Source organism: Haliotis rufescens, unplaced genomic scaffold (genome assembly GCF_023055435.1).
Source record: "Haliotis rufescens isolate VD_foot unplaced genomic scaffold, xgHalRufe1.0.p SCAF_37, whole genome shotgun sequence".
NCBI classification, from domain to species: Eukaryota; Metazoa; Mollusca; class Gastropoda; order Lepetellida; family Haliotidae; genus Haliotis; species Haliotis rufescens.
This window is the reverse complement of record NW_025964079.1, coordinates 3,076,662-3,136,081: the sequence shown is the minus strand read 5'-3', so window position 1 is coordinate 3,136,081 and position 59,420 is coordinate 3,076,662. Positions and strand designations below refer to the sequence as shown.

The window sequence follows — 59,420 nt, the reverse complement described above, 5'->3', positions numbered from 1 at the left end:
TACTCGTAAGCCCCTAGCCTTGTCTACGATAGCCGCTAAACACGGCATCAGCACTGTTCGTGATAAATTAGGTTTTGTGGACTACCGACGACTTTCCGCGAAGACTACTAAGGTTCTTCGAACCGTGCGTACTGAACTAGTTAATACAGATGATTTGGAGGCTTCCTCGAAGGTGGCCTCGGACGGACTTGGAGAAATCTTAGATACCTATTACGATAATTCCACGTTACAGGTACCATATTCGGAGTTTAGTATTAGGGAATTACGAGGTCTTGACAAGGCAATGCGAACAATGCGGGGAGAACTCATCAATAATATAGCCAAGATATCCGAAATCGACAAGCATATAGTTTACGAGAAAACAAAACTTGAACAGGCGGTTGATGAGTTCAGTAGACGCCGCGTAGCGGAAAGATTGCGTAACTTAGAAGATGAAAGATCGGCCCGCCTCGAAGCGGCTTCCAGTAATAGAAAGGCACTTCGTTCGCAAATCAGTCGTATTCGAGAAACTATCGATCAAGTCCTCAACGATGACACTACACTGGCCGATAAAATTAAAACATTGTTCAGAGAACAGGGAATAACCATTGCCAGTATTTTAACCGCATTGGGATTTATTATATCGACTTTGACTCTCGTTAACAGGTGGCAGTACAGGTGGTGGCGGATCACCTCCTAACGATAAAAATGGTATAAAAGAGTGGATAAAAAAGCATTTAAAAGCATTAGGTTCAGCACTGGGAAAGCTCGCTGAGAAAGCCGCGGCCGCACTTCCCGGTATAATAGGGAGTGTAGTTTCCTGGCTATTGAATTTATTAGCTAAGACCACCACTTGGCTTAGTCAAAACTTGTGGGGGTTGATCGTAGCAATTGCAGGGCTGCTGTACGTATTCGCTAAGAACTATTTAACCACCAAATCATGAGTAAACCACCCACTACAAGCGCTGTTTTTTCATCGATATGTTGTTGATTTTTAGCCGCAATATGCGGTGGTACTTGTGCGTTAGTAGATGGTTGTGAAACATGTGGTGTTTGCGGCTTGACTATTCCCTTTTCGCCCGTGATCGTTTGCGTTATTAATTCGACGTTAATATCTGAATTTATACCTGGTTTTTGTTGATCGGTAGCGATAACAATTTTATTATTATAGCCTATCACTTGACCGATCTTAAGTTCCATATTACTCGGAGACATGTATAGTCCCGGCGCATAAACGAAGTCCACTTTGGATTGAGCGTACTGTAATGCATCTTGAAAACGCTTTATAGACGATGGTATGTCAACTGGTGAATTAATGGCGTCCTCCACGTTTGAGACAAACTGTTTTTGCGCATCGAGCGCCGTCCCAGTACCGATAATGGATGTTCGTGTTTGCGATTGTGCTCCGAGAATTGCCCACACATAAGTTCTTATCGATTCATTAACTCTTTCAAATCCTGGGTTAGTAAAATTATTTTCCGTTTTATCATTAAGAAATTCATTCCAAGCATCTGTTGTATCGTTTGGATGCACAAACTTTGTTATAATATAAGGAATGCCACTCTCAAAGTTCATACGATCTGCTCTAAACTGTTTACTCGAGAGAGCAAAGCCTGAAGGGATCACACCCTCTTTAATTAAATAATCGCTTTTATCTTTAATAGTTCTTTGTCCATTGTACGGAATACCTAGACCATGGCTAGGTCCTTTAATGCGCCAATCTTTACTCGTAGAAACATTAAATTCATTACAAATACGATCGAAGGCCCTCTTATAATAATGATTCTATGCGTGATTCCATGCTGGATCCATCGGTAATGGAGCACTAATTTCTTTAAGTATACGTCTAATCTGATAGTACACGTGAAATAATATAACAGACTTATATAGTTTAAATCCTGGGGCATTAACAGATACGCCACATCCCGTTGTGGCACACCATACGGCAAAGTTTAACTGATTCTGCCAAAATTGCATCGGACGGTTAAAACAATCGTCAATCATTTTATCGTTAGTTGCCGTGAAACTGTATTTTTCAAAGATATCGTGGAATTTAACGGTAAACTCAGCAACAGAGGCAGTTACTATAATCGATTGATTAGTAATGTGAGTCGATTTCATATTTAAGTTATGATATAGTATCATTGTACATTTAATATGTATGTTACACTCCCAGGAATAACAAATGGTCAGTCTATTGAACTGCTTCATACTATCGATAACTCGGATGGACAACTCGAAGTCGCTCTATGCGACGTAACGTATTACCCACTGTGGACCAATATAAGTGCTACGAGAAGAAATAATGAGATATTTGTAATAGATGACCAAAATAGAATTAATAGAATTATTACTATACCTGATGGGTATTACAGCATAAGCTCACTCAATGATGAATATTTTAATTCTAATCAGGAATTTTTTAATACTATTAAATTTAGTATCACACAAAATGAGTCGAATGGGATGCTGAAAATCATCAATGGAAACACAAAAAATAATTATTGGTGAGAACTTAGCATACACACTTGGATTGGGAGGAGAAAAAACATTATCACGCGGAGTAACAATGTTTATACATAATGCATTACCCGATTTAGTTCCCTATAAAGAGTTGTTCATTCATCTTGATCAAATAAGCACGACGGATAATATTCAACAAGAAAGTCCTTCAACTCTACTCAGAAGTGTTCCAGTGAAAAATGAAAAATATAATAGTGGCAGAACGGAATCTTTCTCATCATTACAATATAAAAAATTGAAGCGTGGTATTATTTCAGACCTCAAAATTTCTGTATTAGATGTAAAACATCAACCTGTACATATAGGATACTTAAGTGTAACACTCCATATTAAAAATAATGGTTAATTCCATATTTAAGTTATGATATAGTATCATTGTATATTTAATATGTATGTTACACTCCCTGGAATAACAAATGGTCAGTCTATTGAACTGCTTCATACTATCGATAACTCGGATGGACAACTCGAAGTAGCTCTATGCGATGTAACGTATTACCCACTGTGGACCAATATAAGTGCTGCGAAAGATAATAATAAGATAATGTTACTTAAAGATAATAATAGAATTATTGCTATACCTGATGGGTATTACAGCGTATGCTCACTCAACGATGAAATTTTTAAGCCTAATGGAGCTAGTCTCACACAAAATGAGGCGACCGGGAGACTGAAATTATACCCTGGAGAACATGGTGTAATTCCTTACGGGAATGCAATTACAATTGGATTTGCAAGAGATGATAATATAGTAATCTCTTCATCAAATGAGGGATCTAAATTACCCGATTTAGTTCCCTATAAAGAGTTGTTCATCCATCTTGATCAAATAAGCACGACGGATAATATTCAACAAGAAAGTCCTTCAACTCTACTCAGAAGTGTTCCAGTGAAAAATGAAAAATACAATAGCGGTAGAACGGAATCTTTCTCGACATTACAATATAAAAAATTAAAGCGTGGTATTATTTCAGACCTCAAAATTTCTGTATTAGATGTAAAACACCAACCTGTACATATAGGATACTTAAGTGTAACACTCCATATTATAAATAATGGTTGATTCATCAGGCCCTGGAACAGTAAGACAATGTAATACAATTGCGCTTTCCGATCTCGGAGACACGGAAGGATTCGGTAAACCCGGTACCGATGGTAAGTTATACGCTTTACACTTACACGATAATGTATACAATCGGAAAGAAGTCACATTCACGGGTAATCCATGAGATTTAAGCGATGTTGATGTTAGTAGACTCCTTAAAAACACTTCATACAATATTACTCGCAACGACGATAATAAATGGACTATGGTCGAAGCAAACATCGAGTGGCTACTGAATATCGTCATTACCCCACCTTATGTGATGATGGGTAAGGGACATAATTTAACTAAGATAATAAATAGTGGCATCGTACTCGCGGCTTATATCCCGTCAAAACGAAAAAGTGTGTTGGTCACTCCCCTGCCAGAAAACCCAGGTCATATGTTATATAGTCGTCCGGCCTTAAAAAATGTTACTTTAAATTTGGTTACTGAATTCGAAGATATTAAAGTTAACCTGAGTGCAATACCTAATCTTTCCACGCTTATTATTGAAGTCTTGTTCGGAGATGCACCGGAAGATGCCTTCGATATATTACCAGGTCTATCGATTAAATGGCTCAAGAAACACGAGCGTCAACGTTGCAGTATTATTCATATCGGAGCATCGCCCATTGCAACCCTCGAGGGGGTCCAAATTATTAAAAGTGACAGTATTTCTCTTTCTAAGATATTCTTACCGTATAATATACATTTGATAAGGTTGATGTATAGTCTCAAAACATTTAAGCAAGACCATTTAAAGACTATTATATGATCGTAATATACACTATGAGTTTAGATCCGACGCTCGGTGAAGCATTTGAAAAGATGGAAACTGTTGATGGATTTCGATTACATCAAATAAGCGACATAAAACATCGAATAGGGAAGGATAGGGAGTTGAGACTTGGATTGTATAAAAAGTATCGCAGAGCCGTGAATGCTCTGGACGGAGTTGACACCGTGCTTTTAGTATCTGGCATGGGACTCGGTGTAGCGGGTATCGGTTTACTATCAACTATAATCGCCGTGCCTATCGTGCTCGGCATGGAAATAACCGCTGGAGTCTCGGGACTGGCAGGAATAGCGATAAAATTCATTTCTCGTAGGTTACAAAAGAAAGCATTAAAACACGATAGTATTCGGATACTCGCCGAAGCAAAGTTGAACAGCATTGAGGATCATATTTCGACAGCAATGGCCGATTGTAAGATATCCGAGGATGAGTTTCGTTTAGTGCTGTCGGAGCTCACCAAATACAATGAAATGAAGCAGGAGATTCGATCAAAATCTCGTAAGACCAGTGGTATTAGCGAAGACGAGAAAAAAAAGTTCATAGAACAGGAGAGGCAACAAGCGCGTCAATTATTCCGTGCCAAAACCAAAGAACTGGTTGGAGATTAAAAATAGATTGCTTACTATCGTGTGATTACATTTAGACAAATGCTAACATAAATATATAATAATGGAGAAAGCTATTCAATGGAAAGAATTACCACAAGGTTTTTATTATATCAGTGATGTCAAACCAACCAAATACGGTTATCAATTGTTTCTTATCAATTTACAAAAAGAGTGTAGTTATATAGTCTGGTCTCCTAGTAAAATGAACGAAGAACTTAATAAAAATGTTGAATATCGCTTTATCGATAAAAATAATAAAGAATATTTTTATTACCATTTAGACTCATCTATAGCAATGATTGGCCCCAGGTATTGGTGAGCTAGAGCCAATCTCATGACTATCGTTGAATCGCATAATCATTTTGGCATAAAAAATCCCCCTGTAGTAGCAGTATAGGTAATAAATCCGGCTCCAGTGGAAGTGGTCCAGAACCCCCATTACCTATACTACTGATGAAGATATGATAAGTGGAGATAATGTAGGATATCTGATGAAGATATATGTTAACTAGAGATAATGTAGGTTATCTGATGAAGATATGTTAACTAGAGATAATGTAGTATATCTGGTGCAGATATGTTAACTAGAGATACTGTAGGATATCTGATGAAGATATGCTAACTAAGATACTCTAGGATATCTGATGAAGATATGTTAACTGGTGACAATGTAGTATATCTGATGAAGATATGTTAACTGGAGATAATGTAGTATATCTGATGAAGATATGCTAACTAAGATACTGTAGGATATCTGATGAAGATATGTTAACTAGACATATTGTAGTATATCTGATGAAGATATGTTAACTGGTGACAATGAAGTTTATGTGATGAAGATATGTTAACTGGTGACAATGAAGTTTATGTGATGAAGATATGTTAACTTGTGACAATGTAGGATATCTGATGGAGATATGCTAACTGGAGATACTGTAGGATATCTGATGAAGATATGTTAACCAGAGATATTGTAGGATATCTGATGAAGATATGTTAACTAGAGAACTGTAGGATATCTGATGAAGATATGCTAACTGGAGATAATGTAGGATATCTGATGAAGATATGTTCAGTGGGGACAATGTAGGATATCTGATGGAGATATGTTAACTAGAGAGCTGTAGGATATCTGATGAAGATATGTTAACTAGAGATAATGTAGGATATCTGATGAAGATATGTTAACTAGAGATAATGTAGGATATCTGATGAAGATATGTTAACTAGAGAACTGTAGGATATCTGATGAAGATATGTTAACTGGTTACAATGAAGTTGATCTGATGAAGATATATGTTAACTAGAGATAATGTAGGATATCTGATGAAGATATGTTCAGTTGGGACAATGTCTCATATCTGATGGAGATATGTTAACTAGAGAACTGTAGGATATCTGATAAAGATATGTCAACAAGAGACAATGTCGGATATCTGATGAAGATATGTTAACTAGAGATGATGTAGGATATCTGATAAAGATATGTTAACTGGTTACAATGAAGTTTATCTGATGAAGATATGTTAAATGGGGACAATGTGGCATATCTGATGAAGATATGTTAACTGGAGATAATGTAGGATATCTGATGAAGATATATGTTAACTAGAGATAATGTGGCATATCTGATGAAGATATGTTAAATGGTGACAATATAGCATATCTGATAAAGATATGTTAAGTGGGGACAATGTGGCATACCTGATGAAGATATGTTAACTGGCGATAGTGTGGCATATCTGATGAAGATATGTTAACTAGAGATCCTGTAATATATCTGATGAAGATATGATAAGTGGAGATAATGTAGGATATCTGATGAAGATAAATGTTAACTAGATATACTGTAGGATAGCTGTTGAAGATATGTTAAGTGGGGACAATGTGGCATATTTGAAGAAAGTATGTTAACTGTTGACAATATGGCATATCTGATGAAGATATGTTAACTGGTGACAATGTAGTATATCTGATGAAGATATGTTAACTGGAGAGATTGTAAGACAATGTGACTTATCTGATTATGATATGGTAAATAGAGACAATGTGACTTATCTGATAATGATATGTTAACTAGATATAATGTGACTTATCTGATAATGATATGGTAACTAGAGATAATGTGGCTTATCTGATAATGATATGGTAACTAGAGACAATGTGACTTATCTGATAATGGTATGTTAACTAGAGACAATGTGACTTATCTGATAATGATATGGTAACTAGAGACAATGTGACTTATCTGACAATGATACATGTATGTTAACTAGACACAATGTGACTTATCTGATGAATATTAATTAAAAACGAGGGGCAATGTAGCTATTTAGTGAAGGCCATAGTATGTAGCTTATCTGATGATGCCATATTACCTAGAGACAAGCGACTACACAGCTTAATTAATGACGCCATATTTACTATAGACACGGGACTATTTAGCTTATCTGATGACGCCATATTACCTAGAGACAAGCGACTACACAGCTTATTTTATGACGCCATATTTACTATAGACACGGGACTATTTAGCTTATCTGATGACGCCATATTACCTAGAGACAAGCGACGACACAGCTTATTTAATGACGCCATATTTACTATAGACACGGGACTATTTAGCTTATCTGATGACGCCATATTACCTAGAGACAAGCGACTACACAGCTTATTTAATGACGCCATAATTACTATAGACACGGGACTATTTAGCTTATCTGATGACGCCATATTACCTAGAGACAAGCGACTACACAGCTTATTTCATGACGCCATATTTACTATAGACACGGGACTATTTAGCTTATCTGATGATGCCATATTACCTAGAGACAAGCGACGACACAGCTTATTTAATGACGCCATATTTACTATAGACACGGGACTATTTAGCTTATCTGATGATGCCATATTAACTAGCGACAACGGACTGTGTAGCATATTTGATTACGCCATATTAACTGGAGACAATTTACATTGCTTTTGGTATTGGAATACATTTCTTTGCACGAAAAGTAGCACAGCAATCTTCTGCTGCAGTTGCAAAAAATGCAGACGTCTAAATCATATTTGCTACACTGGGAAAAATAACAAGGTGATTGTTTCCGCTTAGGATCTTTAAACGCATGTGATTTACAAGTGTAATCTACCTTCAAATAAATATGTACGAATTCGTATCACCTCTACCTGTTAACCCGAAAATGTATATTTCGTGAAATTTGATCTAAGAATATAAACGGTTTCATAAATGAGTCATATTTCATGAGGATATTATTTCACAATCTACTCAAGTCAGCCAAATGTATAATCAATCTGTTGCAGAATCCATATTCCCAACTCTCTGTTGTATATATACCCCTGCCTGCACCGTGCTACTCCATTAGACACAGACACTGACGAGTAAAGATGCTGATTCCAATTGTTGTCCTGGTTGTTGCGACCAACGTCTATGTGGCTGCCGAGAGCGCCCTGTGCCCTGTACCTCAACATAAAGTGCATTTCGGCTACCACTTTGGATCGGAGGATGGTAAGTTGATTACATCCGACAATATTCTTGTAAGGTAGACTAATTCAACAATGACTTAAATTATACATTCTGATTGGTCTGCCAGCGGTATCACATCGGCGTTAGGCCATGATTCATCTTCCCGAGGCAAGAGAGTTAACTGACTGTAAAAGTCCAGTTTCCAGTGGACTTTTATAGTCAGTTAACTCCCTTGCCTCGGGAAGATGACCATGATTTTGCTCATGGACGTTTCACCGTGAAACATTAATGCATATTTGAACGAACTTCTTTCACAAACCCAACTGATGTACGTCGGCAATTTCTAATGCTGATTTTTAATTATTAAGCGTTACTAAATACCGTGTTGTGGGGCCTAGAATATTTCAGTAAGAACAACGCAGCTTGTCTTTTGGTGATACTGTCCACCGCCTTACCATGCTTGAGTATCTTTGTCTGAAGAACCTTGACGTCATTACAGCGTTATAAAACGGCCGCAACACGTTCTCAGTGGAGGGCCGTTTGAATGTGTACAGGGTATCTTCTCTGTATTCATCTCTCACTTTAAAGAAACTTAAATACTATTGTGAAAATTATAGTTTGGTTTTAAGACCAACAAACGCGAATTCATCGTCCTTGATCCTTATATTCTGTCAATAAACCTAGTGTTGAAAATATTAGACTCAAAAAGGATCACTCATCATTCGGGTATATTTTCTCACTTGGTCACAGGTATGGAGCTTCTATATTGAACTGCACATATTAGGATTCGTATGTTTTTCTTCAAAATTTGTTCAATTAACCAAAACAGAGTCTTCACTAGAGCAACAACTTTGAAAATCGATATGAAGTCGCTGATGTGTTCCTAATATTAATTCTCTTGTAAGTAGACAGAAATGTATTATAGCGTCATATATACGTGCCAGCAATCTGTGCTCGTGGGTTCAAATCCCAGGACCCGTGAAGATTCCGGGGTAGATTAGGTCTTCAGCAACCGTACTTGCCGTAAAAGGCGACTAACGGGATCGGGTGGTCAGGCTCGCTGACTTGGTTGATGCATGTCATCGATCCCAATTGCGTGATTACTTTCGTGATTTCTCCTCACCATACCCATGCTGGTAGGATCACCAAAGTGGTAAACGTCTCGGACCTTCATTTATAAGGGTTTCCTCCCGCAACCAGCTGATACGCTGTGATACGACTGACATACTGTTTTATACGGGGTCTTTTATATTGGTCTTCAACAATCCATGTTTGTCGTAAGAGTCGACTAACGGGATCGAGTGGTCAGGCTCGCTGACATGGTTAATGCATGTCATCGTATCCCAAATGTGTAGATTGGTGGTGATAATGTCAATCACTCGACTGTCTGGTCCAGATGCGATCATTTACAGACCGCTGACAAATAGATAAAATATTGCTGAGTGGGGCGTTAAACAACAAACAAACAAACAAACCAAACTCACATTTCGTTGGACGCAAGTATTATTAATTACTAGAATGTAGAGGCGGGTGTTACCGGTAGAGCAGAACACGCTTACTCTTTTCGTGAACACTTGGTGTTAACACTAATTTTCAGTGACCAATTCATATGATTGTTCTTTACTTATGAACCGCCTCCGTGGTCAAGTGGCAGAGCGTCCGCCCGGAGAGTGGAAGGTCCGGGGTTCGATCCCGGCCGCGTCATACCAAAAGACGTTAAAAGATGGTACTTGCTGTTACCCTGTCTGGCGCTTGGCATTAAGGGCATACAACAAGGACTGGTCGGCTCGGAGTCAGTATACTGTGTCTGAGTGGACTATTCATGTTAAACCGCCGCATGGTATCTCAGTGGGCTGGCACTATAAATCGGCATCAGTCAGGTCTAGTACAAGCAGCCACACAAACACACACACGTACATGCACGTCGCTATATAAGTGCAATAATCTTGGACGCGACGTTAAACCGCATTTCACCTCACCTCACCTCACCTCTTTACTTATGAGCAGCAGAATCTCTGAACTTATACACAGCAGACGTAATTCCAAATTATAATATCGTTTTTAGTTTCAACAAAATCTGTAAATGCGCTATTGTGTCACTGGATTGTCTGGTTTGATGATTGGCCACCGTCGTCGCATGGCTCGAGTACTGCTGTGCTGTGTCAGACAACACACAGTGATACTGACTTACTTTCCGATGCACATTGTGTGAGTGGCGAGTGCTTCCGTAAGGGCAGGCCATGCTTACCCTTATCGCGAACACTCGGTGTCATCACTGATTTTACAGTGATCGATTCGTATATTCATCACCAGTTTGTCTTTTACGCCCAATGGAATCTGTTTCTGCGAATGATCTCATTATTCTCGGGCGTTGACGTTTTGAATAACTCTTTTAGGTAAGGAGTCCTTTCCATTAAGAGGAATGTCATTTATTCCGTTGCAGCATAGTTATTTAATTCTATAGCTTAACGCCACACTTTCTTCCGATTTGCAGATCCTAATCACTGGTTCGATCTGGACAAGGACACCCACTGCTGTGGTGGGTCTAAACAGTCTCCCATTGACATCAGTACTCAAGGAGCAAAGTGTGCCAAGCTAGGCCGCATCCAGTACGAACCCAAACCACAAGGACAAATATCTGGCAATCTGAAAAGAAATGGTAAGAATTAATATTTATTTATTTATACTACTTATCTAGCGACAACTATAATTCCGTAAAGACCTCTTGTTGATATCCAGATAATGTAATATGACCTCCATTGTCAGGTGTATTACTTGTATATCTCCATTCTATTATTATATATACAACGAACAAACAAACACATATTTTCCTGAGAGACATTTTGTGCTAAATTAGATATAGAAGCGGTGGAGATTGTGACGTTACGTTCTCGAACACCTGGTGTCCTCGCTATTTGAAAGTGATTCATAAACAGATGCTCATGATATAATCGGAATAGACTATGGAAAGGGTTTGGCCACTTTTATTTCAAAATGAAACTATTGTGGCGAATGGATTCAGGGTATTTATCAGAAAAGGGTGGAGATAGACATCCTCGATAACACAGTGTATTCTTTCTCAAAGCTCTAACACACATTTGACTGCAGGCCATGGTGCGAGTCTTGCCTTCTTCGCAAAAAATCGCCTCGTGACGAAGGACATGCCTTTCACTGACGGCGAGTACGTCCTGGACTCAATGCACTTCCACTCTCCCTCGGAACATCTCGTCAACGGCAAGCACTACGATGGGGAGGTAAGGGCACACCAATTCCGATTGCGGTACTTTTAACTGTCTATTCAGAAGTGAAGAGATGGCGATTGTAATGTATTACGAAAATAAGAAGGATTATTGAAATGACATCAAGTGTTTCATTGAACATTTGCTTGTTCACCATCTTGACATAACCTCTTCATAACATACTGTTCAAATCCAGTGGGGTAGTCGAGTAGTTTAAACACACTCGTCTCGCAGAATTCCTGTGTTCGATTACCCACAGAGCACAATGCATGAAACCCATTTCTGATGTCCGCTGCCTATATACTATTGAAATATTGCTAAATGCGGCGTAACACAATAGTCACCCACTCCCCTAATCAAGAGAAGCAGCTTTAGCCCAGAACATTTTAAGGTAACCTGCCACTTTGTCTCATGCTCGTGACTGTCTGTTACAGGTTCAACTGTGTTAGAATTTAGGAATATCGTATTCACCAACACTGACCGCCAGACCAATTAAATCTCCTCTTACGACAGATACTTTGCTGGGGACCAATAGTCTTACCCGGAATATCTTCCGACCAGAGATGAAACTTTACGAAGAGTCAATGAGATATATCTCCTTGTTTAATTTAATACCACCGTTCTTCCCAGTGCGCACTTTTGGCAACGGTCGACACTAAACAAAATGTTGCGCTGACCTAACGCAGATTCCTTTCGATTGATACATGTCTTATGTCAGTTTGGATGTATGCACATTTATTTCATGATGCTATATAACAACATACATCGTCGTGGTTGTAGTTGCATCTGGTTCACTACAAGAAGGAGTATGGGAGTGTTGGGGCGGCTGTAGGCAAGGAAGACGGTCTGGCTGTCATTGGAGTGTTCCTGGAGGTAAGATGTTTCAACTACTCCTCCAACTCCCCCTCGACCACGACACACTCTGTGATACGATAGCTTTTATCTAAAATAGTGCGCAGTTTTCCAATCAAGTAAATGTAAAATATTCAAACCGAGCAACCAGCTGAGAAATATGCATATCTAAATGTCGAACTTACATTCGAAACGGGGGGAAAGCATGCCTCAGAAGTCCACATGCCTGCACATTCACAGACAGAATCCTTTCACGAACATATATTTCTTTCATTCGGAGTTACAGTTTTATCACTGCATACTTGTTTTGTATACATATGCTGTTGGGTTTTTCCACAAATGTCTTGTTCAACGTTTACTGTAGGGCTGTATTACATCAGAAATACAGACATTATTGCACTCGTCGATGCATATGCCTTCGTCAAAAAGATTTTCAAATAAAATAAATAAAAACACTGAAATGAGACCCGGCCCAATTATTGAAGCAGAACATTGTCAATAATACCATTTAGTACGTTATATATCTAATGGCATTAATATAAATTGAGGTCAATTTAACCTTGACAAGTAGTGTCATTGTTTGTATCGTGACAGTCTCATTCCGATAACCTTCCCGCAGGTAACAGGGGAGTCGGTAGATACTGCTTTCAACAGGTTTGTGGATGGAGTGGCGAAACTGAAAGGCGGTAGGTATATGGCACAAGGGACATATTAAGATTTGATCTGGCGTTATTCAAGGCTAGTGATTTATGTTTTGTTTGTTGTTTAGAGCCGCACTGAGCAATATTCCAGGCATATGACGGCAGTCTGTAAATAATCGAGACTAGATCAGACAGTCCAGTGATTGATATCATGAGCATCGATCAACGCAATTGGGATACGATGACATGCATCAACCAAGTCAGCGAGCCTGACCACCCGATCCCGTTAATCGCCTTTTACGACAAGCACAGTCGCCTGTAATGGCAAGCATGGGTTGCTGAAGACCTATTCTACCCCGGACCTTTATGGGTACATATAAAACCCTTTATGGTGGTTGTATTCAATGAGGCGTTTTAAAAGGTTTTTTAGTGAGTGAGTGAGTAGGGTTTTAACGCCGCTTTTAACAGTATTCCAGTTATATCACGGCGTGTCCGCTTAATGTGGGAGGAAAGCACAGAGTGATGCAGGTCTCAGACGTTTACCACTTCGGTGAAACCCACGAGCACGGGTATGGTGCTGACAAACCTAGAAACATAATCGGGGCGAACCGGGATTCGAACCCACAATCATAGGTTTCTGGCGTGCCCAAGGGACGCAACTCTGCACAGCGACTCGAGGCGCCTTAGACGACTGGGCCACCCATGCCCCCTGTAAATAAGTACATGTTATAAAATCGGCCTCCTTTGGATGGCTATCTAAGGTGGCAGCCCATATGGTGCCTGATTCAGATAGGCCGCCTCCGCTGTCTAGTGGTAGAGCGTCTGCCCGGAGAGCGAAAAGTCAACTGGGCCACCCGTGCCCCCAAAAGGTTTTTTAGCCACAAAATAGATTAATAGTTAAAGGCATGTTAGCATCAAACGATAAGCAAACCTTCTTTTTTCTTTTCGAATACACATGATGTGTGCTTGTTTGCGAAACGCCACATTTAGCAGTATTCCATTAATGTTACATGTAAATTAGCAATGTGAATACACAAACATCAAGTGTATATTCAAAAATATATCACTGTATGGGCTAAAACCTTAGTACACGATAAGTAAGCTTCAAATGGATTTCTCTGAAAATATGTATTCCCGATTTCATAAAACTGGCCTTAGGAGCAATATATATTACTGTTATTTTATATTATCTTGCCAAGCGTTGCTTATAGCGTTGGCTCATGCCGCTAATGACTAGGGTTCGATCCCGTGAAAATTCCGGAGTAGAATAGGTCTTCAGCAACCCATGCTTACCGTAAAAGGCGACTATGCTTGTCGTAAAAGGCGACTAACGGGATCGGGTGGTCAGGCTCGCTGACTTGGTTGATGCATGTCATCGATCACAATTGCGTGGATCGATGCTCATGATGTCAATCACTGGATTGTCTGGTCCAGACTCGATTATTTACAGACCGCCGTCATATAGCTGGAATAGTGCTGAGTTCGGCGTTAAACAACAAACAAACCAAACCAAACCTTACAAGGGTAAATGTTGGAAGCCTATTTCTGGCGCTAAAAGCAGCGTAAAATCACACTCGTCTAATGTCCGTAAATCGTAATAATATATTGTGAAACAGAGATGCCTGATGACATCTTCTCCAGTATTGTGATGTACTTCTGTTACCATGGTGTAGATGGAGCCGAGGAAATGAGTCTGGACCCCCGCGAGCTGCTGCTGCTTGATGACGATTACTTCACCTACAAGGGTTCGCTTACCACCCCGCCCTGTTCGGAGTCTGTCCGATGGGTTGTTATGCAACTGCCTGTTCTCACCACAAAAGATAGGGTAAGATTTCTTTTGTTGGACCAGACAATGATGAACACCGATCCACGCCTTCGGTGTGGATGACATGTAGTCAATCAAGCCTGACCACCCGATTCAATAAGTCGCCTCTTGCGAGAAACAGGTGTTACCGGCGACCAATTATAACCCTGAAACCCCCGTGTAGGCGAATGTTGATTTGAAACATTTCGTTAAAAAGTTAATAAGGGATATGTAAGCCTGTTGCGTGTCATTGGCTTCATGATATTTACAGCTGATCGATTCCATTCTTGTTTCATAATGTTCAAAATAATTGGAACACTTAAAACATTATTAAATTCCACTCTGTTTTGTCGGAGGTTAAACATTGACATTTGAGTACAGGTAAATCTTCGAAATCTTTCACTCAGTTCAACAGTTCAAAATAGATCTCAACACCAATTGTCCTGTCAATGCGTGAGTTTGAACGAAACAACAATGATATAACCTTGTGCCAACCAATATGGAAGGAAAGCCTAAAGTCACGGAGGTCGAAGACATGTACCACGTTGATAATGCTGACAAATGAATGGTCACAATAAGGGATAAATCGGATTCAGACCCACAACGAGCGGATGGTGGTGTTTTAGGGGCGCAACCCGCTGCCAAGACGCCCTGATTAACAAATTGATAGGCCCCTGTCGCACATCTTCCCGAGGCAAGTGAATTAACTGACTATATAAGTCCAGTTTCCACCCTTGCCGAACTAGGCTGGTATTATGGAGTTACATTTTGGCTGGACTAACGAGTCTATGCATAGTCCAATCAAAATCGCGCTCCGAAAGCGAAATCCGGTTCGTAAATTGTCGTGCAGATTTCGGTCGATTGCGGGATTTGCAAAGCATGGGCACCGCTAACTCGTTGTCAACAAATATTTTCTACATCTTTTCATGTTTTTAATGAAGGTGCTCACGTGATTTGATGCACTTCGCGATGTAAGACTCGTTTTATCACAATACATAGATCTTGATTATCGATCAGATCGTCTTGACTGGGCGCCGCAGTTTTCTTTGAAGCAAATGCAAGTGATACGAGAGGTGGAATCTGATTGGTCCATAGGAGAGGCATAGAAGGGACATAACTCGTAATAGCCACTGGTGGCGCTACGATCGAACCCAGGAATTCCAGCATAGTTCGGCAAGGGTGGAAACTGGACTTTTAAAGTCAGTTAACCCTCTTGCCTCGGGAAGATGCTGTCGCAGGGATCGATACATATCTATAATTTAAGGTACCGACGTTTACTACAACATATGAAAAACTGAGACGCCCAACGCTAACACCGTATTCGTGCGTGCGTGATTCCCGTGCACCCTTTTGAGTTGAGTTGATTGGTTCAACTGTGTCATATGGCCCTGTGGCGCAGGGGTAACATTATGCAGATGGCTGTTACAATGAATGCTCGTTCCACCCGTGACGAACAGGTCTGGTTGTTGATGAAATATAGTGATAGCTAAAGAGACAGATATTTTTATTCATGAACCGATTGTCTTTAAATGTAATATCCAGTTATGTATGACTGTTTCATAATCTCATACCAACTTTGACTGGAGTAGGTCCGATAGTTTTTCAGATATTGTAGTAAACGTCGGTACCTTAAATTACCTTCCAGACTTTACACCAGTCGATGGTGATTCTATCCTGATACATTGTTGCTTTCTTGTAGCTTCGCGTGCTGAGGAATGTTCCAGTCAGTGACGGTAAACCCCTCTACGTTGATACAAACGTCAGACCACATCAACCGCTCAACGGCCGCCCCGTCTACCTCTCATGCTGATGGACACGGCCGGCGTCTGTGTATTGCAACGACACCTTATACCGACCATTGAATTATTTATAATCATGTCCTCAATTAAAATAAAAAACTGTCACGAACATTGAACACGTGTTTCTCTATTCTTTTTAACAAGAACCAGCATGGTCATACGACGTGGGCAACTGTGTTTGTCGTAAGAGCTCGAGGCGACTAACAGGATCGAGTGGTCAGGCTCGCTGACTTGGTTGATGCATGTCATCGATCCCAACATGTGTCAATCACTGGATTGTGTGGCCCAGACTCGATTATTTACAGACCGCCGTCATATAGCTGGAATATTTCTGAGTGCGGCGTTAAACAACGAACAAACAAAGCAACGTGGAAACATGGTGACCTCATAATTCATTTGCGTTGCTCGATGCTCAAGGTGCCTGGTCCAGACTCATTTAAAACATCGCCGACATAGGAGACTAAATGGATTGGTTGTCAGGATCGGTGACCTGGTTGATTGTATGTTATCATGTACCAGTTGCTTGCAATCTGTGTTCATGGTTGCATTGGCTGGATTGTCTGGCCCTGACTCGATTATTTATAGAAAGCCGTATATATCACGAATATTGCTGAGTGCTGCGTTAAACAACAACTTTTACGTCGCATGACGCTCTTTGATATCTTCTTTGAAAGAGCATGCACGATTGTACCTACAACGACTTGGCAAGTTAAAATCGTCCCAATTGTCATACAGTCTTCATACTAACTTCATGACCTAAATGGGGCGGTCGGGTAGCCTAGTGGTTAAAGCGTTCGCTCGTCACGCCCAAGACCCGGGTTCGATTCCCGACATGGGTACAATGTTTGAAGCTCATTTCTGGTGTCCCCCGCCGTGATGTTGCTGTAATATTGCTAAAAGCGGCGTAAAACCATACTCACTCACTCATGATCTAAATATGAAACAGATGAGGCGATTTCACTGGTCTTTTTATTTATAGCTCAGGTTGGTACATGAGTGGAAGGGAATTGGCTATTTAACCATTATTTATCAGATGATCTGAATCTTCTTGGCAAAAGTCCCTCCTGGTATCCATGGTGATGCCTAATCCTTGCCTTAATGTCCTAACCCCGATTTCTCATAAAAAAAATTATCTATGAGGAAGTCTAGAGGGCCTTTGCATCTACAAACACGTTACAAATGTATCATAGTTGAAATATATATTGAAACAAGTATTGATCAGCTGCAGTTTGGGCCACAGGGCCATTCAATGACTAAAGCATCAACGAAAGGTTTATTTTACAGGCGCTTCATGAAGTCGAACGCTTTAACTGTTTTATCAATTCTTGCGACCACATGAAAATGAGTGAATCAATGAGTTGGGTTTAACGTCGCTTCAAACAGTATTCCAGTTATATCACGGCGTGTCAGCTTAATGTGGAAGGCCTTAATTATGGAAGTCTAAGACGTGTACCACTTGGGTGAAACCCACGAGCACGGGTATGGTGCTGACAGACGTAGAAACATAATCGGGGCGAACCGGGATTCGAACCCACAATCATAGGTTTCTTGCGTGCCCAAACTACGCAACTTGGGACGCAACGCAGCGAATCGCGGCGCCTTAGACGACTGGGCCACCTGTGCCCCCACGCACGTTTTGAAAACACCTTCTGAAACGGGAGAGGATGTTTTGTGTTTGTTTGGTGTTTTAACGCCGCACTCAGCAATATTCCACCTACATGACCACGACCAAACAGGCTCGGTGACGTTGTTAACTGCGTGTCATCGTTACCAACGACACGGACTGTTGCTCATAATATCGATCTCAGATTCCTTTGTCAACCAGACTCGATAAAACCGCCGTCACACAGCTCAAATATTACGTTAAACAGCAAAAAACAAGCCAAAATACCAGAAGTAATGGGCACTTTGTGCTATGCGAAGGACCGTCTTGCGATGCCTTTCTGAACGAAAGTAACCCGTAGCAAGAACGGATTATCGCGCCCCTAACAATAAGGGGAGATAACTCTCAATGTGTCAGTCAAGTTCATCTGAATAGTGGCTGAAATGTATGACGTTACAGCACAGGCTTCTCTTCAGTGTGTTTACTTCAGAGTTGATTATGATATATGAAACAACCGGTCCAAAAATAACCCTGCCCTCAGGTCATGTACAATTGCCTATTAATACGACGGGAAATGTCAAAACCCATGTAGATACTGATTTCAGCAGCCATGCGAAGAATAAATCGCCCTCGCCCAAATTTGCATAGTCATCAACGCATACATTTTTCAACCTGTAAACTGCTAACTAAATGTATGACATGTTACATTTTGAAAAATACAGATGTTCCCAAAATCATGACTGGCAAGGGTGACCATCTATACATGTTTCAATTTGCTCGAAAATTGGTGGGCAATTATGCTGCACTGAAAAATATATACTCTTCAAAAACAAAAAAAGAAAGAAACGCAAAACGGATATTTTTGGCCATAAAAGCAAAATTGTACGGTTCAGGGTTTTTGATTGCCTTGCATCTGCGTCAATCGAACAGTGCCAGTTGAACAACATGCCAAGATTAACAGAAGTACAAAGATATACTATATATATGCCGCTTGCAGGCAGGGGAATCCCGATCAGCTGTAGCTAAGTTTTCAATGTAGCGCCCAGCACCATCACAAGGCTATGGGATCGGTTTCAACAGCATGGGTCAACACGTGATCGGGCAAGGTCGGGACGACCAAGAGTAACCATCCCCGACCAAGATCGCTACATCCGACCGTGTCACCTACATCAAAGAACGACTACAGCCACCTCAACCGCATCCCAAATACCCGGACTGCACAGAATCTCCGACCAGACGCACGAAACCGTTTAAGGGCAGCAGGTCAACGAGAAAGACGTCCTGTTCGACGCGTCATATTGAGTCGACAACATCGTCAACAACGACTGTATTGGTGTCGTCAACATAGGGTATGGCCTCAACTGCGATGGAGAGATGTCTGGTTCAGCGACGAATCAAGATTTCTCCTCCGTCGAGGGGATTAAAGAGCACGGGTCTACAGACGTCGGGGAAAACGTTACGCCGGAAACTGCGTACAGTAAGTGGACAGGTTTGGTGGGGGTAGCGTTATGATGTGGGCGGATATCTCTCATCATGGCAGGACAGGTATGGTCCATGTCCAGGTCAGTCTTACGGCTCAACGATACAGCAACGAAGTTCTCCTACCACACGTCCCCCCAATTGCAGCAACAGCAACAGTGTATTCCAGCAGGACAACGCCCGACCGCATACAACACGGATCACAAGAGCCTGTCTACACAACAACAACGTTGATGCTCTCCCCTGGTCCTCGAAGATCCCCGGATTTGAACCCGCTAGAGCACCTGTGAGATGAATTGGATAGACGGCTATGCCGACATCAACCACAACCCATTCGTTGCAGCAATTGGCTTTTGGGTTGCAGGCTGAGTGAGCTACCATTCCCCAGGATTTGATTCGCATACTCCTCTCTTCCATTGACAGGAGATGTCTGTCCGCTATCGATTCCAACGGGGGACATACGCGTTATTGATGGTAGCTGACCTTTACCTTTAGACTTATCCTATGTATCGATAACTGAGACGACTACAATCACCAAGTGTACTCTCCACAACATTTTGGCTCAATGCCTTGTACGGTTCCTCGTATAAAATAGTATATATACTGAACCGCAAAAGAAACGTCACCCAAAGTCACATTGTATGAAAAGTTGTCATTTAAATATCTGTGTATTTTTCGTCAAAGTTTCTAAAACGGCAACGGCCATGGTAACCCAGTTCCGTGCAAATTGAAATGCACATGCGTTCCCCCATTGCTTGCCCTATAAAAATCCACCCAGATCGGATAACATTTATTCGTTATTGAATTGCTACCACATGCCATGATTGACAATATATCAGCGACACCAAGGCCTTCGAAGATTGCACGCTGGACAAACCGCCCGGCAAGTAGCCAATACATTTCAAGTCCACGTAAGGACCATATACAGGCTCCAGCAACGGCACCAGACCACCAACACTACAGATGACCGACCACGTTGAAGACCAAGGGTCACCACCCGACATCAGGATCGTCAGATTGTGCGACAGCATCTTCAAGATCACTTTGTTGCTGCTGCGGAAACTCCTCGACAGACCATGGGGACACACCAGCGACACATTCGTGCGGAAACCGTGCATCGACGATTGACGAGCAGACACCTGCACTGTCACAGGCCACACCGAGGACCCATTCTGACACCACGTCATCGCCGGGACCGTCTTCAGTGGGCAACACAGCACCAGCATTGGCGCCACCAGCAGTGGAGAAGTGTCCTCTTTTAAGACGAGAGCCGTTACTGTATCTCAACAGCAGATGGCAGAGAGAGAGTCTGGCGACGCCGTGGGGAACGTTATTAAGATGCTTGTGTTGTTGAGAGAGACTCTTGGGGTGGTCCGAGCATCATGGTGTGGGGTGGATTTGGTCTTGCACTGAGGGTCGGCCCTGTGGTTTTACAGAACATCGGTCCAGGGAGAGGCAATGGTGTCAGCTGCTCGGTACACTTATCAAATCTTGAGACCACACGCCATACCTCATTTTGCACGTCGCCGCAACCACGAGTTTCAGCATGATAACGCCCATGCCCACTCAGCGAGATCAACAAGAGACTTCCTGCAGCAGAATGGCATCGGAACCATGCAGTGGCCTGCCATCAGTCCCGATTTAAATCCGATTGAGCCCCTGTGGGACGAGATTCAAAGACGGCTTAATGACGTCCGACCAAGGCCGATAACTGCAGCTGAACTGCGTCAGGCGTTCCTCAGAGTGTGGGCTCAAGTGCCTATGGCCTTCATCAACCGGCACATCCATTCCATGTATCGACGTTGCACGGCAGTCATCAATGCACATGGCGGACACACGAGATACTGACTTGTGATGCCATTTTCTCAGAGGCTGGTGCTGTGTTTCACTTTAAGATCATTTGACAATTAAATTTCAACCTTGATGATCAGTTTTGCCAAGTTTCATCTTTCATGTCTCAAAGTATGTTTACAATGTTTGGACAAATAAGGTTTCTCATATATCTATCCATGGTGACGTTTCTTTTGCAGTTCAGTATGTATTGAAAAAAACATAATATATTCATATTGAGTGCTGCTCGATTAAACAAAACGTAAAACGTTATTATTAACATGCTAATTTTCCCATACACAATCGGAACATTAAACGCTCTTTGTAAACTTATGGAAACATAATCCATCATATTGAGTTGGAATAATCAATACACCTGTACAAACTTTGAATAAAAAAGCTCCGTGTAAATTTTATTATAGCGCTTCTTTGCCACCGGTCGAATACCCTGACATTTTCGGTAACACCTGGTAAGATCACATTTCGTCAATTTGATAGTGATTCATAAACATGATTTGTTTGTGATTTAAGGTCGCACTCAGCAATATTCCAGCTTTTGTACCCTGGTGTGTAAATCATTGAGTCTGTACCAGTCAATCCAGTGACTGACATCATGAGCATCAATCTACGCATTTAGGATACAATGGCATGTATCAACCAAGTCGCCGAGCCTGACCACCCGCTCCAGTTAGTCGCAATAAATACAAAAGTGCGCTGTGCCTATATTCCTACCAGGTAGTCCCACGAGTGTTTAATTTAATAATGAATAAGTCCCCCTGCTGACTTGAAACGAGCAAATCATCTGTACAAACTTGACAACGTCGTTCATTTGCGAAATGTATATTGGACAAAATGTCGAAGGGAACTTAATAACGAATCATAAATTGGTGAGCTTTTATAAAGCATCGAAAAAATGTGTCATTAATTTCCAGCCTACACTGAACGTCCAAAATCATATCGATGGGCCTCGTGCACACCTGACTCACTTACCTTTTGTTGCGTTGAAGCCGAGGCTTTCATTTATGAGCAACAACATCATCCATGAAGAAGCTGTTGTCTAGATCATGGGTAAGGTTCCTTCTATCTAATATGTAAGCAGGTGTTTGCCTGAAATGTAGGAACTCTGTTAGCAGCAATCTATAGATCCTTGCTTATTATACATAGAAAAAGATAAATCGTTTATTACATATAAGCTAATCAATCGTATCGCAGGTACGTATCAATGGACAAAACCATACTCTTTTTCTGTAATCATCTGTAATTTGGGAATGCCACCTACGTTTTTGAGAGTATTCATTATGAAGTATGTAAGTGATCGGTTCTCCTTAAATATTCAATACATATGTAGCATTGTATCCTTGCGCTCATGTTTAAAGACGTATCAATAGATTATTCAAATTATATTACCTGAACAATGTTCCACTCGTGTTACTCCGATATACCTTCGTTAAACCCAATACATTTAAACCTACGACTGTAAATAACCTATGTAACCAACTCGCGATATATGCACAACAGCAGTAGAAAAATCCACAAAGAGAATATTGACGGTATTTGTTCTACACTACTGTCTTAGTGCAAAACTACATCGACAATAAGATACAATGGGTCAGATAGAGTTATTCATAACCCAGCATTACTTGAATTAATACTGCACGTGGAAACAGTTTATTCATCTTGATTATCAAGAGATATTATCTGGGCTCTCCTGTTTGGGAGTCGTGTTTTGGGGTGATCCGAAGCATAAAAATGGGGATCCCTGAGGAGGTCCACTCTGTCAACAGATACTGAAGTAAAGTATAATCGAACGACGCATGGACATGGATTTTTATTATTTCAGACAAAGTGATTGAGTGAAAAAAGTCGGACATTCAGGGGCATCCTACAACTGCTTATATTTAATACGATTCATTTAATTATTAAACATACGTTGGTGATTGTGACGTGTTATTCAGAGACATTGTGGCTTATCTGACCATGATATTTTATCTGGAGACAATGTGGCTTATCTGACCATGATATGTTAACGAGAGACAATGTGGCTTATCTGACAATGATACGTTATCTGGAGACAATGTGGCCTATCTGACCATGATATGTTAAGTAGAGATATTGTGGCTTATCTGACCATAATATGTTAAGTAGAGATATTGTGGCCTATCTAACCATGGTATGTTAAGTAGAGATACTGTGGCTTATCTGACCATGATATGTTAAGTAGAGATATTGTGGGTTATCTGACCATGATATGTTAAGTAGAGATATTGTGGCTTATCTGACCATGATATGATGAGTAGAGATATTGTGGCTTATCTGACAATGATATGATGAGTAGAGATATTGTGGCTTATCTGACCATGATATGTTAAGTAGAGATACTGTGGCTTATCTGACCATGGTATGTTAAGTAGAGATACTGTGGCTTATCTGACCATGATATGTTAAATAGAGATACTGTGGCTTATCTGACCATGATATGTTAAGTAGAGATAGTGTGGCTTATCTGACCATGTTACGTTGAGTAGAGATATTGTGGCTTATCTGACCATGATATGTTAACCAGAGACAATGGGGCTTATCTTACCATGACATCTTATATATAACTCATGATCCTGAAAGGCATGTGATATGCCAGTGCAGCCTTACCTTCAAATAAATATGGACGATATATATCACATTATCACATTACCTATACCTGTGAACCGGATATACCAGCATATCATAAAGAGTGATTTAGGAATATAAACGGTGTGATTTATGAGTCTTATATGCTATGAGGATGTTATTTCACTATCTACTCAGATCAGTCTGACATACAACCCATCTGTTGCAGAGTTTATATTCCCGACTATCTGGTATATATACCCCTGCCTGCACCGTGCTACTCCATTAGACACAGACACTGACGAGTAAAGATGCTGTTTCCAATTGTTGTCCTGGTTGTTGCGACCAACGTCTATGTGGCTGCCGAGAGCGCCCTGTGCCCTGTACCTCAACATAAAGTGCATTTCGGCTACCACTTTGGATCGGAGGATGGTAAGTTGATTTCATCCGACAATATTCTTGTAAGGTAGAGTTATTCAACACTGACTTGAATCCTGCATTCTGACTGGTCCGCCAGCGGTATAACTTTGCTCATGACCGCATCACTGCAAAAAAAAATGTTTATGTAAAAGCACTTCTTCCATAAACCCAACTGGTGAAGGTACGCTATTTTATACGTTGCGAAATAAAGTAACAACAACTTAGCTTGACATCTACTCCCCACAGCGTCACAATGCTTGGGCGTCCTTGTCTGGAGAACCTTAGCGTCATCATGGTCTTTTAAGACTAAACATCGCAAGGGTCGCAACACTTTCTCAATGGATGGCTGTTTGAATGTGTACAGGATATCTGCTCTGGAGTATTTCATTGTCTCACATTGAAGAAGGTTATATATTGTGAAAATTATGGTTTGGGTATACGAATGCCAACACACGTGAGTTGTAACACATCGGCCTTTGATCTTTGCATTTTCGACCAATAAACCTTGTATTGAAAATAGACACCACCAATGCCACATCACTCATCATTCGCGTTTATTTTCTCACTTGGTCATGGTACAATGGAGATATCCCTGACTTTTTATTTTAAAGATTTCGACTTCACAGGTCTGGATCGACTGCAAATATTACAAAAGGTTGAATTATCCGAAACATTGAAAATAGATGCTGACGGATGCTGTAATGACGCTGGGGTGTTCCTAATATAGATTATATCCAGAGTTGACTTAAGTGTTGATACATTATATATATTAAAGCGTCATATATGTGCCACAATGCTTTGTATTTTCGGTTCGAATCTCAGATTATTTTCGTTTGTCCTTACCATACCCGTACTCGTGGGATTCACCAAAGTGGTAAACGTCTCGGAACTTCATTAATTAGGGTTTCCTCACGCATCCAACTGATACGCTGTGATATAACTGGCAAACTGTTTTATGTGGGGTTATACCAAACTCACTATTGGCACTGGTCTGCAGCAACCGATGTTTGTTGTAAGAGGCGAGTAACAGGATCGAGTGATCATGCTCGCTGACTTGGTTGATGCGTGTTCTCATTTCCCAATTGCATAGATCGATGCTCATGATGTCAATCACTGAACTGTCTGGTCCAGACGCGATTATTTACAGACCGCTGTCATATTGCTGAGGAATGTCATTTACCGCGTTGCAGCAACGTTTTTAATTCTAAAGCTTAAAGCCACACTTTCTCCCTATTTTAAGATCCTAATCACTGGTTCGATCTGGACAAGGACACCCACTGCTGTGACGGGTCTAAACAGTCTCCCATCAACATCAGAACTCAAGGAGCAAAGTGTGCCAAGCTAGGCGGCATCCAGTACGAACCCAAACCACAAGGACAAATATCTGGCAATCTGAAAAGAAATGGTAAGAATTAATATTTATTTATTTATACTACTTATCTAGCGACAACTTTAATTCTGTAATGACCTCTTGTGACGCCACAATATGTTGATATCCAGGTGTATTACTTGTATATCTCCATTCTATTATTATATATACAACGAACAAACAAACACATATTTTCCTGAGAGACATTTTGTGCTGAATTATATATAGAAGCGGTGGAGATGGTGACGTTACTTTCTCGAACACCTGGTGTTCTCGCTATGTGAAAGTGATTCATAAACACATGCTCATGATATAATCGGAATAGACTATGGACAGGGTTTGGCCACTTTTATTTCAAAATGAAACTATTGTGGCGAATGGATTCAGGGTATTTATGAGAACAGGATATAGATAGCATACACTAGATAATCGAGGATGTCTTTCTCAAATCTTTAACACTCATATGACTGCAGGCCATGGTGCGAGTCTTGCCTTCTTCGCAATAAATCGCCTCGTGACGAAGGACATGCCTTTCACTGACGGCGAGTACGTCCTGGACTCAATGCACTTCCACTCTCCCTCGGAACATCTCGTCAACGGCAAGCACTACGATGGGGAGGTAAGGGCACACCAATTCCGATTGTGGTACTTTTAACTATCTTTTCAGAAGTGAAGTGATGGCGATTTCAATGTATTAAGAAAATAAGAAAAGGTCCAAATCCAGTGGGTTAGTCGAGTGGTTTAAACATATTCGTCTCGAAGAATTCCTGTGTCCCATTACCCACATAGCACAATGCATGAAACCTATTTCTGATGTCCGCTGCCGTTATACTATTGAAATATTGCTAAAGATGGTATAAAACAGTAGTCACTCACTCTTCTAATCAAAGGAAGCCTCTTTACCCTGAAAACATTTTCAGAAGTGAAGAGATGGCGATTGCAATTTAGTAAGAAAATAAAAAAGGCTCATTGAAATGACATCAAGTGTTTCATTGAACATTTGCTTGTTCACTTTCTTCACATCGTGATTTGTTTGAATGTTCAATTGACCCTTTTCATAACATACTGTCCAAGTCCAGTGGGCTGCCGAGGGGTTTAAACATACGCTCGTCTCGCCGAATGCGAAAGAACATTTTCAAGAATGTGCCACTTTGTCTGTCCTCATGCTCGTGAATGTCTGGTTCGATTCCCGACATGGGTACAATGTGTGAAGCCCATTTCTGGTGTCCTCCGCCGTGATATTGCTGGAATATTGCTAAAAGCAGAGTAAACCCATACTCACTCACTCACTCGTAAATGTCGGGTTCATCTGTTTCACAATTTTGAACATTTTTATTCACCAATACTGACCGCCAGACCCATTTAATCGCCTGTTACGACCACCATAGGTTGCTTGGGACCTATATTCTTACTCGGAATATCTCTCGATCAGAGATGATATTATACGAGGAGTCAGTAACATGTATCTCCTCGTTTTATTTAATACCAATTTATGCTATGCTAACGCAGATTCCTTTTTTGATTGATTCATGTCATATGTCAGTTTGGGCACATTTATTTTGTGATGCTATATAAGAAACATACATCGTCGTGGTTGTAGTTGCATCTGGTTCACTATAAGAAGGAGTATGGAAGTGTTGGGGCCGCTGTAGGCAAGGAAGACGGCTTGGCTGTCATTGGAGTGTTCCTGGAGGTAAGATGTTTGAAATCCCCCTGGACCATGACAAACTCTGCATGTGTGCATTGTTAGCATCAACTCCGAATAAAAGAAAAAGCATGTTCGTGAAAAGATAAACCTCTGTCTGTGAATGTGCAGGCATGTTGAATTCTAAGGCATGCTTTTCCCAAGTCTCGAAAGTTTGACATTTGGATATGCTCACTTGTCAGCTGGTTGCCCGGTTTGAATATTTTACATTTACTTGATTGGAAAACTGCGCACTGTTTTAGGGGAAAGCTATCGTGTCACTGCATTCTTGTTTTGTATGCATACGCTGTTTGTTTTTTTCCACTGATTTCTTGTTTCAACGTATACTATAGTGTTGTATTATGAGAAATACATACAATATTCCACTCGTCGGCGCATGCCTTCGTCAAATAGATTTTCATATCAAATAAATAAAAGCATTGAAATGTCACCCGGTCCTTTCATTGAAGCAGAGCATATAGTTAATATTCCCATTTAGTATGTTATATATCTAATGGTATTAAAATAATTTGAGGCCAATGTAACTGAAAAAGTAGTGTTATTGTTTGCATCGTGACACAGTCTCATTCCGATAACCTTCCCGCAGGTAATAGGGGAGTCGGAAGATACTGCTTTCAACAGGTTTGTGGATGGAGTGGCGAAACTGAAAGGCGGTAGGTATATGATACAAGGGAAATATTTAGATTTCATCTGGCGTTAATCACGTCTAGCGGTTTGTAAACGGTTTAAGGTGGTTGTATTCAATGGGGCATTTGTAAGGTTTTTTTTAGCGACAATGGTATGAGATTATTCTGAAAGGAATGTAAGCATTTTCTAAAACACATGATGTGTTTGTTTATTCAGCAATATTCCATGTATGTTACATGTAAAGAAGCAATTGAATACACAAACATCAAGTCAACAGCTAATAAAGAGGAATTATAATCAAATATCTATCACTGCATGGGCTAAATCCTTAGTAAACGATTTGTAAGTTTCAAATGGATTTCTCTGAAAATATGTATTCCCGATTTAAAACGTCATAAACAGGCCTTAGCTGTTCCATATCCATATGAACTATATATTATTGTGTTTTTTCCCCTGATCATCTTTCAAAACGTTGCTTAAAGCGTTGGCCCGGGCCGCTGATGACCCGGGTTTAATACTCATGTGGGGAAAGTTTGGAAGCCCATTTCTGGTGTCCTTCGGCGTGATAATCCTGGAGTATTGCTAAAAGACTCGTAAAACCATATTCACTTACCGTCGTGATAATATATTGTGAAACAGAGATGACTGATGACATAGACTTATCTTCTTCAGTATTGTGATGTACGTATGTTGCCATGGTGTAGATGGAGCCGAGGAAATGAGTCTGGACCCCCGCGAGCTGCTGATTCTTGATGACGATTACTTCACCTACAAGGGTTCGCTTACCACCCCGCCCTGTTCGGAGTCTGTCCGATGGGTTGTTATGGAACTGCCTATTCTCACCACAGCAGACAGGGTAAGATTTCTTTTGTTTTGCTTGTTATTTAACGCTTCACACAGCAATATTCCCGCTGTGTGATGCTGACCTGTAAATAATCGAGTACAGAATCAAGGACCAGACAATGATGAACAACGCCTTCGGTGTGCGAGGACATGGAAGTCAACCAAGCCTGACCACCCGATTCAATAAGTCGCCTGACCCGTGGAGATTCCGGGGTAGAATAGGGCTTCAGTAACCCATCCTTGCCGTAAAAGGTGACTATGCTTGTCGTAAAAGGCGACTAAAGGGATCGGTTGTCAAGCTCGATGACTTGGTTAATGCATGTCAATGATCTCAATTGCGTGGCTCGATGCTCATGATATCAATCACTGGATTGTCTGGCCAAGAGTCGATTATTTACAGACCGCCGTCATATAGCTGGAATATTGCTGAGTGCGGCGTTAAACAACAAACCAACCAACCAACCAACAACCAATAAGTCGCCTCTTACCACCAATATATGTTGCTAGGGATCAGTTGTAACCCTGACTCTCCGTGGTGGCGAATGTTCATTTGAAAAATTTCGTTAATTACATAATGGACACGTAACCGTATGGCGTACCATTGGCGTCATTGTATTTACGGGGCGGTCGGGTAGCCTAGTGGTTAAAGCGTTCGCTCGTCACGCCGAAGACCCGGGTTCGAATCCTGACATGGGTACAATGTGTGAAGCCCATTTCTGGTGTCCCCCGCCGTGATATTGCTGGAATATTGCTTAAAGCGGCCCAATGCCAAACTCACTAACTCACTCATTGTATTTACAACTGATCCCTCACAACGTTGTTTCATATTAATCAATATAATTGGAACACTTAAAACATTATTAAACGCCACTCTGTTTTGTCAGAGGTAAACATTGACATTTTATAAGAGATTCATCTTCGAAATCTTTCACTCAGTTACACAGTTCCAAATAGATCTCAACACCGATTGTCCTGTCAATGCGTGAGTGAGGGAGTGAGGTTTGAACAAAATAACAATTATATAACCTTGTGCCAACTGATCTGGAAGGAAAGCCTAAAGTCACGGAGGTCGAAGACATGTACCACGCTGATAATGCTGACAAATGAATGATAACAATCAGGGTTAAAATGGGATTCAGACCCACAACGAGGGGATGGGGGCGTGGTCAAGGGGCGCAACCCGCTCCCAGGACGTCCTGATTAACACATTGATTAACACATTGATAGGCCCCTGTCGCAGGGATCGATACATATCCACACCAGTCGATGGTGATTCTAACTTGATATATTGGTGCTTTCTTGTAGCTTCGCGTGCTGAGGGATGTTCCAGTCAGTGACGGTAAACCCCTCTACGTTGATACAAACGTCAGACCACATCAACCGCTCAACGGCCGCCCCGTCTACCTCTCATGCTGATGGACACGACGTCTGTGTATTGGAACGACAGCTTATACCGACCATTGAATTATTCATAATCATGTACCCAGCTCAAATAAAAAACTGTCACGAACAATGAACACGTGTTTCTCTATTCTGTTTAACAAGAACCAGCATGGTCATACGACGTTGGCAACTGTGCTTGTCGTAAGAGGCGACTAACGGGATCGAGTGGTTAGGCTCGCTGACTTGGTTGATGCATGTCATCGATCCCAACATGTGTCAATCACTGGATTGTGTGGCCCAGACTCGATTATTTACAGACCGACGTCATATAGCTGGAATATTTCTGAGTGCGGCGTTAAACAACGAACAAACAAAGCAACGTGGAAACATGGTGACCTCATAATTCATTTGCGTTGCTCGATGCTCAAGGTGCCTGGTCCAGACTCATTTAAAACATCGCCGACATAGGAGACTAAATGGATTGGTTGTCAGGATCGGTGACCTGGTTGATTGTATGTTATCATATACCGGTTGCTTCCAATCTGTGTTCATGGTGGCATTGACTGGATTGTCTGGCCCTGACTCTATTTTTTATAGAGCGCCGTATATATCTCGTTTTTCTCTATTCTGTTTAACAAGAACCAGCCTTGTTATACAACGTGGATGCATGGTGACCCCATCATGACTCATTTGCGTGCCTCAATGCTCATGGTGTCAGTCGCTTTATTGTCTAGTCCAGACTCATTTAACTAAATGGATTGGTTGTCAGGATCGGTGACCTTGTTGATTGTATGTCATCATATACCAGTTGCTTACATCGGTGTTCATAGTGGCATTGACAGGATTGTTTGGTCCAGACTCGAATAGTTATAGAACGCCGTAATATATCAAGATGATTGTTGATTTCGGCGTCAAAAAACAACTTTTGAGTCGTATTACGCTCTATGAAATTTTCGTGAGAAAGAGCATGCACAACTGCTCCTTAAAATTTGTGAAATGTAGACACTAAAGGCTGGAGCTGCTGGAATATACGCTCCATGCAGGGAAGGGCTTCATGGTCACTGAATTTGTATGCAAAAAGCTAAACACGAAACAGATGGGGCGGTTTCACTGGTCTCTTTTCTTTCTTGCCTCGGTGAGTCCGTTGTTAAAGTTTGGGCAACAGAGCAAGTTCAATGATCAAAGCATTACCAAAAGGTATATTTTACAGGCTCTTCCAGAAGTTGAAGGCTTTAACTGTTCAATGTATTCTTACGACCACATGTAAATGAGTGAGTGGGATTTAACGCCGCTTTAAACAGCTTTTCCAGTTTTGTCAGGGTGTGTCAGTTTAATGTGGGAGGAGGAATGCCAGAAGTGATGCAGGTCCCAGACGTTGACCACTTTGGTGAAACCCACAAGATCGAGTATGGTGCTGACACACCTGGAAACATAATCAGGACTAGGTCATAATCATAGGCGTCTGACGTGCCCGAGGGACGCATCTCTGAAAAGAGAGTTAAGGCGTCTTAGGCGACTGGCCCTACCCGTGCCCCACATGTAAATGATCTTGAAGCTCATTTTATGACAACCATCAAACAACATACTTCACAACAAGATCTCTGGGTTGAGGGGTTGGTGAATGTACATATTTGGCACAGAACATTAAAAATGAACTTGACAAATATTTACCGCAGCACACGACATCAAGCAATCTAAACATCGGGAGAAACACTAATGACTATACCTCTTCTGTAGGTAGAGTTTGGAAACATTTACCCACGTTTTGAAAACACCTGCTGAAACATGAGTCGACGGTGTATGTTTGTTTGGTGTTTTTAACGCCGCAATCAGCAATATGCCAGCAACATGATCATAACCAAACACACCGGTGACTAATATTATGAGCAACGATTAACGCCGTAGGGGTACGATGACAAGCGATCACGGAGTCTTTGAATGGCATATGATACACATAGAGAAGAGAATATATGGATGTCACTTCTTTTTTATGAAGAAAATAATCCTCACAATGAAGAAGTTGACATCCGTAAATTCTCTTCCTCAAGTCACCAAGCCCAGCTGCAGCTATCTTATGCATTAAGTCGTCTCTTACGACCAACAAGGCTGCTTGGGAACATATTCTAACAAGGAACCATCACGGAGCGTTAGTTCAAGGACACTGTTTCTCCCGAAACTCTTGTCTCAAGTAGTGGTTGAATGGAGTTTAACGTCAATTGACTGAAACGATCGTAAAATATCGAGGGCTGTAGTTTCTAGAAGGCTGGCTGTACAAGAAAAACACGGGGGTGATGAGTGGCCTTACGATATACTTGCCAAGGGAGGACGGGGTACCTACTTGAAAACAAAGAATTCCTACCAGCTTGCAACATTCTTCCGGATTCACAATCAAAAGTGACAATATTCTGAACATTCATGAATACACCGGCGTTTTACTTATTGGGCCTTTTACTAGTTACTGCTCCCTCTTGTTTGACCTATTGTGATGTCTTTCGTGATTGTGAACCTGAAAATGTAAAATTATTTGTTGACAACTCATTGATCTTATGTTTTCATTTTCTAATTTAACTGTTTTGTTTTGTACCCGACTTCTGAGTTAACATTGCTTTTCAATTTGAAAATCACAACGAGATATTAATAATGACAATACTTATGATATAATCGTTCATACAAAAATATGCATACTTTGTCTTGACGTTGAAGTCATGTACGCTGCACAACGCCATTATCAAGACCTTTTATGAACCTATCAATAGTTCAAACATCGTGTTAATATTTGTAACGCATCCTGATCAGGGCGTTGTAAGGATACCAATAAACTACATGGCTCGCGTTTCAGTCTGAACAGGGAGACTCCCGTTTCAGTCTGAACAGGGAGACTCCCGTTTCAGTCTGAACATGATGGCTCGCGTTTCAGTCTGAACATGATGGCTCGCGTTTCAGCCTGAACAGGGTGGCTCCCGTTTCAGTCTGAACATGATGGCTCGCGTTTCAGTCTGAACAGGATGGCTCGCCGTTCAGTCTGAACAGGGTGGCTCCCGTTTCAGTCTGAACACGATGGCTCGCGTTTCAATCTGAACATGATGGCTCGCGTTTCAGTCTGAACAGGATGGCTCGCGTTTCAGTCTGAACATGATGGCTCGAGTTTCAGTCTGAACATGATGGCTCGCGTTTCAGTCTGAACATGATGGCTCGCGTTTCAGTCTGAACAGGATGGCTTGCGTTTCAGTCTGAACAGGATGGCTCGCGTTTCAGTCTGAACATGATGGCTCGAGTTTCAGTCTGAACATGATGGTTCGCGTTTCAGTCTGAACATGATGGCTCGCGTTTCAATCTGAACATGATGGCTCGCGTTTCATGGCTCGTCTGAACAGGGTGGCTCGCGTTTCAGTCTGAACAGGATGGCTCGCGTTCCAGCCTGAACAGGGTGGCTCGCGTTTCGGTCTGAATATGACGGCTCGCGTTTCAGTCTGAACATGATGTCTCGCGTTTCAGCCTGAATATGATGGCTCGCGTTTCAGTCTGAACATGATGGCTCGCGTTTCAGTCTGAACATGATGGCTCCAACTGGGGGGCTATCTGGTTCTGTCTCAATGCAAATTTTTTTACTGAAGGAAAACCGAAATTGAAAGGTAAATAAGGACTGAAAGAAACCGTTCGGTGTTTACGTTGTGTATACCCTTTGCGTGATTCTGAACAGTATCGACTTTGGCTTCGTGTGGCAGAAGTGGATTACATGATTACAAATTCAGTAGAATAGGTCTTCAGCAACCCATGCTTGCTGTAAAAGGCGACTATGCTTGTCATGAGAGGAGACTAACGGGATCGGGTGATCAGGCTCGCTGACTTGGTTGACGCACGTTATCGTACCCCAATTGCGTGGATCGGTGCTCATCATGTCAATCACTTGATTTTCTGGTCCAGACTCGATTATTTACAGACCGCCGTCATATAGCTGGAATATTGCTGAGTTCGGCGTTAAACAACAAACAAACAAACCATTTCAGTCTTTAAACTTCGTATCACGCCGGTAAATACACCTTAGCAGTAGCGTTACACATCTAACACGCTGGGGGCGGTCGGGTAGCCACGTGGTTAAAACGTTCGCTCGTCACGCCGAAGACCCGGGTTCGATTCCCGACATGGGTAAAATGTGTGAAGACCATTTCTGGTGTCCCCTACCGTGATATTGCTGGAATATTGCTAAAAGCGGCGTAAAACCATACTCACTCACTCACTCACTCGTACACGCCTGCACAATACACGTCCGAGCCTTAATACTCACCTTTCCAAAGATTATTTTCCCTAACAAAATCTGTCCACCCCAAAATTTGCATACTATGATAACCATTACTTTCGAAATAAACGGAACGCTAAATGCCAAACATTTCACTACAAAGTCGTTGTTTTTGTTTTTATAGCATCTTTATTACATCATGATTCCACGTTTTCACAACCCAGCACAAAACCGCGTGGACAGGCGTATCACGGGATGTTCTTTCCATGTTAAAAGTGAATAAAATATACGTTTATAATTGATATCAAGTACAGGTTTTAGTTTGGAAGCAATGGGTGACTTGATGTACTATATATATATTTGACCAGTTTTCGTTGAAATGTAATTATGATACAGTCAAACACCGTTTTTGAAGTGATGCTTACTTCGAGTTATCCGAGTTTGACAAAGCCGAAAAATGATTGACTATGCAGCTTATACTTCGAGACAACTGAAAGTTCGACACATCAAACTATGCAATTATGATATATCCAAATTGAATGTAAAAAAATAAACGTTTGGAAATCTTCTCGCCTAGAAAACCATTTTGTTGTATACAATGGGATTATTCGGAAGACCAAAAACGTATTATTGAATAGAAAAGGTATTTATGATGACGAATGGAATACAGGTATGATCCGTATCAGACAATTATTCATTAAGGAGGGACAGTTTTACCAACGTGAAACGATGTCCAAAAGATATGGTATGAATTTAACAACTAGAAAATATAATTTGAATGTGGATGCAGTAAGGATAGCTTTTCACTACAGAGTTAGATTAAACTGGAACTAGTTCTATAATCTACGCCCCTAGCCAGAAAAACAAGTTACGCTTTAATTAGATTTCAATACTGGTTAAATTTTTGAAAACCGGTATTCGTTATATAATAATAATAATCCCAAACAAAACCCTTAAATGTTAAGGCACTAAGGGCTTAATTTGGAAACGTGTTCCTACTTCAACGATAGAGAATACGTTTCGTCCCTCAGTCCATGAAAACCATTTCTATGTCATTCCAATTGACACAATATTCGCGTATACAATTTGAGTGCACGAGTGTAAGTTTATTTGAGTAAATGATAGGGTAATAGACCGGCTACCTGTACGTACTAATACTTGCTGATCCCATATAAAGTTTGATAAAAGATCAGTTTGTTGATACACGTCAAAATGCATTGCCATATGGTGACAGATAACAACATAACGAACGTAGGGGAAGCAGGTTTTGTACTTGTCATATGCAGGTCTGGTGCAGCCAGGAAGCTGTAATCATTTTCCAAACTGCTCACATTTCTATTTTCATAATTTTAATAAACTAATGAAATTTGAGTTAGCTGCACCAGGATAACACGGACTTAAGATTACATAGTTACTGAGTTGAGTGAATGAGTTAGTATAGTTTTACGCCGCTTTTAGCAACATTCCAGCAATATCACGGCAGGGGACACAAGAAATGGGCTTCACGCATTGTACCTACCCATGTCGGGAATCGAACCCGGGTCTTCGGCGTGACAAGCGAACGCTTTAACCACTAGGCTACCCGACCACCCAACATAGTTACAGAGCTGAGGTTCCTTTCGTCTCCACGGATGGTTGACATTTTCTTCTTTTATGACACGGGACTGGTGGGGTGGCCAAGTGGTTAAAGTGTTTGCTCGTCCGGGGAAGACTCGGGTTCGATTCCCACCCAACATGGTGCAAAGTATGCAGTCCTATATTGGAATATTGTCAAAAGCGTCGTTACAAAATATTCCCCACACTCCTAAGAGTGAGTGAGTGAGTGAGTGAGTGAGTGATGTTTAATGCCGCTTTTAACAGTATTCCAGTTATATCACAGCGTGTCAGCTTAATGCGTGAGGAAAGCCCAAAGTGATGCAGATCTTAGACGTTTTCCACTTCGATGAAACCCACGACCATGGGTATGGTGCTGACAAACCCTAGAAACATAATCGGGGCGAATCAGGATTCGAACCCACAATCAAAGGTTTCTGGCGTGCCCAAGGGACGCGACTCTGCACAGCGAATTGCGGCGCCTAAGACAACTGGGCCACCCTATGACACAGTGATAACTAAAGACACGTTGAACTCTTTATCATTTAACACCCTATCATTTTCGCAAGTACGATGTCAGTGCAGCGTAAGGAACATTTCATCTGTCCTGTAAACACTACACCGTTTAGATTCCAGGTTGGAGTAGGTCTCCATCAACTTTTCCTTGTAAGTCGCGACTAGCTGGATCGGATGGTCAGGCTCGGTAAGTTGCGGTCATCGTACCCCTAAGACGTAGGGCGATGCTCATAATATCGTCAAATAAATGATAGCTGCAATATGGTTGTGGAAGACATTAAACAATAAAAACAGAAGAAATATAATCAAAATAATGGTAGAGGAATCCATTAGACTAGTTGGAATTACTGGATTGGCTTCCTGAAGAAGTGTATATCAACATAACTTATGCTTATAAGAAGTGGATCTGGTGATCGGTGACTTGGCTGCTTGGATCTCATCGTATCCCAGTTGCGTGCCCATGCTGTCAATCACTTGATTGTCTTGTCATCATTTACAGACCGCCTTCCTATTGCTGAAAAACTTTTGTTTGCTTGTTTATTTGTTGTTTAACGCCGCACTCCAGCAATGTTCCAGCTATATGACGGCGATCTGTAAATAATCGGGTCTGGACAAGACAATCCAGTGATTGACATCATGAGCATCGATCTACGCAATTGGGAAACGATGACATGCATCAACCAAGTCAACGAGCCTGACCACTAGATCCCGTTAGTCGCCTATAACGACAAGTATAGTCGCCTTTTGCAGCAAGCATGGGTTGCTGAAGACCTATTCTACCCCGGATCTTCACGGGTCGCTTGAATACTGCTGAGTGCGGCCTCAAGGATTAAGGGTGGCCCAGTCGTCTAAGGCGCCGCGATTCGCTGTGCAGAGTTGCGTCCCTTGGGCACGCCAGAAACCTATAATTGTGGGTTCGAATCCCGATTCGCCCCGATTATGTTTCTAGGTTTGTCAGCACCATACCCGTGCTCGTGGGTTTCACCGAAATGGTAAACGTCTGAGACCTGCATCACTTCGGGCTTTCCTCCCACATTAAGCTGACACGCCGTGATATAACTGGAATACTGTTAAAAGCGGCGTTAAACCAAACTCACTCACTCAAGGAATAACATACAACATGTCATCACAAGGACTACGTACTAAAAGGAAACGAGTTTCTTCCACAAAATGTTTGACGCTTTTCTTATATGATCTCTTATAATATGTTACATATGTATTATCTACAAATATTGTTCATATACGTTTATGTTAATTTTGCACGAAGAGAAAGATACAATCAAAACGGCTTTATTGATTAAACTAACATTTTATTAGTTGAGTATCTTTGTAATCTACGCAACTGCAGTCACGGGTTTTAAACCCACCTGTTGAATAGGTGGTATTAGTTTCTAACATCCTACTACTTATAGGTATGCTCGCCCCATGCTATTCCATCCCGCAGACACTGACGAAGAAAGATGCTGATTTCGATTGTTGTCGTGGTTGTTGCAGCCAACGTCTACGTGGCTGCCGAAGATGCTCTGTGTCCCATCCCAAGGCACCATATACACTTCGGCTACCATGAAGGTTCGGGGGATGGTGAGTTACATTTATCGACAGTCGTAAATCCTCAGTCACACAGACAATGCGACCGCGATGCAACCTCTTGGCGACTGATTTCCTTTGCGATCGCTGAGACCGGTGCAACTACTTCTGCCAATATTTGGAATTAGGGTATGATCGCAGATCAATCAGCCATAGGTTTTGCAACTTGTCAGTGATTGACCGGCAACTGTTCACCGCAGGTACGCCGAAATGTTTGCAACTGGTTGAGACCGATCGATGACCAGTCTGCGAATCTTCGGTGACTTGTTGCAACTGAACGGGGACTGGTCCGTGACTAGTTGTCGATCGAGACCTTGTAGCGACCTCAGTGATACCTTTCAGAGACCACTGAAACCTTATTGTGATTGTCAAATATTTTGGTCGCCAGGAGGTTGCATCGCGGTCGCATTGTCTGTGTGACTGAAGCTTAAGGTCTTACAAATAGTTCATTGTTTCAACCACGTTTTGGTTGGCAAGTTGCTGTTGAAAATCATTGCTGAATGAACATGGGTATGTTTTGCCCCAGCTGACCTCTACCTTTAATTGAACTCGTTCTGTCCAAATAAATTTGACAATACTCATTCATAATCATAAGAAATCTCTGCTTTCACCTTAATACTTTTCCGTTTATCCATAAGCATGTATTTATGAATCACTATCAAATTGTGTTGAAAGTGTTCGCGAAAAAGTGAGCGTATCCTGCACAAGCGGTGGTTCCGTCACAAACACATGCAAAGGCAAGTCAAGTGTTCACCTGAAAGGAAACCAAACACGGGAACATCTATTTTGTCAATGTCAGGTCAGATTTGGATGTCTTTCACATGTCCTACATAAAACTTTCTGAAAGCTTTATTAAGACCTTGAATGCGTCAACCTGATCAAACATCGTTTGATCAAGAGTCGTATGTCGCCCTTTGATATCTTCGAACAAAGAGCATGAGAAATGTAGACACCAAAGCTTGAAGCTGAAGGAATATTGCTCGGCAACGGGAAAGTTGACTATTGGAAAGTTGTAGCCACCCCTCTTGTCATACAGACTTGTGCATCATTTTTTGTCACTCTTCCCCTTTGGTTGACTTTCCGCTGGGAAAAGGATGTTGCCTACTGATTCTTACCATTAAGAAATCCTTGATTCTTACCATTAAGAAATCCTTGATTCTTACCATTGAGAAATCCTTGATTCTTACCATTAAGAAATCCTTGATTCTTACCATTAAGAAATCCTTGATTCTTATCATTAAGAAATCCCTGATTCTTACCATTAAGAAATCCTTGATTCTTACCATTGAGAAATCCTTGATTCTTACCATTAAGAAATCCTTGATTCTTACCATTAAGAAATCCTTGATTCTTATCATTAAGAAATCCTATGTTTTTACCTCTTCAGGGAAGACTAAAGTATGCCTACAGTATGTGTAGAAATTACAATATATAATATAGTATGAGAGGATCAAGTAAACCTAACGGTTATATCATGACGTCCTTTGGTGATAAATGCAATATAAAATAGCTGATCCTTAATTTTACAGTTGTTATGTAATGTGGCATGAGAAAGCGAATGTTTATGTTTATCGAAGCAGGGTATTTACTGGTACACCTTTGCTGTTGATCATGAACTTCAGTATCAAAACAGGAGTTGTCTCCTCCTTTTGCAATGGATCGATGACAGACGCTACTCTTCAAGACTGAAAGAGGAATTTGAATACGATTATAGCCACTTTCATTCTAAATATCTAGTATTGTTTACCTAAAATTAATGTACTAGGGAACGGACCATTTAATATTCTCTTCGGGTGAAGGTAGGGATGGGGGATATTTTCAACCCCTTATTGGAGGATCGGTCCTATATAAACTCCTTGCCAAGGGGCCCGGCAATTAACAGAAGTAGGCTCCTAGCTGTATTACACAAGAATCTAAAGTAAACTCTACAATGTACGATAACGGACAAGCTATTAGTGGCACTTGCATATACATCTCTCCAGACCGAATCAATTGAGATGCAGCTTATTCCTATTATTGAAATTCAGCACTGACCAAGCAGCTGGGTTATCTCGTAATCTCAAAAGTATATTTAGCTTACTGGGTGGCCCAGTCGTTTCAGGATCCGCAGTTCGTCATGCAGAGCTGCTACTTTTAGGCGTGGTAGAAACCTGTGATATTGGAATCGAATCCCAGATGTGTTCTCCGTCCATCATGTTGTGACAGTATCACCCTTCTGTTGTCATTACTTACTCATGTTATCCCACTCATGTATGTATTTGTTACTCCTGTTAATCCTCTACTGTTAATCCTCCACCTACTATATATATTCTGTACAATGTTCCTCATTCAGTCTTGCTTGACAACGGTATAAGGCTCTATACGGAAAGGTCACCTTTACAGTAAATAAAGAAGTTGTTATCCATAAATTGTGTCTACTTTGTCATCCGTCAACTTCAAAGCAATGCCTATCTAACAATTGAATCCCTGATTCGCCATGAATTCGTTCTTGGTTTGTCAGAACTGTATCCCTCCACGCTCGTGGATTCATCAAATATGTAAACGTCTGAGATCTGCATCCCGTCTAAGATCCTACCACAGTCAGTTGACATTTAACTGAAATACCCAATATTTTGTTCCAGATCCTTCTCACTGGCACGATCTGGACACCGACACCCGCTGCTGTGACGGGTCCCAGCAGTCTCCCATTGACATCGAGAGTGACGACGCGACATGCCACCCTCTGGGCGGCATCGAATATGAACCAAAAGGAGCTGTGTCTGGGAATTTAAAAATGAATGGTAATATTTTAAATTTATTTACAAGTATTGGTTACAAATACCTAACACCTGGACCTTTCATCAACTTAGGTTTGCATAGTAACATTCTTAAGACTATTCTTATTCTTATTCTTATTCTTATTCTTATTTGAACTGTATTCATCAGAGAAACTAAGCGTTCCTCAACGAATTTCTCGTTTTCAAATATCAGCCATGTTAATACTATATTTATGCTATAACTTTCAAAATGATTTCGTACGGTTTTGCTCAGTTTTTAAATCATACAGACCCGGTGGTTCATAAATGCTCTCACCATACCCAGGCCATTATAGGTGATCGTTACAATTAAAATGGTCAGAGATGAATTGCATCTGATATATTTAGTTTCCACATATTTGTGCGAAGAACCCTTTGTTGGGTCCAAATGTCTGCTAGAATTCCGAGTTAGAATAGGTCCCAGCAATGTTAGAGTGAGTGAGTGAGTTGGGTTTAACGCCGCTTTTAACATTATTCCAGTTATATCACAGCGGGTCAGATTAATGTGGGAAGAAAGCCCGAAGTGATGCAGGTCTCAGATGTTTACCACTTAGGTGAAACCCACGATCACGGGTATGGTGCTGACAAACCTAGAAACATAATCGAGGCAAACCGGGATTGGAGCCCACAATCATAGGTTTCTGGCGTGCCCAAGAGACGCAACTCTGCACAGCGAATAGCGGCGCCTTAGACGACTGGATGTTAGACGATCAAATGGATCAGGTTTTCAGGCTCGGAGACCTGGTTGATTGCGTGTCAGTGTATGCTGGCGGCGTGGATCGTTGCCAACAATATCATAATCACTTTATTGTCTGGCCCAGACACGATTATTTACAGGCCGCTGTCATATAGCTGGAACATAGCTCAGTGCAGCGTTAAATGACAAACAAATTAAAATATCATTTTTCCTCCTGCAAAGTCTTCTGCGCTTAATATCTGGATTTACTTTACGTGCAGGTAACGATTTGCTGGTGAGCTGTTTGAAGTTGAAGTATGTGTCAATCTTACCTCAGTCATGTTGGAAAAAAACCTATAATTTCTTTCGTTTTCTGACACTTGTGTAGATGTCAACGAGATATTTTAGTGTAATGGTTTAAACTAATCTCTTTGATCTTTTCGTTTTATTGCAGGCCATGGCGCGAGTCTTGCCTTCTTCAAAAATGAACGTCTCGTGACGGAGGACATGCCTTTCACTGACGGCGAGTACGTCCTGGACTCAATGCACTTCCACTCTCCCTCGGAACATCTCGTCGACGGCAAGCACTACGATGGGGAGGTATGGCTATAATAAATTATTTACCAATCGGAATATTTCGTCAATTGAGAGGAACTTGTAGTGAATGACTATTTCATGAAACAAACGAAAAAGAAACATAACATTTCTTTTGGTTACAGTAGCTTTTTGACCCATATTGTTCATTTTGTTCTCAAAAAGAAAGGGACTCCATAGCGCCTATTTACTTCATTTAGTGTGCTATAACTTAAAAAAAACGTCGTCTTCCTTGCGGTTGTAGTTGCATATGGTTCACTACAAGAAGGAGTATGGGAGTGTTGGGTCGGCTGTCGACAAGGAAGACGGCTTGGCTGTCGTTGGAGTGTTCCTGGAGGTAAGGGGACTCAGATCCCTTTTCTCGCCTTTTAAAGCTACCCTTAAACAAGCGCCTCCGTGGTCTAGTGGTAGAGCGTCCGCCCGGAGAGCGGAAGGTCCGGGGTTCGATCCCCGAACGCGTCATACCAAAAGACGTTAAAAGATGGTACTTGTTGTTACCCTGTCTGGCGCTCGGCATTAAGGGACTAAAACAAGGACTGGTCGGCTCGGAGTCAGTATACTGTGTCTTAATGGGGTATTTATGTTGCATGGTATCTCAGTGAGCTAGCACTATAAATCGGCATCAGTCCGGACTAGTACAAGCAGCCACACACACGTGCATGCACGTCGCTATATAAGTGCAATAATCTTGGACGCGACGTTAAACCCCATTTCACCTCACCTCACCCTTGAACAAGAAAACGTCTTGGTCGCATGATGTTGTTACCCTGTCTGGCGCTCGGCATTAAGGGGCTAAAACCTGGTCGGCACGGATTCAGTATACTGTCGGGTTTTCATGTTAATCTGTCGCATGGTATCTCAGTGAGCTAGCACTATAAAATCGTCATTAGTCCGGATTAGTACAAGCAGCTACACACACACGTGCATGCACGTCGCTATATGAGTGCTATTATCTTTAACGCGATGTTAAACCCCATTTCACCTCACCTCTTGGTCGTCTGAATATATAGACTATTAACATAAGCTCAGAAAACAAGACTGATGCCATGAAAAAAACTATCCACCAGTGCGTGTGAAAGTTACCGGGCCTAACACGATTTTCTCCGGATTTTAACTTGACATTATGAAGTTTATATGATTTCTTTATATAATATTTGTCTGTTAAATGTAGTTTGTTGGTATGGACGAACTGTGCCTTCCAACTCTGCCTTTAATAGCCTATCCTGCATTTTGTTCCAGCAATCAATTCATTACCTGTTTCTTTAAACTAATATGAAGGGGCTATGTATGTCACATATAAGTGCAATAATCTTGGACGCGACGTTTAACCCAATTTCACCTCACCTCGCCATCATTGTACCAATGTAACCTATGATGTAGCTGGGCATTTCGTAAATACACAATGAAACTGATTGCCTTATTTTTTTCGTGGAGTTCAACGGTCGCAGCAGTGGAAGTAGAAGTGGTGATCCGCGCAGGCAGAGATCGGCTTAATGTTGTTTGTTAGTGGATTTATAAAAAAAGTCTTCATATACTAAAAGCGGTATATATCTGTGTAGCTTAAGTCTGTTATTTGCCCCGCCTTTCTTGAATCGTATGTTAAAGGACGAGGTAGGATAAAGGTCCTTATCGGCCCACTGGACATCATGAGCATCGATCCACGCAATTGCAGCCATGTAGTTGACGACCTAGAGTGACCTCATCTTTACAAGACAGAAAACTGTGTCGGTGTCCCAGTATAAACTCCCCCCCCCCCCCCCCCGGGATGTTATACCGGTACAGATTCTACCCCTGAGAATCTGTTCTGAAATAAAATCTCCCCCGGGCGGATTTATTTCGCGCCCCCCTCAGTATAAAGTCTCCCCCCTGATTATTCGGTTTGTTGCAATGTCTTTAAGTACTATATTCTTTAAATAGTTATCTTTCTAATACAGTTGTTGTTGTCTGTATACATTTTTTAACATACCAGTTTGAGTCTACATGTGAACACAATCGATGGTTGAAATGTTAGTCTAAGAACAAAACATGAACTAATTCTCAAGAACTCTGATGTATAAAGTTACCTTCATCTTTGATTGACTGATGTATTTTCAATCTTTATTCAGCACTGAAGAGGCCATGGGCCTATGGTACGAAGCATTAAGTTTATGAATAATCAGCATTGATTTTGACTCCATAAACTGTCATAAAGTATTCATAAAGTATCAGGGGTCATTTCAACTTGCATAATGTTTGACATAGTCCTTTATAGAGCGAGGATTTGGCTGTTTTCCCACCCGATTGACTGATATTACAACATTCACATGGTTTAAAATGGTACAATGAATGGTAAAGCATTATATCTAACGACTAGTATTATATCTACCTATTTACCACTTTATTGTCTCATATTGCGGTAGTTAAAAGAAAACACAGTGCTCAAAGTAAAGCCCTATTCACTCCACATTCTCAACATCGTCTCTATCAGAAGTGTTTGGCAACTATTGAACTGCATGGCAAGTATTTATAAAACGAACGGGGGAGGAAATATTCTGGGGGGAGATAATATTTCGTAGGGTGGGGGAGAGTTTATTTCGAGAGGGGCGGAACTGTACCGGTATAAATTCGCCGGGGGGAGATTTTATTCTGGGGGCGAATATATTTCGTGACACCGGCAATACCCGCAGAACAGAATACCTTTAAGTGGCATTTTAGAAGCTGTAGTAACAGATGTGGCATCTTTATGCAGGAGATGAGTTGCCGATGATGATCCAATTTGTGGACACGTCCACAAGTGCTTCAATAGAATGTTGTTAATTTGCAGTTCAGTATAGAGTGAGTGAGTGAGAATGGTTTTACGCCGCTTTTAGAAATATTCCACCAATATCACGACGGAGACACCACAAATGTGCTTCACGTTCAGTAGAAAATAAACAATGATGGATTAACTCTCATACCAGAAAATTAAATCAATTCACATGGGATAGATACTTTCTCTCTAAATAATGATTATACCAGTTGAGAAGCAGTTAACCAAAGTGTAACCGTTCATAACCGACGGCCTCCTTAACCTTTCCTAGGTGACATGTGAGTCGCAGGATCATGCCTTCAACAGGTTCGTGGATGGAGTGGCGCATCTGAAAGTCGGTAAGTATATCAACATGTCCACTCAAAACATACATAAAACTCTGTAACCTTGAAACTCTCATCAATTGTACCCGACGGTTGAAACGTCCTGTAAGTGAATAATCTTCTGCCACGCCCACATTTAACTTTAGTTTGGGCTGTGTCCGGGGGGGGGGGGGGGGGGGGGGGGAGCGTTTGAAACGTTGTTAGGAACTATCGTGTGAAGATGACAAGATTGTTTTGTTAGTTTGTATGTTGTTTATCGCCGCGCTCAGCAATATTTCAGCTATATGACGGCTATCTGTAAATAATCGATTCTGGACCCGATAATCCAATGACTGACATCATTAGCATCGATCCACGCAATTTGGAAACGATGACATCCATGGACCAAGTCAGCAAGCCTGACCACCCGATCCCTTTAGTCGCCTCTTACGACAGGCATAGTCGCCTTTTACGGCAAGCATGGGTAGCTGAAGACGATGACATGAGCTTGTTACAGAATAATGAATGTGAGCAATACCTTTATAAGTACAAAAAGTATATTGCTTAATTACTGACAAGTTCAAGCGAGAATCACCAGTCTCGATTATCAGACGAAACAGATTCCATTGGGCATAATAGGGGTGAAAGTAATATGAATGGATCCCTGAAAATCAGTGATGACACTAGGTGTTTGCGAAATGTTTCTGAATAATATAAATGATGCATGCAAACGTAAAAGCGCCAATGAAGCAATAAATGGCTACCTGCTTAGTCGTTTTAAACTTTATACTATACAATAATTATTTGATCGTCAATACTTCCTGGGTTTATATTCGTAGTGTATACAAATTTGGGAAGTATTATTGATGTACTTATTCTTGAATTTATTTTGAATGTTAAGGCATCATATTTACAGAGATCGTATATGTAACAATACATGAACATTGTAAAGGCACTAAAATGAGTGATATCTTATCTTTTATTTAGTTCACATTCATTATTTATTTCATTTTTATTATTTATTTACAATACATTATGTCAGTACATGTAGACAGATATAAATTAACTGACAAACAGTTCGGTCTCGAGATGTTGATTCGTTGTATCTGTGTTTCAAATTGAGTCCCCTGCGTGATAATGAGTTATTATTTTCTGAATTTATGTTTCACCAGGTCTCTTACAAGTGACACTTCCGTATGCATGCCTTAATGGGTGTTGTTTTTTTATTAACTATGAAAACGGACATGCTTTCGGGGATCACCTGTATGTATATTTGAAACAACAAACAATCCTGTTCTATACATTTTGATGAAAAGTAGATAATTAATTAATGAAGTATAACGATAGTATGTGACAGTCTTTTAGAAATGACTGATGATAAAGACTGATCTTCCTCAGTATTGTATGGTAGTTTTGTTGCTATGGTATAGGTGAAGCTGAGAATGTGACTCTGGACCCAAGCGAGCTGCTGCTGCTTGATGACGATTACTACACGTACAAGGGTTCGCTTACCACCCCGCCCTGTTCGGAGTCTGTCCGATGGGTTCTTATGGTTTTGCCTGTTCTCACCACAGAGGATAGGGTAAGAACTTGCGGCATACGTTGTTTCAGGGTGAAATCATATTTCGTACAAATCGCCCACAGGAAATCATGATACTTGGAATCCGTACGTATTTGATAAATATATAAGTTATATCTTTCTATACTGACTGATTGGACAATCAGAGGTTTCAAATAATATTTGTAGGTATCAAATGAAACCGGAATGAATTAGTCTGTAAATGTAATCTAGCTTTAAGCTACTGAACGCGCCATAACTCGAAATATGTAGATTGCATCGTGGTAATTACTTTCCGTCGTGTTGTATTGAAGCATCACTGAAGACCAGAATGATCCTAATCCTGTATATCGTTTCTTCCTTAGATCCGCGTGCTGAGGGCTGTTCCAGTTGCCGACGGCGAACCACTTTCGGTCGACACAAACGACAGACCAGCCCAACCGCTGAACAACCGCACCGTTTATCTTTCCTGCTGATAAACACGTACATGTATAAATGTTTCAAAGACAGAATATATTGGCTATGAAACAAACCGTGAATGCTTGTGACCACCAGTTGGAATGACTCCACACAGTCATCGACATACGATACGAGGGTCTGGTACCCCGCTGTCATAATAGGCCCAGTAGGCGATGGGGTTGCCTAGTTCGATTCCCAATTTGGTACAATATGTGAAGCCCACACCTAACCTATTATCTTATCCTCCGCGTGGGGGGAGGAGATCCATCAATTTGGATCTCTTCCATAATAGATTGCCTGTGGTCCTGTAAACCGGCAACAGGGATTTGTAACGAATATATTAAGGAGAACTGACGCCAGTGAAGCTAGTTAATACTGCCACAGACCCGTGAAGATTCCGGGGTAGAATAGGTCTTCAGCAACCCATGCTTGCCGTAAAAGGCGACTTTGCTTGTCGTAAAAGGCGACTAACGGGATCGGGTGGTCAGGCTCGCTGACTTGGTTGATACATGTCATCGATCCCAATTGCGTGGATCGATGCTCATGATGTCAATCACTGGATTGTCTGGCCCAGACTCGATTATTTTACAGACCGCCATCATATAGCTGGAACATTGCTGCGTGCGGCCTTAAACAACAAACCAACAACAACAACTTAATTGTACCTATCTACTACTAGTTGTCATCTTCTGTGGAGTGCTTTTATTCAATGAAAGTACCACGTTTCAAGCTCTATTGGTCAAACATATAATGTATGGTCAAACAAACAAATAATACTGCCATAAATAAGCAGACGCTGTATATAAGGACTGGATGCATTGATGTTAAAGGCTGACGACGATCTTGATTTTGATCTCGATCGTGATTAAAAGTAGAAGAATGTCTCGCATCTGAACACGTCAGGTAAATCAATACGGGTAATCTGTTGGTGGAACGACGTCAGTTAAACTGTCTCTGACGTACTGAACAACAGATATTGCCATCTTCATTTATTTGAAACAATGCGTTCATATGACGTCAAGTTGCCTCCAAAACAACGAAAACAATCGCGAAACAATTTCCGTGAACTAACCTATCAGCGTGAAGCAAAATGTATGATGGTCAGTGAAAATTACTGAACATAATTTCTCCGATATCTTTGCCCCTTTGAGTAATATATTATATGATTGTTTCGGCCACCAAACGCAGGGCTCTTTCTATATAAGTCTCTGCTCCTCCCAATAAGAAAAACTTAAAAATTCACATAACTCATATTTAGCAATATTCCAGTATTATCACGGCGGGGGACACCAGAAATGGGCTTCACACATTGTATCCATGTCGGGAATCGAACCCGGGTCTTGGGCGTGACGAGCGAACGCTTTAACCACTAGGCTACCCGACCGCCCCTAACAACTTACGAAATGTATATATGTGTTTCTCTCTTTGGTCAGTATGTGCTGCTTTGGAACATATAGAAATACATTAATGAATAAATGATATTGAAAGATTTCCTGTTTCCATGTTCTCTCTTTCTTCATGACCGGATCTACGTCCCTTGGGCACGCCAGAAACCTATGATTGTGGGTTCGAATCCCGGTTCGCCCCGATTATGTTTCTAGGTTTGTCAGCACCATACCCGTGCTCATGGGTTTCACCGAAGTGGTAAACGTCTGAGACCTGCATCACTTCGGGCTTTCCTCCCACATTAAGCTGACACGCCGTGATATAACTGGAATAATGTTAAAAGCGGCGTTAAACCCAACTCACTTACTTACTCACTAATGCCCGGATCAGTTTTCATTGCCTACGTACACCTGGATTCTTCATGTGCATTTTGGCAATAAACATGAAGCAAAATCAGTGTCTGAGATGGTGTAACGGTTACCAAGTTACGTCGATCATGTTACCAAACAATGAGTTGCCTGATTATCTACAGAGTACCGCGGTATGCTGGGAATATAGCCGACAAACTCTTATTATATACATCGCAAAAATATCAAATCCTGCTTCTATTAATTACAGTGTGAACACAAAGAAACCATTGGGGACAGCAGTGTCACTTTGATTGACTAGATATCTAACATTGTAAAATGGTGCATTATAACAATCCGTTGGTAAAAGGGAAGTACCAGTTCTTTGTGGTACATTCAATATATGACATGACATTAGTTATTCAGAGCTCCAGATAACTTTTTGAGCAATCGAGTTTTTACTCGAAGGTTTCTATTTGAATTGGGTTATTACATTTTTCATTGAGTGACCAATATTTTTTCACTCATCTATTCATCATTCTATTGTGTTTTTTTCCAAAATGAGTGAATATTTTAAGATTTACACAAATTTTGTTTTTGATGTACATAACGGTTCTAAATATACAGGATCGATTCGGAAAGTAAATTAGCTCGTAATCGTGTTTCTGAAATTAGCTCCTTTGTGTGCATGCTGAAAAAGCTTCATTGGGTATTTACGCGTGCTTATTTTATTCATTTGATTTTTTCATTTAATTTAATTTTCTTTTTTAGTACGCAAGTTTATTGTAAGTAATTGGGTTTTGAATATTTGTTGTTTATGTGGTTTTTGTGTGTATTGTTTGGGGGTGGGGGGAGAGGAGGGTACTTTACGTAAATACGCTGCTTATCTGTAATTCTGTTATTGGTCCTAAGTTGATTATGTTACTGACACTCCCTTAGGCTACATAACATAGCATTTGGTCAAATAACATTGTTTGATCCCCCCTTTCAATCAGTTTGAAACAGCGACCGACACAATATCCTGTTCCTACCTGTTCTCAAGTCCAAAAGAAACTTTACACATGATCTTCTGTTAAGGAAATCCAACCTCATAAATATTATAACGCAATCACATGCATACACAATCAACCAAACACATTTTAACTCAACATAATGTCTCAGGCTTATCATGTAGGTCCTATTTGAGTAAAATCAACGCCAAAAGAATAGCACGACTCACTACAGCCCATTTTGTAAGAACCTTTGGCTGTTCCAGAGCTACAGTTGGCAACTTCATCAGTCGGGTTACACAGACAGGTCGGATTTCTGACCTACGCTTACTGGTAGATCACGCGTCACAAGTCAACGTGATGACCCATACCTCCGAACGTTGCACTTACGTACCCGTTTTTTAACGGTAGGTCATCAGCGGCCATGTTGTGTTTGCTTCTATCCATGCTGAAGGTGGTCTCACACGACTTTAGAAGCGTTTTTCATGTTAAGAACTGACTTTCTATCGGCTTCAGTGTTTGACTTTTCGTTATGTAAATTTAATTTTAGACACTATATGTGACTTATCGATCAATATAATCATATTCGACGTAATAAGCGTCCGGTTCTTATAAGCGCCCACGGCGACATTTGCATATAATATTGGCTAGTGAACAATACCAATTCCAATTAGCAATTGATCAATGTACGCAAGATTGATTTATTCGCGTATAATACGCACTCGTGTGTTATATGCATCCTTTATTATGGGCAATTAAATTTTGAAAAAATAATCTGTCGTACATCAACATTTCAGGCTGTCAGCATGAACCACGAGATTTATCTTTCAACTCTGTTTTTTTTTCACCAAAATAATATTCCAATAAGAGCCCCCATTTATAATTTTGAGAGCGCCCTGGGCGCTTATTACGTCGAATGCGGTATACATTTTTCAATATGGATGTTGTAGCGAGTACATTTGAAATCTGGTCATTCTTGAAAAAATTAAAATTTGATCATTGGTGCGAGCGACTTTAGCATATGAAGTTTCAGCTTCATGCCCAATTAGAGCCACGCGACTGTGAAGTTGATGGCAGATTGTAAATAAGAGCCATGTGTCAGACCAATTAGTTTCATTTTACATTTCAGGCAAAGGACAAACCTGAGTCACATTATAGTATCTCTCTCGGCTGAGTGGTTTCTGAGAAGGCGTTTCACAATTTCAAATTTATTTCATTTATTAAAAAGGGCGGTGGGGTTGTCTAGCAGTTAAATTCCCCACTTGGGTACAATGTGTGAAGTCCATTTCCGGTGTTCTCCGCCGTGGTATGGCCGGAATACTGCTAAAAACAGCGTAACACCGTTCTCCATAACTCACTCACTCATTAAAAACACTATGTTTTATTTCAACGTCATGTACAATGTGGTGCTAGAAATACTACTAAAGTTCCAAGCTCATCCCTTCAACCAGTTCGAAGATGACGTTGAAATTATTAAGGACAACACGACCTGCAAAAAATATAAATGTAATCGGGTGAACTAAAAAAGACTGTCGAAACAGATTTTATTGGGCATAAAAGGCAACAGCACAATTATATCCATAAATGTATTTGATAGAATTGGAAAACGATGTCAACTCTAATTATTATGAATAACATACTTGGAAGGATGTATTATTGTCTTCGCCTTCATCTACAGGATGGTAGAAAAACTGTTATATCAGTTTTTTTCATCATTAATCTGTAAATAAAAGAACATTAGTTTTCCTTCCTGATAGTGGTTGATGGTCTATGGAATGCCAGCAATGAATATTTCGTCGCATATAAATAGTCAATTTCTATCGGACAGATTGAGAAATTATTTCTAACCTTCTTCGTGTTCTTCGTCTGCATCTTCTTCACGTTTTATACATTCTTCATCGTAGCCTTCATCTACTCAATGGTAGGAAAACAGGGTTACAATTCCCCCTTGGGTACAATATGTGAACCCCATTGCTGCTGTTCCCCGGCATGATACTGCTGAAAGTGACCTCACTCACTCACTCACTCACTCACTCGATGTAGGAATATTACATTATTGTTACCAAGATCAATAGGTATTCGTGTGTATCCTCTTGATACATTGAACCGCTGACTTTAAATACTTTGAATATCTTTAGGGACATATTCAAGTACATGAACTGAACTGAACTTATATAATACGCTGTCTGTGTCGTATGACCATTGTTACCAGACATTCCGTTCCTGCAAGACAAATCTGAAATGAAACATTACAATTCAGTTGAAAGAATATTACAGCTCAAATAGAATTTGATCTTTTAAGAGCACCAATGACTGAATTATATCATACGGCTCAACTTTAATCTCATTAGTTTGGTTGTTCAAAAGTCGATTATTTTAGAGTCAGGTTAACTAACAACCAACCATAACTTATGCATGACACGTTAATTACCCAGAGGTTAAATACTTCTTACAGGATGAATATGTAAGTTAGGTTAGGTAACCTCTCTGTAAATGTCTAGCATAATGATTAGACATTGTTCAGATGAGAATCAATCTAGTTGTTCTCAGTTTCCATGCGTCCTGCCCTGTGTGTGTCAGGATTTCCTTTCTGTAGACGTGGTAAACACCATTGCTGGGATTTAGCTTACATTAATCACAAAAAGCACAAAAAGCACTTCAAGGGACGTAACTCTACATGAATTGTTTGATAGACATTACTTGGAAGTTGACGGATGACAAAGTAGAGATAATTAATGGAAAGGCGACGTTTCGGTATAGATCCTTAAACCGTTGTCAAGCCTAATACCTTGCTTGACAACGGTATAAGGATCTATACCGAAACGTCGCCTTTACAGTAAATAAAGAAGGTGTTGTCCATAAATTATTTCTACTTTGTAACTCTACACGTTTTGAAGATGTCTTTAATAATGTTGTGCAGTCCATGCCTAATACTGAGTACTATGGAAACTACTCATATGTCTTAAAGTGCATGTAGCATGAAAAATAGTAATATTTTTCACATCATTAAGTAGCTAGTATGGTGTACATTACGATGGCTGAGAATAAAGATGTGAAAACGTAAAGTTAGCGCTATTGCGCTTAATTAAAAGTACGTTGTTTTAGTCTGTATTTGTCACAAGCCAAACGAATCTTAAAAGCACTAACAAGGAGGCGTGGCTTAAATAGCACGACCGGCTAGGCCTGCAAGTTCTTTGGATATTACCATCAGCCGGGTACAGAATATACACGATCGTTTCATTAGTCGTTTGGAGACCAGTGTTGTATATATAATACTGGTATGGATTCCATGTATGTCAGGGGTAAGGCTAGTGGGGGCGTGTCAAGTAACCATGATTTAACGTGAATTATATAATTTTAACATCGTAGGATAATTTCCTTTTCAATTATAGGGGCGCGGATGCCCATGGGGATGCATGCTTCTTGCCTAAATGTCTTACCCCGAATTTGACATAGATGTTATGAATGAGTCCAGCATTTCACATATTGTTTTCTCAGTAAACTTCACATAGCATTTGCCTTCATTTTTAACAATTTTCCGTGAACCTCTGAGATCCGTGAAGATTCCAGGGTAGAATAGGTCTTCAGCAACCTATGCTTGCCGTAAAATGTGACTATGCTTGTCGTAAAAGGCGACTAACGGGATCGGTGGACAGGCTCGCTGACTTGGTTGATGCTTGTCATAGATCCCAATTGCGTGGATTGATGCACCTGATATCAATCACTGGATTGTCTGGTCCAGACTCAATTATTTACAGACCTCCTTCATATAGCTGGAATATTGCTGAGTGCGGCGTTCAACAACAAACCAACCAGCCAACAAACCCTGAACCTCTGTAGATATATATGGAAATGTATCTTTAGTCACTACGTTTCTCACAAAATGGATCAAGGAATGAGGTTTCCCTTCAGTTCGTAATGTGGGATTGTCGTATACAACTTTGAAAATCAAATGTTTCAACACAATCGCACTTCGTTCTTTTCTGAGATTGTAACCCGTCAAGGAAATCCTTTGAGTTCTTGAGAATGCACATGGTATTAATTCCACCTGTCTCAAATACTTTCTGTGAATATTATATAGTCCTTCCTTCATTGTATTAAGGATAATGATTATACCAAGTTCTCTGAGCAAATAATTAATGTAGGGATGCTAACACATAATGGTTATGTTATTTTGGGCCTTGTCAGTAGGAACAATTACAAACTTTTCATGTGGGGCAGCCCGACTTTGGGTGACAGCTGGCTGGGACAGAATGGGTTTATTCCAAAGACAACATCATGCACTGACATAACCCACTCTGAAAGACATTCAAAGGGTTCATCTTCTCTTTTGGCCAATTTCTTGGCATATATTTCGACAAAACCCATGATTTTAGAATTGTTATACCAATTGGTAGGAGGGCTGCTCAAGATATTTTGGTCCATACTGGAATAACTGACGAAGGTTGTTATTGGCAACAATAGGGAAGTCACCTGTGATATTACCTACAGGTTGGAAGCGGTATGATGACTTATGGCAACAACAGCTGGTGGAATGTACATCATGAGCTGCCAAGTCCACGTTCTGCAACACTTTCCAAAACTTGAACAACCTGGATGAAAAGTGTTCGAAAAGAAAATGCAATTGTTGGTGGTTCCTGAAATGTATAATATTGAGGCACATTTTGGGAAACTGATTTTTGCCTGAGAATGTTACTTAAATTTAAGGCATCAATTGCCTTGCTGCAAATTCAAGATCATGCGTTCTTTGTCTGATTTAGTGGGGTCTGTTTCTGGTTTGGCCAAACGTTTCAAAGCGATATCAAGAACTATACTCTCTAGTCGATACTGTGGGCTCTAACAGTTTGTTGACCAACAACCCACCAGCAAAAGTTGCTGCAATCTGATACCATATTCTATTCCCGTCTAAAATATGTTCTCTCAAACAGACGTAGTGTGCACGTGGCTTTACATACGTGCTCCAAGCTTATTATTTGGGGGAAATGTTATAATGGTTCATGCATTAATATGTACACATATAAACTGATTTACTTTGGAAAGCTTCTCATGTCCCCGCGATATGGGTTTTCGGACGTTTAAGACGCTACTCACAAGAACAACTGTAATTCATCTCACTCACTCTCATCTGAATATTTACAATGTCTGTGTGACGTCACATCCCTCGTTTTAGCGCGAGTAATCGGGATAAACATGGGCTGTCCGAAAACGTATTGTGTCCGAAAACTATGATTCGATAACTAGAATTGGCCCTTTAATGCCGAGCGCCAGACAGGGTAAGTGAATTACTGTTCTCTGTAAGAATACATGTATGCACTCACTTGGATAATGTATCAATGCTCTACTTTGAGTACCTTACAAAATACATCAACATATTGCATTCATAGATATATTAATTTTCTTGATGAGTGAGATGAGAGAGAGTCTACAATGGCTTGAGTCATCAAACTTATGATTTATTAATTTAGTAACACCTGTCATCTACCCGCCTCAGTCAGATTTTTTTACAACAGTGGCCAACGGCGCCCAGCACTCATGACCAAAGGCAACGCACTAGGGCTGGGACGAGTCCAAATTTACTACCCGGGTACCCACCCCTCAATTACCCGACCCTACCCACTGTAGGTCTCAAGAGATACAAAATGTTCGATTGGGAATTTTTTTACCACAGCACTTGCAAAACGTATTTAGATACATGTATTAAACGATCTGGTCATGCATACACAGAAGTTGACTTAATTTATATCTTTAATCAACCATATGAAAAGTCAGAAGGAATGGGTGCATAGTCGGAGAGAAATGCGAACATTAGTGACTTGTAGTGTAACCATAGAGTTCCAGATAATATTTGTCATTAAACAATATATCACGCGACTAACCACGGGCCCGGGTAGTCCTGTGGGAACCCGGGCCCGTGGTTAGTACCCACCCAACCCGGGTACGCGAGTTACCCGTCCCAGCCCTACAACGCACAACATACTAGGAGCATGAGTTGCAATAAATTATTTCCATCTAAAACCGATCTTCCCAACACATATTTCTAAATACAAAGATGACTGAAAATGATGACACACATGGTTACAATTTAACTGTCACGGAAGTAATATGATGAGGTTTCGATTTTTTCTCTTTACATCCTAGGTACATCGCATTAGGCTAATGCCTACGCTTGAGACTTCCTGCACACAACTGCATATATGTAAGATGCTGATTCAGATTCTTAGTTCTTGTCTTTGGCCGTGTGGCTGCCAACATCGCACAGCACTCATGATTGGTTTGTTGGTTTGTTGTTTTACGCCGTACTCAGCAATATTCCAGCTATATGACGGCGGTCTGTAAATAATCGAGCCTGGACCAGACAATCAAGTGATTAATATCATGAGCATCGATCCACGCGATTGGGATCGATGACATGCATCAACCAAGTCAGCGAGCTTGACCACGCGATCCCGTTAGTCGCTTTTTACGACAAGCATAGTCACCTTTTACGGCAAGCATGGGTAGCTGAAGACCTATTCTACCCCGGAATCTTCACGGGTCTCCCAGCACTCGTGACCATGTGCAACGCAGAGGGTCATAGGATGGAGAGTTGATATAAATAATGGAAAATATGAACAGGAGGTTTCAAAATTGGTCACCAAGAACTTTATGGATATCTAGTGCAAAGAGGTTACAATTATTTTCAGCTAAAACCGAACTTCCCAAAACATATCTTTGAATTCAAAGATGACTGAAAATGACGACATACAAACTATATGCAATTTGACTGTCAAGGAAGTAATATGATGAGGTTACATTCGTTCTGTTTACTTAATTCCCAAGCATTAGGCTAATGCCAACGCTAGTCGAGACTTCCTGCCCTTGCAGTATCATGAATCAAGTGTAGCCGAAACCTGTCAAACTTTGGGTATTCCAGTTCGGAATACCGTACCCTTTATCAGTATAATTTGATTCTACACCAACCCTACGGAGAACCATGTGGCGTGTGTATTCAGTATCGATCACAATTGTGTCAGTGAGAATCCATTAAACATGTATATTTGCAACAAAGGATCAATTTAAACATTAGTGAGTGAGTGAGTGAGTGAGTGAGTGAGTGAGTGAGTGAGTGAGTATGGTTTTACGCCGCTTTAGCAATATCACGGCGGATGACACCAGAAATGGGCTTCACACATTGTACCCATATCGGGAATCGAACCCGGGTCTTCGGCGTGACGAGCGGATGCTTTAACCACTAGACTACCCGACCGCCCCAATTGAAACATTAAAGTTACTCACTTTGTAATCGATGCAGGGACAAATTTAAATAAAAGCAACAAAAGATTTTTCTTTATCATAAGAAATGTCTGTAACATCGAGCCCAATGTTCGATTCCGACTATAACATGAGCATGTTTTTATGAATCACAATCAAAATAGTGATGATACCAGGAGTTCGCAGAAAGGTGAGTGTATCCTGACTATGACAAAAGGGAGCATTTGGTACACGACAAAAAAAAAATGGAAATTGCATCGGACATATTTATTTTTTTTGTCGCTAGGGAATCTCAAACTGAATTTTCCCAACAGTCACATCCATTCATTATGTCTCTGGTCAGCCCGGGACAAGTTGTTTAAATCTAACCTGATGTTTTGCTTTGGTTTCTGAATGCATGGTTATCTTTTAATGGCATGTTAAATTCTCGTTGAAGACAACCCACCTTCCGACTTCAATTTTTTATGCTGTTATAGAAATGGCCGCCATTGGTCGTTTAAGACCTAGATTCAACATTACTCAGTATTAGGCATGCACTGCACAGCAGTATTAAACACACGTTGCATCTTCAGAACGTGTAGAGTTACGTCCCTGCAATTGAGCGGTATAACTGCTTACTGTAATGCTAGTTGTCATGCATATGCTACGAAATCCCAGTAATGGTGTTCACGTCGTCTACAGAAAGGCAGTCCTTATATACACATGGCAGGACCTACGGAAATTGGGAATTACTAGATAGATTCTGATCTGAACAATGTCTTCATCATTGTGTTAGATTTTTTACAGCGTTACATCATGGTTACATACTAGTATTCATCCTGCAAGAAATACTTTAATCCAGCTGATGTGAATAAAGTATGATTATTCAGCCATTTGTGCTATGAGTGAGTGAGTGAGTGAGTGAGTGAGTGAGTGGATGGGAGGGGGGGTTGGTTGGGAGGGAGGATGGGTGAGTGAGTGAGTGAGTGAGTGAGTGAGTGAGTGAGTGAGTGAGTGAGTGAGTGAGTGAGTGAGTGAGTGAGGTCACTTTTACCAATATCATGCTGGGGAACACCTGCAATGGGGTTTGCACATTGTACCCAACTGGGGCAGAAAACCCGGAGTTTGGCGCGACGAACCAACGCCTTATCTACTAGGCCATCCCGCTTCAGACGACGTTTTCAGTATCATTTTCTTTCTTTTTGAGACAAATAATATCACCATAATATCTAACCATTGTGTTGTTAAATGACAGTGTAACTTATTTTGTTAAACACTGATTGTAACTGAATTACATTGTTTCTGTAGATTCAGTAGGTTTGGTTAGTTGTCAGGAATGGAGTACTATTTAATGTAAGCATTGTTGAGGAAGTTGAGATGTTCGAATTACAAATTTTAAGCGTTATGACAAGAGGGATGACTTCAACTTTCCAATAGTAAACTTTCCCTTATTATTGATGTACAATCAAGCATGCTCTTTCTAGCAATATTTCAAAGAGCGTCGTACAACATTCAAGGTGTAAGTTAAGCTTTCAAAATGTGGAGGACATTTCCAAATTTCACGCAGAGACAAGAATGATGTCCGATGCAATTCCCTATTTTGATTCCCGTGTTTGTTTGTTTTTCAGTTGAACAATTGACTTGCTTTTGTATGTGTTATGAACCGTAGGATCTATTGTCTGACA

At 40.8% G+C, this 59,420-nt stretch overlaps 1 protein-coding gene across 1 annotated transcript; it reads left to right on the top strand.

Annotated features, from left to right (window-relative positions):
* Positions 1–8,317: 8,317 nt before the first annotated feature.
* LOC124144308 (carbonic anhydrase-like) lies at positions 8,318–47,925 on the top strand. Its single transcript, XM_046513650.2, has 19 exons — positions 8,318–8,522; positions 10,975–11,139; positions 11,589–11,734; positions 12,500–12,592; positions 13,191–13,257; positions 14,886–15,037; positions 16,716–16,749; positions 25,992–26,156; positions 26,594–26,739; positions 27,721–27,813; positions 28,412–28,478; positions 29,157–29,308; positions 38,479–38,605; positions 41,233–41,391; positions 42,537–42,682; positions 42,921–43,013; positions 45,736–45,802; positions 47,197–47,348; positions 47,690–47,925. The coding sequence occupies exons 1-19, from the start codon at positions 8,402–8,404 to the stop codon at positions 47,798–47,800; spliced, it is 2,256 nt and encodes a 751-aa protein (XP_046369606.2). The 5' UTR covers positions 8,318–8,401; the 3' UTR covers positions 47,801–47,925.
* Positions 47,926–59,420: the final 11,495 nt, after the last annotated feature.

What these genes read in the sequence shown, in the direction of transcription:
- LOC124144308 (XM_046513650.2), top strand. Translation starts at nt 8,402, where the DNA reads ATGCTGATTCCAATTGTTGTCCTGGTTGTTGCGACCAACGTCTATGTG. An exon ending in TCATTGGAGTGTTCCTGGAG is followed by an intron (nt 27,814 to 28,411) that starts GTAAGATGTTTG and finishes ACCTTCCCGCAG; the next exon opens with GTAATAGGGGAGTCGGAAGA. An exon ending in AGTGGCGCATCTGAAAGTCG is followed by an intron (nt 45,803 to 47,196) that starts GTAAGTATATCA and finishes GCTATGGTATAG; the next exon opens with GTGAAGCTGAGAATGTGACT.